The sequence below is a fragment of the Polyodon spathula genome, chromosome 7 (assembly GCF_017654505.1).
Source record: "Polyodon spathula isolate WHYD16114869_AA chromosome 7, ASM1765450v1, whole genome shotgun sequence".
Classification (NCBI taxonomy): domain Eukaryota; kingdom Metazoa; phylum Chordata; class Actinopteri; order Acipenseriformes; family Polyodontidae; genus Polyodon; species Polyodon spathula.
The window spans coordinates 54,133,162-54,198,741 of NC_054540.1; the positions used below are offsets into that span (position 1 = coordinate 54,133,162).

The 65,580-nt window shown below is 37.4% G+C and overlaps 1 protein-coding gene across 1 annotated transcript; it reads left to right on the forward strand.

The window, feature by feature from the left end:
• The first annotated feature begins 30,712 nt into the window (after positions 1-30,712).
• Positions 30,713-57,583, forward strand: glra4a (glycine receptor, alpha 4a). Its single transcript, XM_041255869.1, has 10 exons — positions 30,713-31,030; positions 45,776-45,909; positions 46,361-46,428; positions 47,597-47,820; positions 48,876-48,958; positions 50,688-50,825; positions 51,225-51,439; positions 51,867-52,016; positions 53,366-53,434; positions 54,976-57,583. Exons 1-10 carry the CDS (start codon positions 30,963-30,965, stop codon positions 55,267-55,269), a joined length of 1,443 nt encoding a protein of 480 aa, XP_041111803.1. The 5' UTR covers positions 30,713-30,962; the 3' UTR covers positions 55,270-57,583.
• The last annotated feature ends 7,997 nt before the right edge of the window (positions 57,584-65,580 follow it).

Below are 65,580 nucleotides of genomic sequence, written 5' to 3' on the forward strand. Positions count from 1 at the left end.
GGAAGGCCTGAAAATGTCTCTGTCCAATTCGCACAATGGCTTTATCCCAACTGCAGCCTAAATGGTTTTAAAAATAACCATGGAGATGTCAGCTTGTGGAAGATGGCCATTCAGTATGTGATTTCATGAGAAAAAGTTACATTTCTCTTTTAACTGGTTAGTATCTAAAAGTATCCAGACAGGTTCTGATCAGATGGATTGCATTGTCTTAATTAGTAAACCACTCCCATTAATTATGTCTCTTGTAGGGGAATATTTGCATAGAACCATTCCTGTACCTGTTTGTTGCTACCCTGTACTACCATTATTCACCGAGTTATATGTTTTAAAACAATTTGAGTTTATGAAATGTATTGAACTGCAGGTACATGTCACTGAAAACCAAACTGTGGATGGTGCGACAACTGAGCTGGCTCCAGCTTATCTGTTAATTACCCTGACCTGCTGGCTCCAGTTTATCGGTTGATCTCTATTGTCTTACCTCGTAAATACCTGTCCCCTCTGTTGTTGTTCCCCCAACTGAGTTGGCTCCAGCTTATTGGTTGAAAGGGAAACTACCCTGTCTCTCTGTAAAGGTATAATTACTGTATGCTAACTCTGTATGGCAGAACACTGCTTGGGCTTCCTAACACTGATGTGTTGAGCTGTTCTCGTTTGCGCAAACTAATAAAGCTTTATATCTCTGAACACCTGGTGCAGTTGGCTCTTTTAGTTGCGGACCTGAAAAGTTCCATGACACTCTTATAATTGATTTACAAGTATATATTTTTTATTATTATTTAAAATGACCCATGTTAAACAACCCTATCCTAAACCTAATCAATATTTACAATACATATATTACTGAAAATGTACAGATCAGTTGACCAAAACTGCACTGTATAAATGAAATAGTCTTCTTTACAAAGCAACTCCAAAGAAGATGACTGACATCTTGTTATTGGTTGGGTCTCAGAAGGTTTTTCCCAAAGATGCCAACAACAGGATGCACACAATTCAAGCAGTATTAACAGCAGGTATTCTATGAACAAAGGTAGGAATTCAGCAAGAGAACTGAAAGAAGTAAAAGCAAACTATTTCTAAGAATGTAGAAACTAAAGTCTGACATTAAAGCACATTTGGGAGTTCTGTCAGAAATGTGGTAGTGCATAAGGTTTTGAACAGCATTGAACTATAAGGGCAACAGTAGGAATCCAATTGAGCATAGAGCCTTCCTCCAACATCACAGTACGGTCTTCCAGGACATCAGAAATGAAAGAGATTTCCTGTGCAGTGATTTACTTTCAGTTACATCTTGTCAGATGAATCCTACCAAACCACGATGGAATGTTTTACATGTTTTAACAATGCAACAATGCATTCTTGTTTAAACTTCCATTTAAATTGGCAGAAATAGCTGATTTGCAAAGCGCATTTTTTCTATGTGACAATTAACTGACATGCAATTCTGAACTTCAAAATGAAATGAAAAATGAACTCATAGAATCTTGGCTTTGGACTATAGGAGATTAGCATTCAGGTTTGGATCTCTGGAGTGGACTCGGACAAGTTAATGCATAGGGGCAATTGCTTTTTTGTTCAGATACTATCTCATTTATCTAAAGCTTATTTATTCTGATTGAGCAAAACAAGCATCAGTTAACACCATTTCCAAATTGTTATCATCAAATATTAATAAATATTCCGAGATGATTTGAGCTGCTACAGTGTTGTTTTGCATGATGACCGAGGTTAATGAAATAATTCAGTGTCGTGCCGGAATGCCTGTTATGCTAATGCTTACCTTTTCAGATTAGAGCAGACCAGACTCAAAATTCGAATTTCATTTGCCTCACAATATCACGTTCTTGGGGGAACAACACAAGCAACAAACAATAGAATGCATAAAAGATGGCACCCATTCTTTTGTTGTTTTTGTTTAACAGGCTTGGTTTGAGAGTACAAATATCGCACAGTTATTCAGATCACAGATTCACCTCATTCTCCGGTAGTTCCATCTTGCCTTAAACCACAAAACTTGTCCTGTGTTACTCAGTGGTCTTTAGGTAAATTTAAAACAGCATCTTTTCATGAGGTGGATCGGTTGAAAATGATGTGTTTGACAAAGAAAATAAAAATATTAATACTGCCAAAAAACCTTTTTGTATACAGTGCTACGTATAAGTTTTCATTGAGGCTGTTCAATGCATGCTTTACTATTTTGAATAAATACATTGCCACGTGCGCAACATATTTGGACTGTATTAATACAGTCTTCTTATTCCTGTTATGTTTCAGTTGTACACACACTTCCCTATTTAATTGTATGAAACATTTCCTTTACTATAATGTTTAGATATTAAATTAGAGATTATTGCATCTCAAATGTATAGGGTGCCATGTGTAAAAAAAAACGTTAATATTTTCACGTCTTCCAGATTTAACTTAAATCTTGTATTTTTTTTCCCCAGATTTAACTTAAATCTTGTATTTCTTCCTTAGATTTATAAATGTTGTGAAAATAAATATATTTTTTAAAATGTGTATATTCAGATATAATGTATAAATCTAGTTACAAGATTTAACATGCAGCTAAATATTTAACTAAATATTAAATCCCTTAATAATATTTAACATAACTAAATATTTTACTTAAATCTTAAATCTCTTAACTAGATTTAACATTTAGGCAAATCTAAACACAAATAAAACAATAAAATCGCTCTCTATCAATAATTTCAGTGATGGTGTTTTCAATTAAATTGGGGTGCTGTGGTTTCTGTTCTCTTTTCACGCTATTGTAAAGAAATCTTCCAGCAGCAGCACAGAGCTTCATTTTGCAAGTGACCGAAAATGGAGAATCTTTGGTCTAGGTGTGACGTGCTGCTACGACTTCTGAAAACAGAGATGCCTCAGGTATTTCAATGTGGTCATTTCAAGGTTAAAACACAGTCTTGTGGGGGGGGCGGGGGGGTGTCCAAATATAACTGTGAAGCCAGCTCATTCTATTACCAGTATTTTCTTATTTTATGGTAACTGTTTGGCAGGTTGGTAGCCTATGTCCAGTAAATAAGAATAACCACCTGGCAAAAAAAAAATTGCATGACCCAATCCGGACATGGCGACCGAGGCAACAGCCACATTCGGCCACACCTTGGCTACGCTAGTGCTGCCCAAGGACCAACCTCACAACCTTCCCAATCCATGGATAAAAGCCACTTATCTGACAGGTTGGCTGTAAAATTAAATAAATATTCCTAAGAGAGATGTCTTTGTCAATATCTACTGGGAGAACTGGTCAGGGGGAAATAGACAATACATCCAAGAGGTGTTTAATTTATGTTTTGCTCATTGTAATGCACAGCATGTTACTTTTACTAGAAGTTATTCATTCACTGTCATTTTGATTCAAATTAAAACTTTAATTGAAGGTTATTAAATGACCCCTGAACCTGACCAAATAAAAAATAAATACCCTGCACTTTGAAAAAAAAAGGCCATGGTAAATGGAGCTTTCTCATTTAACGGCTTACCTCTCCTGTGGCATACTGTTCTGCACTTGAAATTAACACTGCTGGAGCCTACTGGTTAATCCTTTACCTGTCCTTTCTTACTTAATCATCCCCTTCTCTTCAATACAAAAACTCAACATTTGAATCCTTCTTAATGAGATTTTCCGGATCAGATAATAAACAAATATGACACAGGTCCTACCACCAGTTCAAACAATAATAAGATCCACACCCCACACCTTTATTCCAAATTGTTCTTCTTCCAAGCACTACAGGCTGTCAACCCGGTGATCCATTTTTAAAATAATGGTATTTTCATTTCTCTTTTTAATGGATGCTCCCAAGGGCTACTGATAATCCAGTCCATTTCGTTGGCTTTGGCGTTTTGACATTAACAACCTGGCCAGGTCGCCCATTCTTCTGAGATTTAGACACTAATGGGGGCTGTATTGCTCTGTGTCACAATATTTTTTTTTTCTTAAGCCTAGAGATTAAAGAAGGTCATGATGCAAGCAGAATAAAAAGCCATATACTTTGATCCTCCTTATTGCACTGTGTTCTCTGAGCCACTCAGAGGCCATATTATTCCACCTTCTTGCATAGACGCCTCCAAATTTTTTCTTAAAAGTTTTCACTCCTATGCACGACTGGAGTGCAATGGTATGGATTGTATTCATAGTAACCATGAACCATGGCCAAATCTTACTATTTCTTAACCCTTTGCGGTCCGATGTCAGACCAGGTCCGACATCATCAAAAAGACTTAAAGCACCTTTGAATGACCGAGTGAAACCAATAGAAGCTGAATGAAGCCGAAAAAAAGGGGTCATATCTGAGCAATACAGATAGCCCCTGCACCACAGAGATAACATGGACACAAACAAGGGAGGTAGCTGCTTCTGCATTCAGCGCCAAAGAATATCACAGACATTTGCAAAGCTTTTTGAGATATTTTAGTAATAAAATAATGAGTTGGATCACATTATTGAGGAGTTTGGTGATAAAACAAGTGATCAGGAGAGGATTTATCAGTATGCACGTCTATAAAGAGGTATGTGAAAAATACAGCGAACATGGGGTGGGGCTTGGCTGGAGATACAGTATTGAGGGTCCTTTTGTGATTCAATGCCTTGTAAACCTGTTTTACTCTGAAAAAAATACATTTTAAACAGCATGTGTAAAATAAACAGCGCATGTGAAAATAAATTGGACCTGACGCGCCTGACAAGCACTGAATAAATGGACCGCTAAGGGTTGAATATGAAATAAAAAAATAACAAATACTACATGAGACAGAACTGTTTTTCAGTTTGTGATCAAGGCTAAAAGCCAATTACTAAATAGAAATACTTGGAGAACTAAAGACACAGTACATTATACTCTGATGAACAACAGTGATGGATATTATCACCAAGAATATATCATGTGTTACAAGCAAGTCACAACATAGTGGTAGCCATACATATCCAGATGCAGCACTATCAATTTCTTAACAATGCTAGAGTACATTAGAGTAATCATTGAGGAGTAATTGTTTACTATTATATTTTCAATCATTCACCTGGGTGTATTTACAATGATGCTAAGGATGTACAGTAAGTAGTAAGATTGTGCATGAATATGAAGCCTGGATCCTGAACCTAATTCATGGGGGCAAAGAGGCTGCTGCTTTCCTACAGCAAACTGCTCTCTGGATCTCTCTCTCTCTCTGTTTCTTTAATCCTCCTCTCCACTATACAATAAGTGAATGAGTTTGACCCCGTGTGGACCCTATACAAGGCAAGCTTAGATCAAATTGTGAAAAGATCAGAAAGTATTAATGATCTCATGGATTGCAAGTCAAGAACAATTTGTGTGGGTGGAGAACAATGTTGGTTCTATTTTAATCCCAGTACTGCGGCTGTACATCTTTTGGACATAATGGGTTTGCACCGGCTTTACTGGGATTAAAATAGCCTCATTAAAACCGAAGAGACAGAACACACAGGTAATACCAGATGAGCTGGCCTATGCAATTCATTAATAATAAATGTTTTTGGGTGATGATTGAACCTTCTCGATATTACATGGGTGCCACAGAAAAGAAATGAGTACAAGCTCATTTTAGCCTCAGGTACATTCACTGACCTATCCCCAATAAATGTGCAGTCTGAACATCCGAAAAAATAATAATTTGTACAGATTTTTGTGGGCGCAAACGCTTCCCTAAAATTGTATTTCATATTTGAAAACATAATATACAATGTATATTAACTATACATTAACTATGTATGATCTCAATAGGTATTTGCAACTGTATGTCTGCATCTGCAATTGATTCTACCACAGCACTGGCTATTGATTCTATCATTGATCCTTTGTTGGCACTTCTGTAGTATGTAATGACTCATATAAATATTAATGTCCTTTATTTTGTTCAATATCTTTATATAGTGCCTTTCATAGTGGACCACCATCACAAAGCTTTTTACAGAGGTAGGCTGTGAACTGTGCATTATATGCAGAGTCACTTACAATAGGACACTGATTTAACATCTTAACAAGGTTAACTGACTTCCTCAGGGTCACACAGTGAGTCAGTCAGTGGCAGAGGTGGGATTTGAACCAGTGACCTTCTTGTTTCAAGCCCTGGACTTTAGCCACTGGACCTGATTATAATATGTTATTTTCTGTTACAAATTGAACAAAGAAGCTGGGAGTGGTATTTTGGGTTTTTGAGTTCAGGACTGTAAGGAAATGTAATAGTCCATACTCATATTAGAATATTTGGAATGTATGGTACTTTCAACGTTGAGATATTGAGATATTGAGTATAGAGCTATAGTGGGGTACCTTGGAATGCAGGGTCTGCCTCAATAGTTTGCAGATTGACTAAAGATAGGGCAAATATGACCATTTATGGTGCAGAATGTTTTTTACCTGGCTTTGAGCATTTCTGCTCTGTCAGCCTCACCAGCTCTCTGTCTGTATAAATGTAGGGTGGGTCGGGAGGGCAGAGCTGAAAGATCACGTTGTATTGAATGAGGAATGCTTTTCACTCCTGGCATGTAGGATTCTCCAGATAAGTCCAAAGCAAGCCCAAAGCCAGATAAAGGCAAACTGAAGCATCAGAACCCAGAGCTACTCAGAATGATTGTAAATGAACTAAAATAGTAAGAATGCGTAAAAAAGATACAAAAATGATATTTGCAGCTATTTATTCCATAACTTGGTGATAACTCGTAGTTAATTTAACTGAGTTTTAGTTCTTATTCTGGTACCTAAAAGCTAGTATTAAAAAGGGTTAGGTTTTCTATATGATACACTGTGCGGGTTGACAGCTTCTTCACCCGGGGAGTGCTGAGTGTGCAGAGGTGCCACTGTTTGTGGCTATGTGCAATTATAGAAGAATTACAGTAAATCTGATTCCTATTTCTCGAGCAGCACCCTTGTTAATGACATGGGTAAAGGTCTCAGTCAGGAACCTAGGGTTGAACTTGTGTTAGGTGTCAGGCAGTTGAGAGTTATTGGAGACCTACAGTTAAGTGGATAGATTTTGGATGCTTTATTATCACTTAGTTCCTTCTTCGTATGTGTCCACTGGGGGATTGTTCTCATTTCCCTTCCTCACATTAAAAAAATTCCCCCTAACAAAGTTGTAGACAATCCCCAGAAGTAAACAGACAGATTGGCGGAGTCCTTGTGAATCGATGTAAATAACTGTGCAGATCCAGTGAGGCTTGTGCTGGGATTGTTTAATTAAAGTAACAAAACAAAAAAGAAAGAAAGAAAAAGAAGTGAGATATCACTGTCATCAGGAAACCTCCCTGGAGGAGCAGCCTTTTTACATTTTGACAATAAATCATAGTAGATAATACTTATGCTAAGACTGGCCCACTCTCAGACAAAGTGACCTACTTAGATCACTGGAAAATGGCAATGCATTTTATATATATATATAAATAAAACTCTTACAGAGAAATAGGTTCTTAAAAAAAAATGTTTTGTAATGCTTCTACAGTCCTTCATCTAAGCAGGCATTGCTATGGGATAACAGACTTCAAATGTACACTGTGGTAGGGGGTTTAAAAATGGGAACAAATTGGTCTTCAAGGCTCAGGCATGATAATGCTGGGTAACGCAATGGAGTGATATTGGAGAACTGATGTTCTTGAGAGTGATATTTTGGATGTAAGCTCATTGGATGTCTATCTTGTGACGTGGTAGGACTTGGTTCAACCTACTGGCAAATCAAGAAGCTTGGCCATTTGCAGGAGTTAGCTGGTCTGGGTTGTGTAAGCTACAGAGGTGTTTGTGGGCAGCTGAACCACCCATTAGAGATGAATGTTCATCCTGGGGTGTCAGTGTGTTTCAGTGTGAAGATGTATTTTGGTGAAGCCACACACAGAAAGAGCAAGTTTAATATCAAAGAGATGAATGCATTTACTGACTAAAGGAAAAGCAGAACGAAGACTCTCCCTTTTGAGTTGCATTTGTCAACCGGAATCCAAGGATAGGCAGGTAGCTGAAGCACTGATGTAATAGGGTAAAGCTAGTCAAAGGGGCTCGTGGAGTAATTTTACTCTTGCATATTGTAGGTGACCTCTGCTCAGAGCCAGGAAGGGTCTGGGCAGTTTATTTTTGTGCAAAACTGCTATGCTAGCTGCTTAATGGCTGGAAGATCCAGCAATGAGCAATAATTCCAAAATACTATCATTAATTTGCACTTGTTTGGCTACACGTAATTGCACAAAGAAATAAAATGATATAACCCGGGCAGTTATAAACAAACATGATCAGGTTTTTTACTGATTCACCTTGAATGAGAGATCTGAAGAGATCATCAAGGAAAAATGTTGACGTTTCTCAAAGCAGAAACCACGCCCCATCTAGGGCTAAACAGACACTTGATGAAAACTCTGAAAACATGTCTTTCTTTCTCTTCTGATTGTCTTTGTTTATGTCTTTATCTTTGCTTCAGCAGGGAAGGTTGTCATAATCCAAAGCACTCCACAGACAAAAAATGTAATATTAACAGTCATGGTCCCCGTATGCGATTTGTCCTGTGATAAAATGGTACTTTTGCTGTGACACCACCTTTCACACCAGTTGCGACAGGCACACGCAATGTCATAGGAGACTCTCCTCTGTATCATCAGCTGGAAAAAAAAATCACACGTATGAAAGTCCTGTTATGCAGCTACTAAAAATGTAGAATACATAATAGCCTTTCATAATACTTATTTCAGTAAAGGTAAACAAATCATACACACCAGCTATATCCAGTTCCCTGGAAATTGACTTTTCTCCTTCATTGCAGTGTCTTTATAATTTCTGTGTCCTTTATTGTATAGCTCCGGGTATTTTGATATTACGAGAATTATCTTTTCTTCCGCCATTGTTTACTGAAGGTGCGCAAGGCTGCTCCTGATTGGTCAGTTCCCTAGCTGCCACATGACAAAATCACAAAAATAGATGCCAATCCTTTTTCACATCGCTTCACTGTCACCTCACTGTCACCCGTTGCATCGCAGGCAATGTAAACAGCTCGTATCAAACAGACATGTTTTATTTTTTTTTGTCAAGATGTGATGTTTTCGTACGACACATTTGCTTGTCGCATCGCAACCAAGCACTCAGCTTCACCAAACTCCACCTCTCTGTGTCTCTTCTGTGTTGATTCCTGTTTTTGTACCATCTTTGTGACAAGCACACACATATCAACTTAGTTGTAGGCAAAAGCAGTTAAATTACTGTTTTATTTTTTGTTTTTTTATTTTTTTTTTAAATTAGGTTTTGCCTATAAAATAGTTTTACTCCATGAAAAATTATACATAGTTTTCGTGATTCATGTAGCTCCACTGATCAGAACTATAAAAAAAATCTTTGCTTCATATAAGGAAATCAGAGCCTTTCAGCAGAGGATAGTGTCCATATTCACAAAGCCGGTCACGTACAAGCCCTCAAGACCTTAATCCTATTGAGCACATGGGATTATCTGGGCAGGAGGGCATACAGATGATTGTCATCCCTAGACTCTTATGGTGGAAGAAAGAGAAAAAGTAACAGATCATGGCCCATTTAACAACAGACAGTCCTTTTGGAATTAAAAAAGTGATGTTAAAACCACCATTAAAACCATATCCCCGTTCCCTATCTCACTCTTTACTTTCAATTTAACTTTCCCTTACATCCCTCTCTGATCAATATGTTATTATTATTTTACTTTATTTCTTTAAATTTATCATTTTTTTCCATTCAGTACTATTCTATTGCCTTCATCAATGCAAGCTAAAACTGCATCTCCAGCTTTGATTATGACCCCCTACAAGTTACACACATTAACATACCACTAGCAGGGGATGCTGCAAGTGTATTTCTGCTTGTCTCAGCTGTGATGATGTAGTGAACCTATTTTGTAATTAACTGAACTTGCGTAGGGGGTGAACGCTGGGTGCACACCTCTTCAGAATCTGTAATACAGCAGTGCCTGTTTAATGCAGAAAAGTAACTTGCTTTAGAATAAGCTATACCCATTAGACCTTTTCCTTTGTTTAATTGTCCTGTCAAAACAACGCACCTTAGGCACTGCCTACACATGCAATCATTTAAGCAGGGGATCTGAGTCCTAACACTGAGATAATAATTGCTGGCAGGATACAAATAAACCACAGGCTGTCCTCACACAAACAGTGAAGTGTTTTAGCATACCTCACAAAACTATTCCACATCCTATCTTTAAACCGCACGCTTCTGTATTTTACTCCACATTCCACCTTGGACAGATACTGTTAATAAGGCAAAGGTGTGTTGCAAGGATAAGATTTACTTGATAAAAAGGTATGCACAATGTCAGATAAGAGTGTAGGTGACTTTCACTGTGTTAGTTTCCCAATCATATTTAGGCATGACTTTACAGTACGGCTATTGATTCTGTGCGGTAATTCTTCCTTCAGTGCATCAGTGCATTTACATAGGGATGCATGCATAGCATTCATTCATGCCTTTTCAAGAATACATACAACCTATAATTACCGTCCTCCTGGGGCTTGCCACTCAGAGCGCAACACTGTTGCACATTCGCCCATCAAGAAGAGGATAATTAAACTGAAATGGACTCTGTCTTGGCAGTCCTCAGGGACACGAATTAACAGCTGAAGACACATGAAGGTTTTCTTTTTAAAGACAGAAGCCATTCACTCCGGGGCCCTGTATATAAATCATAGTATAATTTCCACTCATGAAAACCTGTCAGGTTGGTGTGAAATACATTCACTGTACTGGACTTGCTGACCTGAATTACATGTAAACAGACAGGTGATGAAGGATCCATAGATTTACCTAGATGGACAGGTTGAAGGATACATTTTCACATGCAATAGGTGAAGGAGAAACAGAAAAGATTGATGCAGTAGATAGGATAACTGACACATAGACTAGATTGATTCTGTTATTTTTTTAGGCCTAGAAAGCATGCTGTGCTAAGTAAACTCAGCAGCTTTCCATGCGCTTATGCTGAAGTGATAACCGTGAGGCATATTGTGTATGAAGAGAAAAATATCTAGTGAATACATAAAATCAAGAGTCATGATTTTCATACTGTACTACTTATGGAGACAGTTTTCTTAAAGTACTGTACACTTAAGGAGTGCTCTAGTTATTATATGACAGGTGCTTTGGTCGTTCTTTCCGAAATCAGCCATTCTGGAAAGTGCTGCTGTGCTGTGCTGTGCTATGCTATGCTGTGCTGTCAAGGGGTGCCTTTGTGATGCCCCTGTATAGCAAAAGGCAATGCAAGTCATACTCCATGTTATACCACACTTTCGTTCTGCCTTAAACTGCACTACACTGTCAGACATTTATCATGATATATAAACATTTCAAGGGTATTAAATGCGGCATGGTTATAGGTGACAATCTGAAGAGACAATGGTACACTTGTACACATAACGGTCAGTATTGTGTGATGCACTGCCAGTACTTATTCTGATCCCTCTGTTGGGGAGATGAGGTTAAAAGCTCTATAACCATGAATGCAGACGGGCCCGGGGTCTTTTGAATATTGTTTCAGGTGCTCTGCCCTGTTATACATGCATGTACGAGAGAAACACATGGAAGGTAAAGTATTCACTGAAGGGAATGATATAAATAACCTGTGAGAGCAAAGCTGGAATATAATCATTTATATTCATCCGCAAGACCCTGAGATAACATGCTTGCGTGCTAGACTCGGCTATGCTTTTTTTTTTTTTTTTTTAATTCAATTTATAATGTTTTGTATCTCTTTCAATTTTACTTCAGGAACTTTCTGTGCTTGACTATTGGAGAAGATATAGATCACTTTTGTACAGTGTTAGCATTTTCTTTATCAAGGTTGGACATTTTGTACTACATGAAGTGAGAGTTGTACTGGCTTTTATTTTTTTTACAGTTTTTCTTTAGTATCTGTTTTCCATAGCTGTTAGTTTGTAGAGTGACAGTTAAAAGTTTTGTCACTGACAGTAGTGCTGAACAATTAATCATGCACAAGAGAGGTAATGAAAGGGTGCTGTATTACTGAGTACTGTTGTCATGAAAGAAAAGGGATATGTTTCTTATGAAGTCATTGGAACAAAAGGAGATAATATAGGTTTCTTAATTGAACAATAAAACAAATGCATTGGCTGTATTCAGACTAAATGCATTGGAAAGGTAAACATGTTTTGATTGAGTAATTTCATTAGGGTATTAAAACCCACTAATTGCTAGATCTGTTTTGGAGCTGTTCTGTTCTTGGAAGCATATTTTTATGCTATACCTGTACTGAAAAAACAGGGAGTCTTTAGTTTAAGGATTTATTATGGGAGCATAACAGCAAGAACCTTTCTGGGTTGCAACACATTTTAAAGTCTCCATTATCTCTATTAATCTATATAGAAATTCTGAAACCTCATGCTTGAGTTATAAAATGACTGCAATATTATCCCACTACAAACAGCTATTCCATAGTCTGCCAAGCCACTCTTGAGAAGCTCATCTCAAATGTGAAGCTGTACCCTTCTACGAGAGTCTTTCTAGGCCCGAGTGCAGAGTCTGTGGAGAGTGTATTAGTGATAATAGGTTGTTTAAAGTAGATCTGAGTATGGAAGAGGTTAAGCGATCCTCCAGCAGTTTGTGTCAACTCCACCTCTCAAGGGCATCGCTTTTATCAGCAGCGGCGAGTATTAAATGATGCTGGCTCCCTGTCCAATCTGCATCTGAGTTATGAACCTTCTCTCTGGCATTCTGGAAAGGGCAACGGGGCTGGATGTAGCAGCAGGAGGCGCTTCCCAGCAGCCAGAGAGTTTTAACAGAGGCCCATCCGTCACTGTCTCCCAGAGACTGCGTGTACAATCAACCTCCCTAACCTGTGAATCACCAGGGTTTATTTATAAGCACCCCCAGAATCAGCAGCATATCCACCTGTGTGTGGAATCCCAGGACTTGATGGCCTGTCTGTTTTTGTTTGATTGTTTGTTTGTTTCTCTACATTCATTTATACCTAGCTTCAAACACTCAATCATAATGTAAGGAACTACGATAGAGGCATATCTTCATACCTCCGTGTCTACTCCAGTCGTCAGTCACAGAAATTATTTCATACAAGCTTTTTTATTGTGGATCTCGCATTCATTCAAATCCACCGATGGAATGACTGGGCGAAATCGACTTTTCCAAATTATGCTCGTTGCTGAGCAGATGAAGAGCTTGTTCTAAGGAATGTAGTTCCCTCCTTGAATTGTTTTAATTACAGTAGTTTGTTTTAGTATTGTAAGAGTGTTTTCTTATCTCAAATTAATCAATTACTGTAAAGAAATAAATCCCTGGTGTGTAGTGGTGTGGTTTATTATCTACAGGAGGCTCTATATAGTTTTTAAGGATTATTATTTAAAAAGATAGCACTGATGAAGGTATTTAATAAAACTTTACCTATTTTACTTTTTATGTATAGTTTTCTCTAGAGTTACAGTAGTGTAGGTGTAAAGTTTTAAAACTGTTAAGATTTGAATTTAAACTACAGTACCTTGTTGATTAAAAATGATGTGCAGACAATCAGAAGACAGCTAATTTCATCTCGTTCCACTGTAGGAACCTGATTCATACAGCCCTACAGGGAACGGTCCAGTAAGTTTTGAGAATTGTTAAAAGCTAAGGGATTTTGTAATGTAAATATACTGTTGAGTTAATTCACACTGAAAGCCAAGTCTGGAGATGCATCCAAATGATTGTAGGGCACATGGAGACACATATTTTACCAATTTTAATTACATTCCCAATTCTTTTCTTTTTTTTTTTTTTTTCTTGGCTCAGTATATAACTCCAACAGAAAAAAAAAACTGTTCTGACAAGGTTTCTACCAAAACAGAGGCAGAGTAAGACAATTATCCAGACTACACTTGTACTGTACACTGTTTCTCAGAACTATGTTAAAGGAAAATGTTAAAAAAAAAAAAAAAAAAAAATACAATTCTGTCTAACAAAATTTTTATTACATGTTCTATAATGGGTTTGTTGAAAAGCAACTGACAGGGCACCCCAGGAGAACATTGTAATAGCTGTTGCGATAATCTGTAAATCATTTAATCAGTTTTACACTAAAATAAAATCACCGATACTCATTTAGCCTTTTGTGAACTCTACCATATGAGCATATAACATCTTTCAGCCTGGTTGTAGGATCACAAAATAGAGACAGCACTTTTTGTTCCAAAAGGTGCTTTGTTACACAGGAAACATTATAACATACATTTATGAGCTTCTATATATATATATATATATATATATATATATATATATATATATATATATATATATATATATATTGACGTAACACTAACTACACTTTTCAATATTTTAGTTCATAACAAAATAAACATTGAAGTATATTTTCAATTATCGGAACACTTTTGAAACACTTCACAAAATAATAAAACAACATGTATATCCCTGTTTCACTAATCATTTTATTTTGCCATGGTGCATTGTGGAGAGAGAGAGAGAGAGAGCACAGTGCTGGAGCAACTTAAAAAGATTCATGAGCAACCATAGTTCCTCAGCCTTACATTGTGCAAAAAATACATCTTTTTCATTTCTCAATTTAGCAAACAGCGGCAATGAATAAAAAACGGACAACTGTTAATCCAAATAAAATGAAATGATAGTACTATTGATCCGCATTGAATAGCGAAAGGACTATTCAGTTCGGCTGGTACAGACATAAAATATGTATGAGTCGATCAATCAAATAGCTGTGCTCTTCTATATGGAGGAAACAATAAAGTGCAACAAGGTTTAGGTCAAAAGAATAAAGCATTAACAACCACAAATAGTAATGCTGATGGATTTGATCTGTTCCAAGACATAGAGACCCTTCCTAAAAGACTCTTCCTCATAAACCAAGGTGGTTTGATTACCGTAAAACTTAAATTAAACGTCTCCGACATGTATTTACAATATTCTCAAGCAGACCCGGCACGTATAGAAGACAGGTGATTATTTAAGACCTGGCAATTGTTTGAAGTTTTATAGTATTTATTATTTATTGTTAGGATACCTATTAATTCATATACATAATCGAGGTTTGATAGTAACACACACAGCTTAGCATTTATTTTTGCTATTAAATGCAATAATGTGTCTTCCGCCTACAAATTTTTTTATCTGAAAATGTTAAAGCAGAATGGATCCACAGAGAGGATTTTTGTTTTTATGGTAATTAGGCTTGGACACCAATAAGCAGGCCCTTGCTTTCATCTCTCATGCAGTATTTGCTTAGGCAATGTTCTATGTGTGCCATGTCCATATATTGTACTGTTTCGTATAAATGAGTCAGTGGAAACAGGGGATTAGAGGTCTTTATCACACAGGTTATGATGCACAGTCTCTAACTTTTACATTGTAGTACAAGTTGTACAGTTTGGTAGAATTTTCCAGGCCCCCATACAGAGGTTAATAATAAAGCGAGACAGGGTGAAGGTGAGTCAGCGTGTGATAATTTAAGGGTGGCAGGTTATGTTGGAATGGGTGCCTTTTGCTGACCAGCTGTTTATAAATAGGAAACAATACATTTCACAATGTCACTCACCTGGCAAAAAACAGCTAGCTAGACCTGCAGACAGAATTGAATGTACTAGGCTTTGCTGGTACTGAACTGATGGGTGGTCAGTGTACTGTAGAGGTAGTAAAAAAGAGAGTCATGACGATGTTTTTTCAGGACTAAGACCCTAGTCGGTAATTAAAATTGTAATGTGTATGGTAATTTGCTTTTATGACACTTTACTGTACTTTGCTGTTAGTATACCACAGCACATATTTATAAAGGAATGGTGGGTACTGTAGATTCTCCCATCTCAGATATTTGTTGTTGCCAAGCACCCTCCAGTAATGATGACATTTGTCAACATGTAGTCATGCCTCCTGACAGCTCTAAAAGCCAGCCAGCAACAAATCCTTCCAAAGACTTACTGCTATTAAAAAAAAAAAAAGTGAAACTGGGGCTCTGGGCTTTGCTTTCATTTATTTATTTGCTTGAATTTCGTTTGCTTATTTATATCAAAGCTATTTTCTTTAATTGAGCCCAGTGAACAAAACTCATGCCCTATCCACACTACCTAAGCAATGCACGATCAATATGCATGGAAACAAGTGACTGCCATTCACTGTGTTCACCATTATGCTTTCAAAACGTGATAACCGTACATTATTTAAGTGGTGTAGATATGCTATAGGTGCAGGTTTAGCATGCACATGTGTGAATGGTCCTGTATCAGGGTGCTAAGTGTTGTAAAAGAGAAACAAGTCTGAGTAAGTTAAAGGTCTGTAAAACAGACAGCAAGGACCTTATTTTGAAGCAACTACAGCAGCTGCAGTTTCTTGCTGGTTTTACATGGTTAAAAGTACTAATTAATTGACTTGCAATTAACCCCACCTGTCTAAAGGAGCATCAAAAATTCAGTTATTTTTTAGCTGGTCCCTATAATTCCAATCAGGATGTGGGATGTTATTAAAGCCTTTAATTGCATCAAAACTGAAAAAAAAAAAATATATATATATAACTTTCAATAGCTACAATTCACAAAATGGGGCTCCATTGATCTTTCACTGCCTTCAGTAATTTAAAAAAATGCTCAATTTGTTTTTATCCCGCAGATGGGGGCACAGCATGCAAAATGACACCCGAGACTTGCCTCTTCTTGCCCCTTCTAAGAGATACACACACACATATCCCTGAGTACTCCATAATGCCCTGCCTTCTTGTGTTTCTCTCACCAACATCACAAGGTACCCCTTTTAAGAATTAAGTTTCCACAATTCAGACCCATTGCACTGCAGCTGATTTATACAGAACATCTATCTACATAAGACAGTTTCTACTTCATTCTCCATATTAAAATAGGCAGCTTTCCCTGAATTATTTATTACATGCCATTATGATCACTTGGTCTTTTCAATTGCTGTTAGCGGTGGCGATGTGAATCTAAACTGTGATCTAACATTGTTTGGCGGGGGCTGTGCAATGCATTCTCTATCTTGCCGGGGGTGACACTGATACAAGCGGTGTCCTCTTCTTAATGCATCCACTTGTTACGAGTTGTATAAAGCCAGCTCTTGTCAAATGTAAAAAGGGTTGTAAGATGTTTCCCTACGGTGTATTTGCTCTTTGTTCTTGATTTTCTTGCTTTTTCTTACAGACCTCATCCTGAGTTTCTGGAACCTCCCTGGTTTTAATGCCTGCGCCTATACCATTGAAACACTCCCCTGTTACAGATGCCTCTATAATAGGACATCTGTAACGTCGGAAAAGGGCAAGGTTGAAGGATGGGCTGCACCCTTCTATGAGATAGCAGGCTTTGTGATTGTATGGTATGGGATAAGCCAGAAAAGGCATCCAAGGATACAGTATCTCACAGAGAAATCAAAGGATTTAGAAATAAATCCAATATAAATGTACATTGAACTCACTTGTGACTGTCTACATATGAGGTCCTGCTTGCCCTTTATGCTGCTTTCTCTCTTTCAGTCAAAGGAACGTCTCTATTATGCCCATCTCTCTATAAAGACCACCATTTTTGGTGGTTGTTTTAAATAGCTTTCCACTAAACTTTGAGGTAAATGTTTAACGAACCATTTATTGTGTACACAGTTTACTGTTTATCCTTTGTCTCTTTGCTTAATAAATTAATAAAGAATTAAGCAAAAATTCTAAACAAATACTCCAGCCTTTAAAGGCTATCCCGCATATGGCCTGGATAAATTGGCAATCAGTTACCCGCTTCAGCCTGGCCACATTCTCTCAGGCTTTTTAAGTTCCCTCCAATCAGGTCAGACTAAGACCCACCCAGCCACATTTTCACATGGCGTGACTGGTCAGCCTGCCTGATGGAGGCGGGGACACCTCACTCTGTCACAATTAGCAAGACTGAGCCCGAACTACACACTATGGCTGACACATCTGTGTTGGCAACAGTTTCCAATGGGGAGGACCTCAGATGCAATAGTTTCCTTTGACTGGCAGGAGGCAGAGTTCAGGGGTGGGAATATAACAATGGAAGGTGGCAGCTGAGATTTTTTGGGTAAGACAAATTCCATAATTGAAAGGATGCACTGATCAAAACTGATATTTTATGTTTTGAGTGGGCTAAAACCTAAGAAAGAACATAGCATTTTTATGGGGCCAAGCCTGTTGTGTGTACAGTGCAACAAGAATTTTTGTATTGCCTGCCAGGTAGATGTCCTTTGAAAATAACACAGTGCTCTGTTGTTCTTTGGTTGAGCAGCTTTGAAGTAGCAGGAATGTAATCAGCGTGGTCCCTGGAATTCTGTAACAATTTTAAACCAGAGTCAGGTTATATCTCAACACAACACAAAACATATTCCTCCCACACACTCACCTACGATCTGTGCACACATTTAGGTTCCTTATAAAACAGATATTCATCCCAGTCTATCTGAAATAAATCTAATAAATCCTGGCAACTGAACAAACCAAAGCAGTCTCTATAACCTCTAAAAGTCATTATACTAACACTGAAGGTCATAAATAACCGGTCCTGAGATGGGGCTTTTACAGAATGTTAAAACCTGTTGATGAAAAAATATGAAAATATGGAAAATTCTGAAAAAACTAACAACGTTTCTATCACTTTTACAATTAAATATATTAATATTCAGTGGGAATTCAAAGATCATTAATTTCCTCAGGCACCATGTGATATGTGGGGTGCCTGCTTTCTCGAGAGGCTAATCTCCTGAGATTCTTTCTAATGTTTATTAAAATATATTTAAGGGCCGCTTTGACTTTTTTCCATTCCTGGATTTAAAACAGGAAAGGCTTTTTTTTGTATAAGTGTCAGATAAAAATTTAACTGAGGGCTGGGGGCTTTAACGGCCCTCGGTTGCCATAGAGATGAGTAGGTCGATAATGGATTAAACAGTTAGCTTTGTTTGATTATTGTTGCATTAAATTGTTTTCTTCCTTTTCGTGTCAGGAAGAGGAAGGCGCAAATGACAGGTTATTGTCAAAATGAACATTTTCCCCTCCCCTAATGATTTAGTCCCCAGTTACTCTCCAAGTCCCTGGAAAGTTGATGGCTCCAGACTCATTTGCTCTCCAGCAGTCTTGCTAGATATGTATATTGCAGAGTTTTTGCTTTTCAGCAAGTATACAGAACCCATTAGTTGCAACATGCTTACTCAAATGCTAGCTGTTCATTCTGTGTAATTGTTGCACTACAGTCATCTTATAGCTGCAGCTTAGTCTTACAGTAAATCATGATCATGTTCATGTTGCACCCCAGAGCAATACTGTACTGCTACACATTCAAATACACTCTACATACTCTACATATAGATGTGGCTATCCACTGACCAAGTCAATAGGGCAATTGAAAAGCAACAAGATACTAGGACCACCAGTGAGCCAAAAAGGCCCTTATGACAGATGCCAAGGCGACTATGTATTACTTTCTATTGTAGGTCAATGGTCAAAAGCTTGCAAGCTGAAAGCACTTGAAAAACAGGCAGCACTTGTCCGAGACCTCATCATCAGAAGCTGGAAGTAAGATTCCTGTGCACCACAAGGGAAACACAGGAAAAGAGCTACTTACATTCAGTGAAAGAGTATTTAAAATTTAATGCACATATCATATTTGCATAGCTGTGCGGGGTATTTTTGCTAAATTATTTAGTTTTTTTTTTTTTGCACAGATACATCTTTCTCTGCATCCTATGATTAGCCCACCTTTGTATACAGATCGGCTGTCAATACGTTTAACTGACTCAGGCCTGTTCCTTGAACGAAAGTGACGACCAGAGTGGGTGAGTTGACGATATCAGCTATCCCCTGAGATTGTTCTATGATAAGCCAACATATCGTTTTTGTTAGCAATCTGTTTCAAAACAAGTTTGAACTCAGTTATTGTAGTCTGTCCTAGATGTATTTTCAGACAGAATATTGCTTTACATAAGCCTCAGAATATGTGTTTTACAGTATTATTATTTTATTAATTTGTGTTCCGGGGGGTTTGCCTCCGGCAGCAGTAACAGTGGCCTGGGATTTGAACTCAATTGTGGCAGCACACAAGGGAACCAAAAATGACCTGGTTTTAAAGTCAGATAGAACTAAGAATTCTGAGAAACCCCAAGACAATACTGGAGTAGAGCAAATGTCTCAGCCACAGTTCTGAGTTCTCCACGACTGAGAGTGTGTAGCGAATACAAGTTATTTAATCTTTGCTCTGGGAAGAATAGACATTTACCAGCTTTGAGAACCCAAGAACGAAGAAGTGTGTAGAATGGAAATGTCTCATTCTCAGATCCTAAAAAAAGAAAATCTAGGATATGATTATGTAAATACGGTCCTGGCAGTTTTTTAGGGAAAACCCCCCCCCCAAAAAACAGGATTGAGATTTGAATACATGGAAGGTTTCAGCATCTGTTCTGTGCAACACACTGATTTTATTTCGTTGTCGGGGAATGAAAATGTCTCTTACTTGAAGAGATGAAAGGACTACCTCACCCTGAGCTCTGTGAAGGCACTGTATGAAGACAGAATAATTTAAATATATTAAGCGCTCTAGGGGGTCTGTTTAATCGATCTGAACAGTGGCAGTACTGAATAGACTTGTCAGCAGAATTCAGCATAGCAAAATAAATTATGGAAAAGCAAAAACATTTTAATAAAACGCCAACATTATTCAATAGTATCTTCATTGTTCTTGAAAAAACTTACTGCAGGACCAACACTTCAAAGTAATTTACTGGCAGAGGAATTCAGAACCATCCTCTGTTCAGATGTTTTGAGTAGACACCCGTTTATGTAAGTCTCCCACCCTTTATAAATACAAATCTAATATATAAAACTAAAGCCTTCATTCTCATCCCTGATTTTCTGAAAGCATTTGTATCCCTTTTGAAGAGATGGACCGCAAGCATGAAGCCCACCAGGAACCATTGGTGTCAAGAAAGCACCATCAAATAACTTTTTTGTATTCGGTGCTGCAGAGTGCATTTTTTTGTAATCTCATTTTGTAATCTGTCTTGCTTTCATTCAATCCAATGACAATTTTCCAAATTGTGCTGCATTGCTAAGAAGATTGAGAACTTAATACACGGATAGCAATTCTCTGAATTCAAGTATCTAATCTAGGCTTAAGCATACCTTTATCCATATATTCACTGATAAAACAGAATTTTGATTTGTATAAAGACTTTTGTTATGACCATTGATGGGTTGATCAAGTAGCCATTGACAGTGGAGTAGAATAAATTCTGAATTACAAGTCAGCTGAAGAACAGGAAAAAAAAAACCTTTACACAGAACTTGAACACTGGCTAATCAAAACATGTTGAAAACAGTATTGCAATGACAAGGACCTTCATGCTCATAATATAGTACAATAGAAATGTCACTGTTTAAAAGCCTTGAAATCTGGGTGCAGGTCAATAAGTCTGTCGTATCAGTTAACTGGGCCCACTGAGCTTGCTTTAACCAGCTTTATAAAGATCTGTATGTAAAGTACTTTGTTGTACCTCAGTCTACAATACAGCTGGAATCCGTGCTTATCATCAGTTGTAGCGCATACACCCATTAGCACATTTAAAACACAGTTTGGAATTGTATTCAGCTGTTAATGAGAATGTGTGTTCTTTTTTACATCCTTGTATCAAGGGATATTTTAACACAAAGAATCACATCTATGAGAGTTGCCAGTTTTCATTTATTTAAATTTAGCTTAGTTATGTATGAAGGAAAAGGCTGCAATTAGCGGGTCTGTTTAAATCTCTCTCCCGCAGACAAACAAATTACAATTTAATTCCCCTCTGAACACAGGACTCTGGATCATGAAGAAATGATGCGAGCTCTACGGTATTTAAAAAAAAAAACAGCCGGATTAAACACTTGAGTAAAAAGTTTGGTACCCTTCAGAGTTAGTAGCAGAACACATTAACATGACAAAAACTATTGAGATTTAAAAAAAAAAAAATCTCGTTGTCATAATCTGATGCTTCATCCAACTGTATTTAAGGATTTAAGGATATTTAATGAAGGGTGGCCAAAGGTGGCCCTTCCAGTCATGGTCTGTGTTCCTAGTGTGTTTTAAGTGGTCTAATTGAACCAATTAGATCTCGATCCAGATTGTAAAGTAATTTATTTCATTGTACCTGTCAAACCTAGATTGGCATGGCCATTCATGACAGTAATTGGACCCCTGTTTTTGCACTTAAATCTACACCTGTGTTTGATATAACTGTATGACCAGAACCAAGCAACAGAAATAAAATATTATCCATCCTTTAAAACACCTCCACCTATGATGCAGTGCTGAGGTATATGCTTGTGTGTAAATTGCAGCTCAGTCATTGGATATGTTAGGTTGATCATGGGTAAATACAGTTTAGGTCAATACAATTTTACACTTGCTTGCCTTGCTTGTGTTGTTTTTGCTTATTAAAGCCCTGCCAATATAGATCTATTTTAAAATCCTGAACTCTTTCATTGAAATGCCCAGTGTTGTGGGCTGACCACAAACTTACAGAGGAATTGCACTGCATGGGTTGACAATTAAATCTGAGTTCATGAACTGTTAATGTTTTAAATAATCCCTCCAACTGAATGCACACACAACTGCACAGTGGGCAAATGCACTATTCTTTCACAACCTGGAGGCTTTGTTTTGAATTCTTCTCGGGTCAGCTTGGTCATGTTTGTAGGGAAGGCTTGAGGCACACTTGTGGGGCAATATGGGAAAGCTCACTTTAACACTGCTTGTGCTTCAAAAGAACATTCTCACACACGCAAAAGAAACACTGTTTCACTGGATGTGCTGTGTCTCACGTTGAACTCATACAATAAAAATGAAGCTAATTCTTAAAATCTGTTCCTGATCTCATTGCTACTAAAAAATGTAAAATCATCCATGCTGGAAATTTACAACCATGTTTATTCAATCTTGCTGTTGATCTGACCACTGAATCTGAACTTGCTATAGTTCTGAAAGTTTGAATTTTCTCTTATTCTGTCTAAACATCCGCTGGGCTTCCCAGACATTGAACTTGTGCTGTATTGAAATCAATAAAAAAAATTGTCACCAATGACAGAATTTACACCCATGATATTTAGCTTTCAAACTAAAGTATTTATGGCTAAAGAATCTGTTCATATTCTACAGGAACGTTTTTCATGATAGGTTTATACAACAATTTATTACAGCTGCTACTATACAGTACTTTCTAGTTATGCGATGGACCGATATTATGCAAAGCCATTCTGAACTACAATGATCCAATCCAATGCTTCTGGACTGGGTTCTACTGCAATCTATCCTCATGCCCCACTTGTGAATGTCTTAAGCACACTGTACAAAACAATCATATATGTTTGAACAAGTAGTTATAGAGCTTGTTTACCTATGCTCCATTTCCCCAGCTGGGGTGAGCATTATCAGTTACCAAAATGCATCACCCAGCAATATCTATTGCACATAGAAATGTAACTTAAGACACTTGGTGCACACAAACATGCATCTCAACACGCTCACTCTACCTCTTGTGCAATGCTTGCATGACAATGCTATAGAAACTGAAATTATAAACTTATGATGACTTGCAAAGTTCCCCTAGATGTGCCGTTTTTCTTGCACTCATTGAAGAGTCATTAATAGGTCTCAGAGATGTTCGTTGTTACCCAGTAGAGCAAGAGTCTCAGAGAGAAGCTCACAATTGCTCAGCACAGGCGGAAATGAAATTACTTTTCAACCCTGTTGCTTTTAATTTACAAAATCGGTCTTGCATCATTTAAATGGGGGGGTTGTTCCTGTGTGTTAGAAGTACAGAAGTCAGGAACTCCACAGCAGAATAAATTAGGCACAACTAAATGAGAAGGCAGGGTTTTTGCCAGAAGCAAACAGCAACAGCCATTTCATTCTCTTAAGTTAATGATCGCATATTGCTTTAATGACCTCTCATTAAAGGGAGCAATTAAATTATCACTTTTCAATTAAAAGTGTGCCCTGACTCATTAAGATCATTAATTTTTGCACTACAAGAACTTGCATCTCAGCTACCCACAATTTTCATCACGTTCAATGCAGGACATCTGCTTCCAAGTAAATACAAAACGATGCAAAGCTGTCATCTACTGCTGTCTCCAGTAGTTAATTAGTGACGTCAACACCTACAGCTGAATCTTCAGTGGTAATGTAGTGGTTCTGTACTATGGGGCACTGGTAGAACAAGGGCATTGACAATGGTGCAACACAATGGTAGATTACCAGTGTCATAACATTTTCATAACTGAATTGTATTACAACCAAAACACTCTGTTAATCCATAACCCAGTCAGTGTATTATTGTAGGGCCACTGTATAATATTTAATTGATTGTGTTGTAAAAACTGTTTTTACATTACAACTGTTACATTGCTATTTTATTACACAATTAAATGTTTGGACAATTGTTCACATTTTCTGCAATTACCATGTAACCATATGTGCATTTACAGTATCAATAGAGACAAATTCAAAGTACTTCAAGAAATATGCATGTGTGTTACCTGCAATTGATAAAGAAAAAATAATTTGTGTTAAATATCTAGATTCTAAAGTTCTGCCATTGTTTAGCAAGTACTTTAATTTTGTCACACAATTATCTGGTAGTATTGGAAATCAGTCTTTTTTAAATATGCAGTGTCAGTATGTACACAAACCACAGGATTCCAGAGAGACTGCTTCGCAGAGAGTTCAAGATGTCTGCAAACCACAAGCTTCCCTCGGTGCTGCCTAATTTCCGCACAGACCTATTAATTCAATTTGCAGAAACACATTTCCCAACTGTCCGCTACTGCAAGGAGCAAAACCCCAATTTAAAAACAAAATAACAATAATGTACGATTCTGTGTGGCACTGCGGTGATATATACCAATCTGTCAGGTCAATATGTGAATATCTCTTGTACAACACTTTAGTTACTGTACACACCTCTAGAATTATTTGCAACTAAATGCAGTCAAAGCACTAATACTCACATTTGTTTCGCTTTATTAATAACCTCCTATTTCTCATTACAGTCCTGGCAGGTTAAGATGTATCACAAAGCAATCTACATTTACATTAATGTTGTTGCAACCGACCAATATATATAATATATATGTATATATATATATATATATATATATATATATATACATATAGTTTCTTCCAACATCTAAAAATATGGGTTTAAAATGTCTCAAGGCCCATATACATGTAACATTGTAAAAGATCACTTTGCAGCAAATGTGCTTTTTATATGAGCAATAGAGTACTCAGCAATCTGCTATACTTAAAATAAAGATTAGGAATCTTGATGTCTCAAATTTCCAAGTTTAGATCAAAGCCTCACCGGGCTACTAAAGATTTACTGTTTGTCACAACTGAATAGCAGACAAGCACATTCTTTACATGTGATCAAAACTGAGCTTGTGTTTCTTACTTCATATATATTAATGAGTAATTGAAGTATTTTCAGATAATTACTCTACAAAATATGTATCAATATTGGAATTACCATATTTGTTTTATTTAAAAAATTTGTTACCCTTTGTTACCCAAAGTTGCCCCTATAAATACCACTGCCTACAACAACAAGCTAAAGCTTTTTAGATTTGTTATATGCAGTCGATATACAACCTTTTTATTATTAAAAGAACATCTATGAAAGGGACAGTCAAATCTCCAGGCCAATGTTTTAGCTGATACTCAGACAGCCTTTTTCAAAGCAAGCACACAGGCAATCTCCACTGACGGTTCCCTGAAGAAGTCTAACTGTCAGCTGAAACATTAACTTTTGGAGATATGGACTTGAATATGGTATATAAATAAGCAAGGTTATTGGCTATTCTGGGTTACACACAGTAACATGACTCCTGAAATCATTAAACAGAAAGGCCAAGGGGAATGTGGAAGTGTCACTGTTTGGGAAGTGTCACTGTTTGGGAAGTGTCACTGTTTGTTAATTGATTTAAAAAGTAAAACATTGAGCTGTATTTTTGCGATTAATTGGGTTTCAGCCAGCACAATCGTGTTAAATAACCACCCTTACTATAATACAAAATCTTAAAAAAATATTTAACTCAAACAATGGCTGAAGAAAAACTAGAAGTAGACTAATTATAGTTGGCGCACAGCCTCATCCTTCTAAGCATTACGGTGCCACCTGCTAAAAAAACGAAGAATAAAATAATAAATCTAATAATAATAAAGCGATGTGTTCAACCTGGTGAACAAAATACATCAGGCAGAGAAGCATCATACACTCTCCCCCTCTGAACGAGGCTGGGAATGAGGTGGTGGTGGTGGTTGGGGAGGAGGTTTATATGCCTTATATGTTGATGGGAACTTGCCAGTAATTGGCTTATAGTTTTACCAATGAATAAATGCAATGTACTGGGAACTGTATTAATGATAGTATAGATTTCCTGCCTGAAAACCTTGCAAGCTCGTGATGCTTCGTCTAAAAGACAAATGCTCCAGGAACACCCATGCTACACATAACCCTAAACATTAAATCACAATTATAAAACCTTAAGTCACTAGCGGATTTCAAAATGACAACTCATTCTCAGCACGAATTAACATTTCATGGTGCTATTGCACACCAAAGACAGTATAATATAAACATGGCAAAACTACAATAGCTTTGAATACAATCCATTACAATTAAATAATGCTGCCTGTAATTCAATGTACTCCACTAGCATTAATTTGAAGCATCTTATCATTACTGTATTCTAGCTGGGCTTTAACCAAAAAGCATGTGAAGCTGCTACGTGTTTGCCTAGAAATAGACCTTTCTGTGTATCATGTATTATCTATTACTTACTTGTAAAAACAATGTTTTTTCAAGAAAACTTTTCAAAAACTCATTTTATATTTGACCATGCATACAGAGGCACACTTCTCTGGACCTTTTACACTGTCGTCTACCATAAAAGAAAGTCAAACTTCCCGGAATGCAAGTTAAACAGGATGGTACCTGTGTGTTTATTTTTTACAGTGCTTCAACAAAACATCCAAAATAAACAAACAAAAGCCTAACTCCTTAACAGAGTACTAACTATAACAGCAAGTTTCCCTAACTAACAGTCCGGGCAGCTAAGCTGCTTACCAGCTCCAAATACCAGGACTCTTAAGTCCTACCTTGCAAAAAGACCACTCTCCAGACCACTCTCCAGACCACTCTCCAGACCACTCTCCAGACCACTCTCCAGACCACTCTCCAGACCACTCTCCAGACCACTCTCCTCAACCAACAGGTTGACCTTACCCTTTTTAAAAGGCTCCCAATTGTTTAATTAACGGCAGCTGTTCAATCAAGTACACAATCACATTGTCCAATTATGCCATCTAATATGGCCTCCTGGGAATTGAAGTCCTGCTGCGCCAGACCAGCAGGACTACATTTCCTTAAAAATTCCTATATAGCCGGGAGCTGGTGTCACCGGGGGTGTGAAGTTAATGATATATTATATATAATATATATAGAATATATCTCTATATCTATATATCTAGATATATATAGATATAGATCTAATATATAGATATATATATATATAATATATATATATATATATATATCTATATATATCTATCATATATATATAGATAGATAGATAGATAGATAGATAGATAGATAGATAGATAGATAGATAGATAGATAGATAGATAGATAGATATACATATACATGGGCATATGCTGGGTTACTCTATTAAGTATTTCCCATTGTCATCACAATTTGCAATTGTCCCTAATCATACACAGATATTGAAAGAGCTCATTTGAATACAGTGGTCCTTTATAATGGATCAGCCAGCTGCTGTTTAGATAACAATGAGTTTGATTTTGTTTGTCAGTATGAACAAACCATGTGTTGATTTTCATTGTGTTTGGATAAATGTACGGCAACTCCCCCCAGACACTTATAAAAAAGAGAGTTAAGAGCAAGTGAATTTACACTGTTTTCCTGTTCCTTTTCCCTGTCATGATTTTGACAATCAGTCTTCCTATTGTGATTACTCAGTATGTGTATGGGCTTTTTTTCTTACAGCTCTGTGTTCAGGTGTTTTGACAAGGTGTTCAGGAGCTGCATTTCAGTACTAGTTGCCTGCCTTTGACATGCATATATAATGTAGGCTAGATCAACTAAGTCCATTTTATATTTAGTAAGCCTCATACACTTTCCACTGTGGAGGAGCACTAGATGGCGCTAGCTCTTGATTCTATAAAGATGCTTTGGCTGATCTAGCCTAGGTTATACAGTATTTATCTATGGCAACTAGAACAGAATAGCAGCTCCTGAACTCACTGGAAAGCTCCTAAAACACGGGATTTGACAAATTGCTCTAAAAATCTCAAAATTATTGCAAACATCATAAAGGTACAGAAACAGTAAAAAAAAGAAATAATAAAAAATAAGGAAGAAAAATGTAAACTAGAGGAGACCATTCGGCCCATCAGTGCATGTCCCATTAGGTGGTTAATCTCAAAAGTGGCCCATGAAAAAATCCCACTGGTTTTACTGTATGGCTACATAACCCATTCCATACCCTTCTATTCTCTGTCCTAAATCTGTGTATTAATATTTCAGACTTACAGTGAATCAAGCGCCCCATCATTTAGATGTATTCTCCAGCAATGCTCATAAGACAAGCAAAGAAGGTTATAACTGCAAAGGGGTAGGAGGAGGAGGAGACAATGTCTAGACATTAGACAAGCCCATAATAAGATAAGCAAAGGGGGTTGTATATAGTGGGTTAGACACATTATTGAAATGTCCCAGTGCTAACCCCTTATTTTCTAATATCATAGATTATTTTACTCGCCAACTGAGTTTTTCTCGCCAAACTAGTCAGAAGACTTGAATAAACAGAATCTAAGAATCATTTTTCTTGCTCTTGGTAACTAGTGATTAGTCAAACTCTCCTCGGAGTTGTAGTTTTGGATTTCTATTCGTATGGACGACCTGTGAGTATACCATTGGATTTCCTATGGGATACTATCAAAAAAAGACAATATAGTGTGGGGTAATACTTAGACACAAATATATTTTCAGACCAAATGAAGTTATCAATAAGTCTGGGTATTTCTATTCCCCTTCAAATGATCATATTTCTTTCAAATTTACCACTTCAAATTGTGCATAGGGTAGTAAAAATGTTGATTAAAAAATGTCATTAAAATTAAACTTGACTTGAATTTGAGGAGGTGTTCAGAATGATCTTGTAAATGTTTGTGTGCAGAACTTTAACAAACACAAACCATCAGTGACACATTGGAGGCCCCTGCTGTACACCCCTACCAGAGGCTTGGTTCAAAAAGCCCCTGCCTGCATAGCTCTGGGCTAGCTCATCCATAAACTCCATGCAATCGTGGTCCACGTGTTAGGTATTTGTTAGAGAGATATCGTGCTTTGTTATTATGTAATTCCTAAAATGTGATCTAATGTCTTTTTAATGCAATGCCTTTGGTGCAGAAAGGGCAGTGGATGATACTAATTATGAGATCAAACAAATCAATGTTACAGTTTAATCGTGTTTAACGATTTTCTATTTTGAAAAAAAAAAAAGAGCTTTACTCAGTTATCTCTGGCAAACGGTCCTGTAAGAGCGCTGAGCCCACATGGAAGATGAATGGACTCGACAATGGCAGTCTGATTGTGAAAGCAGGTGAGTGATTTCCCTCTTTATATATTACTCCTTCTTCCAGAGTTTACATGACTTCACCATACAAATCTGATGCCTTTTTATTGATGTTCTTTTGTGAAAATGATCGGGTCTTTCGTTCCAATGCTTCTAGAAAGACTGTGTTTTTTTTTTTTGTTTGTTTTTTTTTCAAAACCTGCAATAAATGACCTTTTTTTAAAAAAAAAATCAATTAAAAAGAGAAAGCCTGACATAATGTATAATAATATGTGTGTCTTTTTTATGAATACATTCTAAATATAGTGTAGAACATACTCCCCCTTTCATTATATGTGATCAGTTGGGGTAAATGTGACCATTGGGTTTGTGGACTTATTTATTGTAGTTTACTGCAGTAACTTCAAGAGTTATGCCATAATATATGGGAAACTAATAAAAGCATGACAATATATTCCCAATTGAAAATGATAAGTGTTCAAACTGTAACACCTGAGGTGATAAGACACTATCAATGAGCTAAAAGGAGTTAACACTGTACAACTCAATTATTTCAGAGAAGTTAATGTAAAAACATTTTTTTTTATTACCCCTGATCAAAACCATTAAGCCTTATTGTATTGGTTATCTACCATGTATTCATGCTTTGAATGACACCTGAATTGCATTCACCATAATAATGAAAAAATAAATAAATAAATAGTAGTTGGTTAATAAAACAAGGTTATTAAGTTCCACCTTCGACACAGATAGGATCGTTAAATTTTCCAATTGAATGATATCGGGACTTGGATTATCCCCCTTCCCATCCCCATCCCCCACCCCCCCCACACACACACACACACACACACACACACACACACACACACACACACACACACACACACACACACCCCCCACCCCCTCACCAATATTGCTTCTGTCTTACACAGTCTGCAATTGAAAGTCTACTACCCTACTGTAGCTGTCCCTTTAAATCCCATTCCGTAAAAATTCCTGGAGCAAGCAGCTGGCAGTGGAGCTCACTTTTAAAAACACACACACACACACACACACACACGCACAGAATCCCACAAGTGAGAGACACATTACCCTGGATTTTACACCTGTGAAGATCAAGTGGAGGGAAAAAAGATCTTTCCACAAGGATTGACCCTCACCCAGCCAGAAGATGCTTTTTTCCTAGTTTTTGCAAGCTGCTTGGTGGATTTGGTGTTGCCTCAAATTATTTGTTCTACACATTATTTCACAAAGCAGAGTGTCTGTGTGTTTGTGGAGGGGGAGACAGGAGAGCCAGAGAATGCTATCGCAAGTCTTGAGGATTTTGTGTGTCTTGTCTTTTTGCTTTTTTCAAGACAGCTTTATCAGGTAAGACAGATGCTTTTCACATTTCCAGGGTAAATGGTGTGCATTTGTATGATTCCTTTAGTACTACTACAAATTACAATTATTAATATTATTAATTCCTCCAGGTACAATGTATTATATAAACACCCACAGCTGCATGCATCTATTGCTCAATGTTAAACTTTGTTTTGATAACAGAAAGTGCGGTGAAAAAGTAATCAGGAAGGCTGATTTATGCATTTATTGCAAAATCATATTTTTCAGATAAATGTCTTGTTTTACAACTACCAATGTGCAGAACCCTGCCAATGCACTTCAGCTGATTGAAACCTGCTGTAATTGCATGAGTATGCTATTGTTTTGTGTTTCTTTAAATCAATCAGCGCTGCATTCTGTATGCCCAGACAAAGGGACTGATAACAATAGACTGCAGTACAACACAGAGAGACACTTGAAATGACTACAATTAACAAACATGTGAAAAATACCCTTGAATTTTTATTTCTTGGTGGTAATATTTTTTCTTTTATTGAATGCACCATTCAAATTCAGATCAAGAGAGTTCTCTTGGCTCAAGTGTTGAGAGGTTAATTAATATCTCTATAAATGTAAGGTATTGAGGCAAGAGAAGGGTCCCAGCCAGTGTTAGAGTGACACAATACAATCAACCCCATGATTTTCGTTCAGTGACAAGAGTTGACTGATTGTTTTGAAGAGAAGCTCAACAGCTCAGGCACACAAATGAAAAAAATAATTTTAAAAAGTTGCACAGCAGATGGTGCATCAAACATTTTCCTTTTTTGCGTGCCTGAACATAGGTGCAAACAGTTTCAAATGAATTTCTGCATTATCAGTGCATTAAATCAGCCACATCAAGCGATCCAAACCTGGCTAGTTTAAAAGCTGACAGATTCCCCTCCGGGAAATTGAAGTTTCGGGCTTGCAGAATGAAAAGGGTACCAAGATCTCCCTGCCTGTATATTCAATAGGGAAAAGGGAGAACATCTTCCTGGAAATCTTTGGTCTGCAAAGCCATCAGGGAAATGAAATTATGAGATCTTACAGGCAATATTTTGCATGCCTTAAATGCACACTTGAACAGCAATTGGATAAAGCAAAATTCCCAAGATGATCCTAATGAGTTGCAGAGAACCAGATCTAAACTAAACTGAGACACTCATGCAGCATGCATATAAAGGACTGGGATCAGATTCGAGTTCATAAGGATTAGACAGGTGCTTGATGTGTATAAATATGACTAGACTGGATATTTCCTGGTAGGATATTGCAAATTGTTGCCATGTCCAAAGTTGTTTTGACTTGTGGTGCTGCCGTTTGGAAGGAGAGGAAGATTGTGTGGCAGAGCAGGGCTCTGCCCTTGGAAATACTGGCAGGGATGGAGTTAAATTCTCCTCCCTGCCCAGGTTGATTGCCCCAGGTGGGAGCAATCAACCTGGGCAGGGAGGAGAATTTAACTCCATCCCTGCCAGTATTTCCAAGGGCAGAGCCCTGCTCTGCCACAGATAGTGTTCAACAGTCTAGTTTAAAAGTGCAGTGCCCTATACAGGTTATCAGCTTACACATCTATGTTAAAAAGTACTAGTTTGTTTCCTTGTATTTATTTATTTTATAAGTATACAAAAACCTTTATGAGCTAATACCCCTTTTAAATACAAAAAAGAGTGTGAAGAGTTATAACCTCCTGCTGCTGCAAGTCTTTTTGGTTCAAAGAGGAACATGGTGACAAGCAAGGTGGGGCTGGTGGTCAATAAAATATAAATTTGAAAGATATATATAAGATAGACAGCATACAAACCTTCTAATAAAGACACTCCATTTGCAAATAATGGTTAATTAGAAGCTATATTGTGATCAGCATACGATCAGATTGAACAGCATAGATATATACAGTAAGAAAGATATAAACAGCTAGCTCACTATGAGGTTATATAATATGCTGTTGAGGCAGCTGGAACTAATACAGAAATCTTATTAAACAGATATTTTTGTATTCCAATTATACTTGGCTTAGCTTGATCAGACAAAAGTCTAATAAATTCTAGATGTGAAAAAAGTGATTAAATGATCTAAAGTCTATGCACTGTAGATAGCCTTTCTGCATGTTTTCAGTGACATTTGTATGTTTTGAATTAGTCATGGCTGAATGTTAATGGATTTATACATGTACACGTATATATTTATTTCTTGTTGAATAAGGCATTTGTATTTTAAGACTTGCCCAAAGGCAAGTGCATGACAGAAAGGCTTATGAATTGCACAAAATGTCTTGTTCCATATCAATTATTCAGTCCACAATTGCTTTAAATAAAACATGAGTTGCACTGAACCAAAAGAAAGCACATCATTCTGAGCTCCTTTGTGGATGAGATGGAGCGAGGTGGGTACAATCAGTCAGTATCTCCTTGTAGATGATGATAACGTGCATCACCAGCGCTAAACCACAGCAGAATCAAAGCTAATCAATCAACAGAATAAAACCATCAGATCAGGCTCAATGGGACCAACCAAGAATGATCAAGTGACGCTGCGGAGAGGTTGGTGTGGCACAGGGGGCAAGGGTTAAGGGAAGACCATCTTGGTTTCCCCCAGAGTCCCTGAAGATTCATCTAGAAAAATGACTCCTTCCAGTTACCTTCACTGTTACAGCATTTAATGAGGGAAAGAAATTAATGTGTGTGAGCGTGTGTACATGGGGGGGGGGTTAAACTAAAAGCAACTTGCAAACAGTCAAAAAGAATTGTACCAAGCAAAACAGTGATTTATAGAGTTATTTAGACCAGAATTCAATTCAATCTACTGTTTGTTAAAATAAAATTGGTATTCGTACAAAACAAGAAATAAAAGATTAAATTAAGGACTCAAAGGTGTGCCGCTGATAGGCACGGATACGTTTCTTGCACCAACAGAGACTGAAGAGGAAAATATAACCTGCACCTAAGATCTACATTCTTTGTATAGTTCAGCCTTGTTTAATTCATTAACCCAAAATAGTTAAATACTTACTGTGCCCTATTAGAAACAGCAGGGACTGAAATATAAATAAATAAATACATACAGGTATTAAGTATAACCACATATGGAGCTATAATAAGCCACCAGGTAAAATAGTTCAACTCCAAGAGCACTGCAGTGCAAATATTACATTGGGAAGAAGATACAGGCATATGTTTTCCTGAGCTTAGTGGTAACTCTGATGGCAATTATATGGCAATCGAATAGAAGCTTGTAGAAGCATAGCAGCACTGCAAAGAGAGCTGTCTGCTTGACACTGCAACACCTGACTGCTCTCTGAGCACGGATAAACTGAGAGGCATGGTAATACTATATATAGGCAGTCTGTCATGCCTTCACACATCAAGTTTTCCTTCCCTGGGATCTGAACTTAAGATGCAGTGTATGCCCTTCAGAGGGCCAGGAGGCATAGCTGGTTACTGCACTATTGCAGCCTTTCAGCTCTGAAGGGTCCAGTCCTATTTAGATCACATACATACATACATACATACACACACACACACACACACACACACACACACACACACACACACACACACACACACACACACACACACACACACACACACACACACACACACATATTACTATATGTATTTGCTCAGTGACATTTGTGACCCCTGGACCAGAGAGAAATAATACACAAGAGAAAGACTGTCACCTCACACATGTAATAAAAACTATAGATGTGGTAATTGGCTTGCAGTAAAACAAACCAATCAAGGAATGAGCTTGTGATATGGGGGAGGAAATATTGACCCTATGTGGCTTATAAACATACAAAATTGCAACCTAGCACACTTACAACCTTCAAATCTATGTGAAAGATAAATTAGTTTAGAAAAGGATCATTGTGGGACACTGAGGCTATGGAATTGACATGTTAAGACAAAATATCTATATGATAACCGGGGCTGATTTATCTAAATAGGAGCGTTATAGATTCTATGTCCTCTCATGATTGCTTCAGAAGTAGCTTCTTTTATCAATGAAGCTCTGGGCTGATCAGTGCAATTAGAAACAGCTTACAGTAGTGCATGTGAGAATTTGAGAAGTGTATTTCTTTCTTTCATTTCTTTTATTATAATGACGGTTTGCGTTAACAATGTATAATTACTAACAAAATATAGTTAAGCTTAACAGTTAATATGAGCATGCATGTTAGATTGAGAAAATATTGTAAGCAGAACTTGTCTGGAGTTGATAGATGTCTCAAGAGAGAACAGACTGCAAGAGAGGGATGGAGGCTAGTAGATAACAGGAAAGAATGAGAACGAACAGTTTGTAACAAAAGGCACGAACAGTCTGTGAGGCGTATGCAGATGCTGTTTTGCATGCATGTATAAAAAAGCTGTGTGAACTGTGCTGAGTTAGAGCATTTTGAAGTTCTCTCCAGTGCTGTAACTGCGCTCTCGTTTGATTACAATAAAGCAACCTCTGGTTTTGAAACTGGAACTTGGTGAGTACCATATCTCTTTTCTTACAGTAGCTACTAGAACATCAGGACATTGTAAACCCTATCCAGCACCTGACAGAGTCAGTTAAACCTGTATTAGAGACCTGAATACAAAGCCTATAGTGAACATATTTAGAGGGGTCACTTGAGCTGTTGTATAGTATGAAGATACAACTTATATGCAGGAAAGAGCAGATCAATGATTATAGTTTATTTCTAGTTTTCTACCATATATTATAAAAATATGTATTCCTCTCTAGAAATGTGAAATGCACTAACTGTACAATAAGTTTCCCCACCTAACGAGGAGGGCTAGTCCCTTTACTCCGACCTTTTCAAGTCCATGTGATTGTAATGGGAATAGAGACACAGATATTGTCGAAATAGCCTGGGATTCCCCATGCAATTTGTCAGATGGAAACTAGGCAGTATTGATCTGTGACCTGAAAGACCTCCTAGGAGGTATGCCATCATTCTGAGCATCTCTGCTGCTTGGAGAGTACCTTTCTGTTTTATTTAAAATAAACCAATAAGGAAAAAACAGAACCGCCAAAATAAGACACATAGATAACTCCATTGGCAGTCAGAAATCCAAATAAAAAGCGTACATCTCCAAAATAAATATCAATATGTTTTTATTTATTTGTATTCATTATGTTCTGATATTTGCACACCACCAACTGGAGAGTGCATAGTATTGCATTGTCTACCCTGTTGTACCTTGGGTAGGATAACCATCAGAGTTACAATTAAATTCTGGGATTTTACCTATTTTTGTTGGTTATATTTGTTTGTGTGTGTTTTTGACTGTTACCTGTTGAGTGATATTTTAAAAACCAAAGTGCACAGGTGTCATTCACAAGTTGTTCTAGATTATTTAAGTGCACTAGGGCATGGCAACTGTACATTACACGTTGGAAAACGAAAACTCTCTGAAGCAGTAACCTGACAGACTGGAAAGTTGAGTTCAACACTGTGCCTAATTACAAAGACACAGTGAGACAGTCAGTACATTTGAAAAAAACTCTACATCTGCTCCACACTGCATAAAAAGACAAGCTCATATATTAGACCATGCATGACCCTCCAGGTTGAAGTAGTTTTAGAAATCCACACATCACATAATGCAGAATCAGCCTGGAACCAAAGGCAGTGATTTACGGCACCATGAAATTAAAGAAGCTTACGTTTTGCCATGTAAATATAATACACATCAAAAGAAGGGCCTGTGTCAAAATTCTGGTGACCTTGATCTCTACGAAGTGTAGCAAATTAAAATGAGTATGTTTAAACTCAGCCTTGACATCTTAAAATATAATACAAGGTTTGGTTATGCATATAGCAAAAGTCCAGCTCTATATATGAGCTGCATTACAAGTTTGTGTTAGTTAATACACAGGAGACATATGCCTGTGCTCAACTGACATTATAGAAAGTTGTCAGTTTTACATTCTTTCATTAATTTCATGCAGCATTCCTGTCCCATCTTCTAGAAAATGGAGTGCAGGCTATTTGAAAAAGACAGTGATTTAAATGGTCTATATCTGTCTATTAACAGTTAACAGACACCTACCCCCTGGAATAACAGAAATAAAAGACCTCTGTTTCGTCAGCTGGATGTGTCTGGGTAAACTGCAATAGAAGTATCAGATGACAAATGATTGTTTTTTATAATTTTTTTTTGTCAAGCTTTCAAAGACTGGCTTTGTATGCAGAGAACTGTACCTGCACACTTCCAGCAGTGCTTATGTGACTTTCACAATGAGAAGCAGCGGAGGAAATCCATCTATCCCCCACTTCATCATAATTAAACAATGTGTGGTCATTGCTGCCCTTATACATAGTATACAACCTTTGCATGGTAATTTCACAGTTTAAAATAGCCATGCTTTTCACAGTTTAGCATAACCATGCTTTTCCTGTGCTTGTCTATGCATTGCCACGCTCTCACAATCCTTTCATAAAATAAAACCAGAAGTGTGCCGTAATACACTGCTCCACGCTTACCCTTGGGCTAGGTCCTTAAATCACAGTTTTTGTTTTGGGGAGACATTGATTAGCCACAGAAGTTCTCTTTCGAGTAAAATAAAGGTTTAAAGTAAAAAAATAAAATCCAGATGAACAAGACCTCTCACCAGCTGGTAATCAACGTCTTTCTGGTTGAATGCACAGGTCGCTCAAATTAAAACAGTTAAAATACTACTGGTATAAATAGGATAGCTACTGGTAACTCTAGGCTATTATATACAATATATATCTCGTTTCAGTCATCGTTGCCATTCTCAGACTCCATGGTTTGCATTTCGTAGGGTATTTGCGCTGACATCACTTATTACCTAAATATTAAACATTCAGCAAAAGCCTGGAATCAGCTTTCCTATATGTAAGCTACAGGGTAAATACTGTAAGATTCTGTAGTACATTTCCTTCCTATTTCATGCATGTTTCCTACTATTTTTTTTATAAGCCCCTTTCCCTAAGATTGACTATGCTATGCTTTGTAGCTCGCTGTAATTTAGCTGTATATAGCTACATATTTATAAAGTTTCTGTCTGGTTGTCAGGCCTACACGGTAGAGCAAATGGTTCTGTGTATTTGTAACAGAGCGGAGGCTGGGCTCAAACCGGAAAGCCTGCACACTTCAAGCGAGCATCTTAACCACAATGCAAAAGAGCTCATCTGTGTTTGTGGTTTTGGAGCTTTTAACCTCATCTCATCTCACCGATGGGACAGCATCCGTGACCCCAGTGTACCATACAGCGCTGGCCTTCACATATTGTGCCCATGGAGCAGGGCATATGAATTCCTGACCCATCTCGGATATTTTTGCTTCACTCCCAGTTACTTTATTTGGGGCCATGGAGGCAAACTGAGTTGTGATGAAACCCATCCCTATTAGCAAAGGTAATAGAAATCTGAAGACATGCAAATATTTTGCTGCAATCACTCTTGCATGATTGTTCTCTTCTGTCAAATTAAAGGAATCCATTCATCAGTAGCATATCAATCTCCTGTTTCTAATAAGGTATGTACATATTACTGTAAAATAATTATACAGTATTTACACAAGGCAGACGCTGTAGAATTCCTCGGGTGTATCCAAATTTGCTCATAGGTTTCCATTTTTATTTTTAGGCCACTAACTGCTGGTGCTGTTGATGCAGGCTTTTTGCTAATGTCATTGTAACTCTAGGCAAAGTTCAGATCCACACTTTACTAGGCTAGAAGTCTCAACCTCATGTTGCAGGAGAACAGCTCGCTGGTGTTCATTGGTTCTTTATGTGTTTTCAAATTAAATACTTTTTTAAATGGATAGCTCTTGTTACAGAAACAAATATAAGGTCTACAGCAGTCTTATAAATTTCATTTTGTCTACCAAAACAGATTTCAAAATAACATATAGCTTTGTAAATAGGGCCCACTACCTCATTAACAGTATGAGGCAAATAGCCTGCTTTGTACGTGAGCTGTCTTTATAATAGCTACCTGATTTATTCTTTTGATTATCCATTTTAACATTTTTAAAAGGAGGAGCCACTAAACATTGCATCCCATTTGCAAGGGATGTCCTGTCAGCGTTCAGCCAGCGGAGAAGCAATTAATCAATAAGCAAAGTGAGAAATATGGACACAAAAAGGAAATTATAATCTTGTTTAAAATGAAGCACAGCAATTCACATACTGTAATAATAAATCAGATTATGGAAATGACAGAATCCCAGAAAGAAGATTTCATTGAAATGATATGGATTTTTGAGCAGGGTGTTCACATGGTGAAGATGGAGAACATGGTCATTACAGAAAACTTTGCTTATAATACATCACCACAGAGAACATTCAGTTTTGGATTATTTACCAGTTTAACAGCTATGAGATTTTTGCAAAGGGTGCTCTTTATTTTTTGATTTTACGTTGAAATTATCCAATCAGCAGTTTTAGCACATGATTGGCTTTTAATTATTTTTTTTTTTTTTTAATACAATAAAAATGATTAAGACACCCGCTTTTCAGTCATTTATAGGTGTGAAGTGTACATTGGGTGCACCCAAACCATGAACCACCTTACCAACCAGGGCAATTGTTTTGCTGCAAGGCATGTACATTTGTATAAATACATGTATGGTTTGTAAATATTGTATATATTTTCTTTTCTATTAAATCCCTGCATTGTGTTTAGTTCCCCTCCAGCAAGCAAACAAGCCATCCATGTAGCCGGTTGAGTTAGTCTGAGAATGTTGTTAGGTTAAATTGGTTAATGAATTGCCAATTTAGCTTGGCCACATGCACAGAGTAGAAGACAGCTTCTCAGTAGTTCATTTAATGAATCAAGAGAGGCCGGTGCTAGTGCTGTTCATCCCATTTACTTCAGCTCCCATTCCTACACTATTGGAATGTAATTTAGAATGAAGGGGCTGCTGATAGAAATTATGCAATAAGGATGAATGTCATCGTGATTGGTGGAGGTGCATATACTTTTCCGGTATAGCACTAGTTGTTTAAGGCTAGACTGAAAGATCGGAAATGAAGCTGCTTTGTGAACTAAATAGCGCATTATATGTGTGTGTCATGTACTTAAAAAAAGCAGTACCATACTGTGTTAAAAAATAAACAATATAGTTTCAAGCCCACTGCAAAATGTAAAAGAATCATCGTTTTATTTATTTTTGTATTACATTCATGCTTGTTGAGGCTAAATCCAATAAAAGGTAATCAATACCATCAAACGAAATACTGTTTTAACCCAAACAAATTGGATTTTCAAGGAGAGCCTGAAGAAAAAAATATCACATCATCAGGGGCAGTGGACTAGATGGCGCATTTGGTGCATTCCCCGAATTATCACAAGCTTGAATTAATAACTCTGTGATCCATACCTTTAAATGTCTTAATGCCCCAAGGAGAAATGAAGTGCAGTGGGGGTTCTAAATTAGGACATTAAACACTGTTGAGGTTCATGTAGTCTTCTGGTACCAAGATAATGAGTTATCGTAGAACAAGTGACAAGAGAATTAAACCACTAAACTAAGAACACTCAGAAGGGACTACGTTATCTAAATTGAATGGAGAGCAGTAAAATGTTTTATTTCTGATAATATTAGTGGATTCTTATGATCACAGCCGTTAAAGTGCAGAAAACGCAGCACTAACACAAACCATGATTTCAACTTTTTTTCATACTCAATCTATGCACAGCATATGGACACACATGGGTTTTAAACACTTCAGTCATTTTTTTTGCAAAATACTGGGTTACTTCTCTCATACTCCATAGTCTTGGTTATCCCCACAGGCGCCATTTGCCAACTGTGTTTTTTTTTTTTTTTTTGTAATGATCTCATGGAAAAGTACTTTGTTCCCACGCATTGTGGTTATAAAACTTCAGCATGATTGTTCCCCAGGTCCATTCTGGAAGCATGAACAGGGAGGGGGTGGGGACTACACATCAAAGGAAGGCAAGGAAATTGGAATCTGCTCCTAAAAACAGGACCAAAGAGACCAACTATCCTCAGCCAATAGGCTTTACTGCCAACAGCTGCCAATTAAAACGAAGCAAGATCCATAAGTGTAGGTATCCCCAGGGGCCCTAACACTGAACCATTTGAAAGTGTTGTTGGGTGCAGCAGTAACAGTGGAAGCATTGACCTTTGAAAATGGTTCAAACATACCCTGCATTGCTTAAATCACATTTTTTATCCTACTGTATTACTGTAAAAATGAACATTATAAAAAAAATATATATATATATACTATTTGCGTAGGAGCTTTATCATATTGTTCACACTGACTGGTCATATTTGCTTTTTATTCGCTGGATCATGGAAATGGCTACATTAAAAATGTGTATTCTTTATAATAGTTGGTTTGCTAATGGAAAGCAATTGCCAGTGTTTAGGCAGAGTTGCTTGTTTTGTCTAATTGTAATTAATCTAGTTCAGTGACTTTATGTTGAAACAGTATTGCAAAGATTGCATTCAATACAATAATTGTTCAAATAAATCTGTCATAATATGTATGTTTGTTTTCACCAGCATTCACTGTAACAGCTCCATTTGTCAGAGCACCACAAGAAGCATAAGGCAAAGTGGATCTTCGTTGCGACCACTAGCAACCACATTTCAGTATAACAATATAAGAATGGTGCAGGATCTCACAACACATGCAACAGTTAAATCTACAAAAGTTTTCTGAAACTGGCATGAACTCTTTCTTATGCAATGTAAAGACGTCTCAGTGTGTATTATTAAAGGAGGTCTAGTTCAATGAAGTGAATGATCAAAATTATGATGCCCATTAACTAGCTGGTATTTTAACCCCAAGTTAATACAGGGGAAACGGGTATACAAAAGATCAATTTATTGATTTTAGCGTGGTATATTAAGACAAGCGGCTTACAGTATCTTAATCTCTCTCCTGTAATCTTTCACTTGCAGTAAATTAGAATTCCTTCATAATTAACTTTTACTCTGAACTGTGCTTCTTGGAAACTAAAATTGCTTGCTGATTCATTAAAATGATGAAGGCTGGGTTTCTTTTATCTTTACTTAACCCTTCAGCTTGCATTTTGAATGAACTACTTACAAAGACACTAAGGGGTAGGCCAGGACAAAGAGAATTGACCTGTATTGAAATGATTCAGGATAGCAAGGATAAAACATTTGCTTTTACGAAATACGTCTCTGATTGCCCTGAAAGCAGAAGGCAACAGCAAAGGAACAGTAGGCCGAGCCTCCTTCATTCTGTCGAGGCACTGATTGTATTGTGGACCAGAGGGAGAGCATTGTCTAATCATACTACCCTGGAAGCTTCTCATCCAAGGACGAACCAAAACCAGTCCTGATTAGCCTCTTGGATCTTTCTGTCATGGCCTCAGGCACTCATATTTAGTCAAACTAAATCATTTGTCATGCACTACTGAACGTCTCAACTGAGAAGCCATGTCAAATCAGCCAAAGATTACTATGATTTTTAAAACTATAGCAAAGTGTTTTAAGCATATGAATGGTACAGAAAAAGAGAAGTATGGTAAACAATAGTGAACACTGTGGTAAACTACAGCCAATGCATAGTATAGCCATGGTAAATGTTAATATTGGGTCCTGGTGCCACTTCTGGAATATAAAATATTTTAATTCAGTTGACAAACCCTGTTGCTGATATGTAAATTCAAATGAATATTGGTCAACAATTTTTCACAGCTAAAATGTTTTAAAAGAATGACTCATCTAACCTGCAGTATCTATAATAATTACGATCCCAAGGGAGCAATTGCCTGCAATAGTATTTGGAAACCAGAGAAGGGTTGCTATTTAAAGTTTTTCCACATCCCTGTGTGAATAGTGGATTAGTACTTTGAAGGATGCACTTTTGAGTGAGTATGCTTTTTTTAAAGCCCACACAGCTCTAGTGAGGAAGGTTAAGAATCCCATAAACCATCACATGAAACTACCCTAAAACACCAAGCTATCCTTGAAATGGATCGTTGCAAGAACCAATTGTTTTTGGAAGCCACAGGTAGCAGTTTTGGAATTGACCTCTGTCATTATGAGGAAGGTCACTTTGGGATCTATGAGCAAGAGTCCTAGTGTGTCACATGCATAAAGTGTTTTACAATAATTTAGCATTTGTTATTGCCAGAGCGTTTTTCACTTTATCATAAGATTACCGTATTCCTTTGAATGTAAGAGCAGCCCAAATTTCCCACTGTCAACTTGAGGAAAAAAATCAAAAATCAAATAAAGACACATTTACAAAGATGCATCTAGTCACATTAGAAAACAACGTATGGAGGCAGTTTGCAGCTGTCTGCTGTCACACAAAGTGTCACAGTTAAGTGCTGCTTCTCATTTTCAGTTGTGATTACTCATACATGTTTTTCTACCTTTTTGTGAACTGTGTTATTGCTTGGCAAGTAGAAAAAAGCAGGGGTCTGATTAGAGCTGAGTCTAATAACGAAACGCTGCTGCTGTGGTTAACAGGAAGGCTTGCCCGGAGCTGAGCTGATCAGGAGGTCCTGATAGGCTGGGGAGGGTGTTCCCAGGGAGCCTTAACGTAGCAGTGCTAGTTTGAGGCTACTGCACCATGGCCACAGTTACACAGGGCACTGAGCAAAAGCTTGCTTTGTTTACATCAACGAGGAGAGCGTCCACTCCACAGGATAACTACTAGGGAACCCTTCAACTGCCAGTCAGTCACATTGGTGCTTGTGTACTCGAGCAGTCACATCTTTTGTTGGTGATTTTAAGACACTCATCACTATGCTGTACTCGAATTTAAGATGCATGCCATTTTTTAGAAGAAAAAATTGGTTAAAAAAGTGTGTCTTAAATTGGAAGGAATATGGTAGATTGTTTATAGTCTAAACTGACTCTTTCACTTTTGCAGAGGTGCCACGTGAATTGAGAACATTTTTGATTATTAGATATGGCCTAAGGGGTGCATTGGATTATTGCATTTGCCTCTCTTATCTCTGGAGGCCTAGGTTCATATATTGCTTAGGTTGTCACGACTAAAATGAGTACACAGCACTCTAAATCACAAAAACAAGACAATGGAGTAGAGTTTTGTGGGAAGGCTCATTAGAACCTGTCTGGTCTTGCTGTAGACAGTCCTAGAGTCCTTCAGGGGTATATTTTAATGATCTTACTGGCATCAAACTTGCAAACCTTCTGAAACACAGACCTCTTATGCCTATATATTTTTAAGTGTTTATAGCAGAAATGTTATTAAGTCACTAAATCACTCCTAGAGGGAAGACATCAACAGGATGAATGAAGCAGATGGATTTATCAGAAACCTAAAGCACAATTATTTAATGAAATATATAAAGTATGACTAGTTCCCTAACATATGATAATAGTCCCATTCAATGATAGACAATATGTTATGCACTCTATATTATATATGTTACATGTAGGCATGCGCAGGAAGCTGAAGCCCTGATCCCAAACATATCCATATTTGATGCATTTCAGTGTATTCTTGTGATCTGAGCAATAGGGGGTCTCTACTGCTTTTGCACTGTGCTTTTGCGCTTAAGTTCTTGTGTTCAGTAGCTTTAATTGGAACACTAGCTGCATTATTGTTTTGATACAATTAGGTTCTATTAGGTTAGGTTTGATTTCTTTTGTGTAATTTAATATAATTTCTTCTTAATTTAGATTATTTAGTGCGAAATGATTTTAGTATCATATCTGCAATGAAGTCATGCAAAGTCCAAATTTGAATCCCAGCATACAAAGTCCAAAGAAATAAAATCACTCGACTCAATTCCATCTATCGTGAGTCTCATTGAGCAATCTCGTCTGTGCTTGCACTTGACCCCCACATAATCTAATATGTGGGTCTCTTTAGTGCATTTCTGTCTGTAAAAAAAAAAATACTGAATGTCACTCTGCCTTGAAATTGGAAGCTATGATTACAATGTTAGAAGTGAAGTGAAGATGGATATTTTAGCCAGCTTGTCTATGACAGCAAATTATTTACTTCCCTGGATTTTTTATTTAGTTATCTTCCATGGCATTTGATTAATATAGTTATATTCCCTGTCATTTTATGTATATACTTCACTCACTGGCATTTTATGCACACAGAAAATAGTTCCCTGGCATTATATGTAGATAGTTTCTTGGTATTTATTGTACATAGTTCCCTGGAATGTAATATATATAGTTCCCTGGAATTCTATGGAGTTAGTTATCCGGCACATTGATTGTATATAGTTCCCCTCCCACAATTTAAAGATAAAAATAAACACCCATCACATAAAAACAAAGCATGCAAAAGCAATGCAACTTATACACGTCTCCTCATATGGTTCCCGTTTTATGGTGACCACCAGCATACAAAGTGATTTGTCCCACCCTGCATACAGTACATAGATACATACATACAGTATGTGTTAAAGACAAACCGATGCAAGCTTCCAAAGCAGAAGTCTATTTTTTCTCCATTTTTCCTGTACAGCATAGCTGGTTGACTGTCACATAGTGCTTATTGTGGTCAGTGTCATTTCCAGTAGTCATACCAGGTTCTGTTAGTTTTACTGAATGGGCTTCTTGTGACAAAGTTATAGTATGGTTTAAATTGAAGGCCTGATCTACAGTGAGCCAGATCTCTCCCCACTGAGCCACGTGTGAATACTTAAACAGACACTGGCCTGTATCACAAAGGTGTTCATCTTAATATCGTTCATATTAACCATGTGCCATACTAACAATCATTATTCATATAGCATTAAATACATTCGTGTGTGTTTTCCTTCCCTTTCCGGAAACACAGGCCAGGATCCTGCAAGGAGGAGATCAAATCAGCCAGCAGGGCAGCTTCCCAGCCCATGTCCCCGTCCGACTTTCTTGACAAACTCATGGGAAGAACCTCGGGATACGACGCCCGCATCAGGCCCAACTTCAAAGGTATCTCTGTGGGTGACTGTCGCCAACAACAGTCCCAGAATCCACAAGTGCAGTCCATGCATAATGTGTTCACAGTGTTGTTAGCATCAAATAACTTTCTTAAAGTCTTAAAATACATTCAAGTAAAACTTCAGAGGATGACAAACAGTTCCTACAGAGCCCCATACTGCAGAACTTGCAGTGTTTAATGGTCTCAGTTTAACTTTTCCTCTTCCTCTTCAGGGACCCCAAGTGGCAAAATAAATGCAGCCTGAATTAGTTTGTCTAAAAATCATCAGCTGCTTATTCTGTCCAAAACAGTAATGCCCTAAGACTTACAGCATGAAAGAACAAAGCCTGTACTTGGGACTGCCTAGTCCAATTTGGAGCAATCAGGATGCAGGTGTTAGTGATTTTACAAATAGAAAAAATTTGAATTTGCGGTTAATTAATACCATTTCTTTCAATTCAGGTCCACCTGTTAATGTCACCTGCAACATCTTCATCAACAGTTTTGGGTCTGTCACTGAAACCACAATGGTAAGTGCTTACTGTCAGAAAAAAAGAATGTCCTCAGCTGTTTAATAAAAGAAATATATTTGTCTGTGTGGTTGGCAGGTTTTTACGAGTAGTAGAACTAAAGGGACATTCAGTCAAAAAATACCTGTATTATTTCCCAGGTCTTCCCTGTATTTGCATGCTGTGAATCAAGTTTCTAAGCATGCATTTCCAATGAAGGAGTAATTGAATGTAAACTTGCATAATTTGTCTCAGAGGGTTACTATCGTGTAGTATATTGTTTGCCTATGATAAAGCATTTGCAATTTACTTAAGTTATTTAAATATGTGGCTATATATATATATAGATAATCATATATATATATATATATATATATATATATATATATATATATATATATATATATATATATATATGTGTGTGTGTGTGTATATATATATATATATGTGTGTGTGTGTGTGTGTGTGTGTGTGTGTGTGTGTATGTGTATATATATATATATATATATATATATATATATATATATACACACACACACACACATATATATATATATATATGGCAAAAATAATCTATACATATATATTTATTGATAGATAGAAGAATATCGGGGATGGGTTTTCTGGTGCAACTTGGACAAATAAACTTTACTGTATGACCCTCCTTGGTTTCTCTAAATTTAGCTAGTCCAGGTATTCATTCATATCCATGGATAATTTAACTACATACAGTCTGAAACTGTCTCTGTGCAAAACCAGTGCCCCTGTGATGAAATATTAATATGTGTTTCCATTAAGTTGCATAGTGGTCAGACCCAAAATGTAAAAATAACGTCTGTGCTGCAAGTTGTTAATTGGGCTTGTTTAGATATGTTTAGTTTCCTAGGAGATGGTGTAAAGAAGGAATGGTGTGGGAGGTATCCTGATATGCTTGTGGAGGTTTAGGTTTGACTGACATTTGCACCTATAACATTTTAAAAGCAGTGCTATGGCGGGTGTCCCGCCCCTTTGTTTATTACTCTAACCATGAAAAAAGTTCAGTTAACTAAAACTAAAAATCTAACTAAATAAATGCAAAGAAGACGACACACGTGTACCGTGGAGCTTAAGATCCATTCGTCTGCCAGCGCTGCCCTGGCAAACGAACAATATAAGCACCAAAGTGTCTTAACCCACAACTGTATTACAGGATTACCGTCTGAACGTCTTCCTACGACAGCAGTGGAATGACCCCCGGCTGGCGTACAGCGAGTTTCCGGACGACTCCCTTGACCTCGACCCTTCTATGTTAAACTCCATTTGGAAGCCTGATCTTTTCTTTGCAAACGAGAAGGGTGCCAACTTCCACGAGGTCACCACGGACAACAAGCTTCTGCGGATCTTTAAGGACGGGAATGTGCTCTACAGCATCAGGTAAGGAACATGATCTATATGGCCACCCGCACCTTCAAAGTCATATTGAAGGGTTACTGTTTGAACTAATTCTAACTAGTACTCACTGGGATATGAAAACCTAGGTGTTACATCGGAACTCATAGTAGATCTCTTTTCGCTACCCAATTATCAATTTGTTATTCTTTAACATTCAAACGTGCCAGAACTTCCCTCTTCACTTTCTGCTTTAGTGCTGGTTAAAATTACATTGTCTCAGGGTACATAATGTAACTGCTTTTGCCTGAAATTAGTTTTCTCACAATACTAAGGAGGCTGCGAAAGCAAGCGATCCATCTTGTGATTGGCGGAAGGGTCAGTGTGAGCTTAGCTTACCTGGCTCACATGTGAACCCTAAGAACACCAATTCGAAGCTTAACTGTAACCTCGAACAAACTCATTGGTTATACCACTGCACTGTAATTTCTGTGCTTGTTTCTACTTCAAATCTCCCCAAATTCCCAAAACTTCAGAGACTAATAAAGGACTATTAGATTGCTATGATTCATAAGGAAAGAAAAATTAAATAACTACACACATAGAATACAAATATTTAAAATGAGATAGGTGAGGACAGGCTGTAAAATGATTTAAATTCAAAGCTTGCTCAGAACACACATATTGTACTGTTACGATATTCACAATACAATAGATGGGAAATCAGTTTGTCTGGAAAGCAGGCTTCTTTCAGTTTTAATTAAAAATACCAAAACACATTCAAGGGAATTAGCCAACCAGAATACCTGGTAACCCCTGTTATATAAAGTACAGTGCTCCATCGTTGTTGCGTAATTCACAAATTCAGTTAATTCAGGGTTAGGCCCTGTTGATTGTAAATTCTTTATGTATAAGGGCCATTCACAATTACCCTCAATATTTCCATATTTTAGATGTGTAAGTCACACAGCACAATAACGAGGGAGCACTGTACTGTATCTTTCCTTTCCTTTTTTCAAAACCTCTCTTCTCCCTCTCTGTTTCCTCCAACTCTGCTGTCTGTCTCTGCCACTGTCCTGCTTTCTCCCTCACCCTCTCAGGCTGACTCTGATTCTGTCCTGCCCTATGGACTTGAAGAATTTTCCTATGGATATTCAGACCTGTACAATGCAGCTTGAAAGCTGTGAGTCTCATTTTTATCTTTCCCATTTTTCACCTTGAGGTCTGATGGAAAATCAAAACCAGAAATACCAACAACAGTGACATGTCTCGAACCCAGGTCTCCCACCTCATGCTTTAAGCTGGGTTAACATATTCATCTGGAAAACCGATTTCGATAACATTAATAATTCAAGTTTCATTATACACAATTGTTATTACCTGACTTACCTTTCCCAAGCCTCGGGATCCTTTCATCCGTTCACCTCCTCAAAAAGAAAGGTGGCCAAGATAAAAAACAAAGAAAATCCCCCACACTGAAGAAACGTCAGATCCGTGATTGATGTTCTATTATTAAAATTTGAAATTCTCATGTCACAGAACTATAACCTTTGTTAGTTAGATTGTTGTTGTTCTCAACCTGTATGTTGATTTTAATTTTCCTATTCTAAGTGCTTCAGGCTTGCATGCTTACTTCCAATACAAACCCTTATTCCCAATACACAATACACTTTTTAAAGGGCTTTACAGTACAAAGCTAATTAACTACAGCTAGGAAGCTGTAATTACCTGTAGCTGCAGTTGAGACAAAAGCACGGTTTAGATCTTATTAACAGAAAGACTTGCAGTCTACGATGTGTCTGTGGGGACTTAAAGATGAAGTCTGAATTGTAATGTGGGGATTGAAGAGTTGACAATGTCATGGGAATGCAAGAAAGCAATGCCACTTACAGGGTTGCATTTAGTGCATTGCAATGCAAACGCACACAGAATTCGATAATATTATCAAAAGTTCTGCTGTACCCAAATTGTGTACATCTCACAATGTACACAATATGGCACACTTACGTCCCTGAGCTGAAAACACCTTTCCAAGAGCTCCAAGTTTACAGACCAGCTAAATATTTCATCACAGTATCTTCTATATTCACAAACCTCTCACAACCGATTCAGTAAAAAAATCTCCTTATAAATCACATCAATTTAAGTAAATTGTGAAATTATGATAATTAATCAATGCACGTCTGCGGTGGAAGCCCAAGTTCGTAAGGAGTCCTGAAATCAATTAGTCCTCGACAATGCGTACGCCATCTTGAGCACTTGATGATGTATATTATATCTCTATCCTTAAATCATAATAACACTGCTGTGCTTCAAGTACATGGTTAACTTCAATGTAATTCCAAGGATAATGTCTTGAATAATGTATGATTTTGTAACTCCGACCCCAAGGGGCTAAGATAGACATCACTATTACGCAGACATGTCAAGCATGCAACACAGTTATTGCATGCTTCATTCATTTAAAATTAGTTTGTAATCTCCTAGGATAAGAATGATAACTTTCAGAACTCGGAAAAGAGGGGGGTGGGGGATTTAAAGCTAGTTTGGATTTTATTACAATATTTATTTCAATGATTTGGCCCAGAACCCAATGCGAAAAGGCAAGTTTGCGTTCCAATACAAGGACATTGTGGTGTGTTTGCAGAACCCATTTACAAGACGTATTCTGCAAACAATCTGAGCTGAATTGCAGTAATTGAACATCCAGCACTATCTCTTTGCAAATATTTTCCAAAACCGCCCCTGGCATGCAAATTGCAAATGTTTTGCACCCCAAATTCTGAATGCATGAGGACAGGAAGACTTCTCAACAGGAGCCGCTTGTTAACAAACAAATGGAAAACGTTACTGCAATAAACAAGTATGTGCCTAGCCGACTCTTTACAAACACGCTTGCCTTTCTCCACCAGTTGGTTACACGATGAACGACCTGATCTTTGAGTGGCTGGATATCAGTCCTGTGCAGGTGGCTGAGGGCCTCACTCTCCCCCAGTTTATTCTGAAAGATGAAAAAGACCTGGGCTACTGCACCAAGCACTATAACACAGGTAGGGGGCATGACTGAATCCAAATCCCTTCCAAGTAAACTGGATCAAAAAGATTAATTTGAGTGACATGGGTTTCCATGCAGAACTGTAACCTTGGTTATAAACAAATGGATCTTAGTACTTAGTTTAAATATTTGTACAAAATAATGTATATTGCCAGAACTTTTTCAAGACACACTACAATGGTGATAGGTGTATTAGTTCACTTTGCAACCTTGTTGCTCATTTACATCTTACAAGAGAAGCAAGAGAAGAATCCTATAATACAGGGTATGGTTGGTACATTTCCTCAGGAAAATCCTAAGTTTTAGGATCACTCATGCTCATGACAAACCCCCCCCCCCCCCCCCCCCCCCCCCGCCTCTCTACATTATAATCTCCACTCCTGTGAACCCCCAGGTAAATTCACCTGCATTGAGGTGAAGTTTCACCTGGAGAGACAGATGGGCTACTACCTGATCCAGATGTACATCCCCAGCCTGCTCATCGTCATCCTGTCCTGGGTCTCCTTCTGGATCAACATGGACGCAGCTCCAGCGCGGGTTGGTCTGGGAATCACCACCGTGCTCACAATGACCACCCAGAGCTCAGGCTCCCGGGCCTCCCTACCCAAGGTCAGTGATCATGACCATTGTTACTGGCTTACTGGTTTTGTGGATGACCAAGAATGATTTGCTCAATACAACAATTAGTGTGCATAATAACCAATTTCAGAGACAACAGAATGTGCACTCTTCATTTCTCTGGTCTAACAAATAAAATTATAAACAAGCCTTTTTATACATAACCGGAGGTGACATCATTCTTCAGCAATTCTTTCTTTTGTAACTTTCCTCCTTTACAGCTTTGGTAGCCTCTTGGTCCTTCTAATAAACATACTCACAAATTTATACATTTGAAACCCTGCTAATAAGATATATTACTACAAGATTGCAACACACAGGAAGAGTAAAAGATACGACAGCCCCCGCAAGCTTGCGTTTACATTGAATTTCATCAGTGTTTCTTGTGTGGTCTGGTCCCATGCACTCTGTGTTTCAGGTATCCTATGTGAAGGCTATCGATATCTGGATGGCTGTATGTCTTCTTTTTGTGTTTGCGGCCTTGCTGGAGTATGCAGCCGTAAACTTTGTATCCCGGCAGCACAAAGAGTTCATGCGGCTGAGAAAGAAGCAGAGGCGGCAAAAGATAGTGAGTAAAGCCTTGCATTGCTTCAAGTATGCTAAATATCTATCTAATGTCTGCAGCCAGAGTTATAGGACGGACCCAAACCGGGCTGCCTGAATGGCTGCTTCAGCACGGATATCAATTTGCCCCCTTTCAGAGCTGATTAATTGGAAGTTTGATGGTGGTGTCCCTTGTGTTGCTTGGATCAACTCGTTTAAGAGTCAGTCCTTGTCATTCAGCTGTCTCCTGTCTTATCTAATCACTGTGTAATGATTAAACACATTGCTTCCTTTTTGTCAGCCCTATAGAGATTTATCTAAAGGCTTCCACTTTCTTTCTTTTTTTTTTACGATGGGGAACACAATGTTCTGATTTGCCTGAAACTCTCTCACTTCCCACAACTGCATTTGACTGTCTTCAGACATGTCAGCAAAAAAAAAAACCAGGGGGGATTTGTTCATGAGTAGAGTATAAATAATTAGTCTTTAATTACTATCTTGAAATACGGTTCATTATAACACAACTAATGCATCTAGTATGAAGTGAACATGGAGCGGAAATAACAATATTCATTCAGGGTTCTTCATTTTCATTGTTACCAATTTTACAGGCTATTTCTTATTGCATTATTAAAACTTTCTTGATGAGCACAAATATATTGCAGCTGCATGCATAGCAGTCTTTGCTTTCTGTGTTTATTTTTGAGGAGCTCCCAACATAGTGTAATACAGCACTCACCTTTCAGAGAACCGTATTTATTTTGAGCAATCACATTCTCCATTGAAGAATTTTCAGTTGTGCAACAGGTTGGAATTAAAGGCAGAGGCTTTGTGCTTCATAAGATAATATTGAATGTATTTGTTGTTTCAGCTGAAACACCACTTATAAGAACTACCCACAGTAAAATTCCAGCAGTGTGATGAAGCACAGTGAAAGCAAAGTTGTATAACCATTGGAAATGCATGGGGATACTGCAAATGTACTATGCAAAGATGAATATATAATTGAATAATTTTATTCATAGACTATGCAAGTTGATCACTGTATTTTCCATCCTACTGCTACACACACATACACTTTACTCCAAAAGGTGAGTAATTGATTATAGTATTCTGTGGCGCTCCTCAAGAAAAAACAGTGAAGACAAAGAACCATTTACAGCTTCTTGTTCCTTCAGCTGCAGTACCACTTCTGACTGCTTGGCGGAGAGTAATTCATGGTCCGTGGTTTATGCTAATCATGTGGATCAGACACCTCATTGTTCCTATCAGTTATAAACGTTACACATTATTACAGGGCGCAGTTCATTTTAAATCAGAAAATGTGTTTTTTTTTTTTTTTTTCATGCTTCTGTCTCTATGACTGTATGACAGCGGCAGCTATATGCATATGGGCAGGACAGAGCGGCAATTCCTTTCGAAAGAATATTTACTGTGACTAAAGTAAGTTAAAATCTTTTACTGTGCTTCGGTGCAAAAAAAAAAAAATGAAACGATGATGAAGAAGCTTGTTTCGGTGCACATGCATTTAATTTCGTTAACTATATCTGTTAGTGTTGAGTTCGTGTTAGTGCAGTAATATTTTAATATATAACTTTTACAAGTTTATAGGTCTGACTTGTGTAAAGGTAAAAAGCAATATGTAACATAAAGAAATCCTGGTGTATTAAGGAATAAATGAAAGTGAAGAACCCTAATAGTATTGTATAAAGAACTATTGAGTTTTACCAACAGTACCGAATTCTGAATACTATATATATATATATATATATATATATATATATAAATATATATATATATATATAGTAGAGATAATAATTCTCCTTGGTGAAAGGAACAACATTTATTTATGTAAATCTGTTTACTGAATGCAAGAAGCTCTACATCTAGGTCGTGATTTGAACAGCAAATAAAGGAGTAAAACCATGTGGACGGCACACATGCCCAGGCGGCTTTATCACTTACATACTGTGCAGGGGTCAGATCTGAGAGAATGATGATGGATACTGCTAATTATCCAATTCAAACATATTGTCAGAACTCCCCCCGGCACATCTCAGGAGGCATTATATGAATCTCAAGACTGAGCGACAAATTAATATTCAGGGAAGTGTCTAAATGAGTTTAGAAACTAATTATTTAAACAAGGCTAGATGAGTTTAGAAACTGATTATTTAAACGAGGCATTAAAGGGGTCTTTTAGTCTGGCTGGAGTTATTATTAATATCAGCCTCCTTCCAGAATGGCTTAACACCCCTTACCCTCTACAAACTGCTGCAAGAAGAGGCTGCACAACCCCTTCAGAAAGCAGAGAACACTTTTATTGTTAGCCCCCTGTAAATTAATAGGTAATGGCATGACAATGCAAATTTTACTGCTTAACTAAAGGAATATGTGGTGTAAGTTTACACACAAACCATTCTAAGCTCCTTAGAAGGAACTCCATAACCTTCAAGAATAGTTTGAAGAACTTTAAAAAAATGCAGTCCTTTAATAACTTGTGATGTAAAGCTTTGTGAATAGGTCCCTGGATGTTACTCAACCAAAGCTGGTTTATAATCCATAGAGCCTATATAAGCCACAAAATGAATGCACAACAAACCCATATTCAACATGTTTACTGACATACAATATCAGCAGTACATCACAGGAATGACCAGCGATTCTGGCCTGGTTTTAGTATAACAATCACATTATTTACCGAGCAAGTAAGGAATAAATGCTTTAGGTACAGTACAGTGTATGATGCTGCATCCCACTTACTGTATAACATTAACAGGTAAACTGTCTTCTTTTAGAGATTAGGTCGGTATTCAATTATTGGTATGAAATTACTTTATAATGCCATATTAAATTGCAAAGAACTATGTAGAGTTGAACAAGTTAAATGCCATTCTCATCCTGGCATCTTAAGGCCCATAATAAACAGTAATTACGCAATGATTGTCAATGATTGTTTCACCCCCTTCTCCTGCTCACTCCAGAATGAAGACCTGGCTCGTGAAAGCCGTGGCTTCTACTTCGGAGGCTACGGACTGGGACACTGCCTGCAGGTGACGGACGGCACCGCGGTGGAGGGGGCCACCGTCTTTGCCCCCCCGGTGACCCCTCCGTTACCCAAGGACACCGAAGCTATCCGCAAAAAGTTTGTGGACCAGGCCAAGCGCATCGACACAATATCCCGGGCAGTCTTCCCTTTGTCTTTCCTCTTTTTCAACATTTTCTACTGGATCACCTACAAAGTGTTGCGGCACGAGGACATCCACCAGGCCTTGTAGGAAACGCTTCTTTTCATGCCAAAACTGCCTGTAAGATTTTAACGAAAAAGATTTGATTGTATTTTACTGCTACAAGACAAGCCGTGCAGTGTGTGATAGAACTAAGTGCTCTGAAAAAAATCTACTCTGATTTGAAAGTATATATTTTTTAACAGCTCCTTGTTTCATTTTTCTTTTAATAACTTGTTCATCCTTGGATGATGTTCTAAGAGAGCCCCATTGAATTATAGACTAAACCAAGGTAACGTGAGCTGGTTACTTTTTTTTACCAGTTTGTTAAAGACCTGCTTGATTTGAATAGGGAGTCATTCAGCTCCACCCCTTTAGAGACAGCTTTTCAGTATTCTACCATATACTGCATCTAAAAAATTAATGTTTTTGAAGAAAAAAAAAAATGTACCTAAAAAAATATTTTTTACTTGATATTTGAATTGCTAACTTGAGGTGATGCTTATAAGCAGCTGGCTGTACGGAAGTTTTCCCATTCCAAATGGATCATATTGAATATGCTGAATCTATAACATTATATCTGGTGATATATTTATGCCGTAGCTGCTGAATTTGAATGTCTGGGTGTCTGTAGAGGTTTTCTTGACAAAACTAAGATCCAAATCTTTGTTTGACATAGCAACAGAGCTTCACCGTGTCTCTTCTCAAAACTCCTTTCAACCTCCAAGCTGACAGCTCTGCCATGACCGGCATGTTAGATTTGGATACCCAATGGTGTAACTCAAGCTGCAGTGTTTTGTTACAAATTTGAACACGGGAGCTTTGTGATTCAAAAGATTGAAAACCCAAGCCACAGGACCAAATGCACGGTAAATATTTAATAGATTGCAACACGTCTGTCTTTCTATTTGGCAACAGCTAGTTACAGCAACCCCCCCCCCCCCGCTTTTCAAAGCAAGACAGGTTGGCGCAGCGCAGTGCAGTGAGTGTGTGGTTACGCTGTGACTTGTGTAAATTGCATAAACCACATGGAGCTCTTGAAGGAGCTGCTGGAGTCTCCTGTGCTTTCTCAGGCTGCTGTTGCAAAGAAAGTTGGTGTGTCACCATCGCAGGTGCCTCTCCTTGTGATAAGATGTGATTTCATTCTTTTTCACTTCGTGTAGGACATTTTTACTCCTCCCAATAAAGTGCCGCCGACTGCAGCTCATCTTTTTCAAAGGACTTGGGACGGTTTTGAAATTGATTTATTAACCCTATATGTCAGTTCACAGTTACAGATTTATGGAACTCTTGTCTTTTTGAAAAGAACTCTTACTGTGGAGTTCTAGTGGCTTGTGAAACCTTGAATTCAACCATGCTGACCAATCTCTCAATTTGATAGGTGCCCTGCGTTCGTGCAGCACAATCTCAATAAACTCGCCTTCCACACTTACAGTCTTCTCTAGAATTGAGCACTGGCATCACAATTTCAATGCAAAGCAACCCAAATCATGATATGAAAGGTTCCATCCTCCTTTGCACTGTGTTCACAGTTAGGGATCATGGCACTAGCTTAGATATTATATTAAGTAACCATGTTGAAAAGCAAGTAATAGTGAGAGTTGGAAATTCCAACGCAATTTCTTTGGTTCAGTTTCTCTGCCCAGGTGGTTGATAGAAAGCCAGCATAGGTTTATTGCAACCAGAAGATATCCAAAATGTACTGAATATTTATTTATTTATTTTTTTAACCACCATGTCCAGCTGAATGCCATATCACCCACCTATCTGCAGCTTTAAACCACTGAAAACACTGTTTGTTACTTTCGCCATACAATAGAACAATAGGAACATTAAATGGTTACATTTTGGGTGCCAGTTACACCTATGGGATGGTTTAAAATAAAAAAGAAGTTACAGAACTACTGCACCTAATGGCCCTGTGTTGTTTTGACAAAGTTGGCATCTGCAAATGGAGCTCAACCAATCCAGCTAAGAATACTGAACCTTTTACAGGAACAACAATACAAACGTCAGTTTGCCATGTAGATCATAACATGCATTTTTTGACAGCTGATACAGTCCTTGTGTAAGGTGTTATCGAACAATGAGCTGTCTTCCTGGTGTGTGATGTCATCTGACGATTGATCTGCCAATGACTGGGATGTTTCAACATCAGTAATCTGATGTTACCGAATAGGGTCGCGTCTTTATTGATTATATACTGCATATTAAATGCATGGCCTGGGTTATGCATTACGTGTGAGCTTGCTTTACCAACAGCAATCACCTGCAGGGAATCTATAAATCACCATGAAAAGAACAGAGAATCCAAACGTTTCATGGCAGCGTATACATGATATGGGGACGTGCAATGTACAGTTCATGTAGACTTGGGAATTAAGAGTTTTATTTCTGTCTATTGAATACTTCATAAATCCCAGGTAAAAAAAAAAAAAAAAATAATTAAAACAGTAAAGATGTAATAAAAAGATTTTTTTAAAGAATTTCTGTGATTGCTGTTTTTTTATTTTTTTGTTTTTTAAATAAATAAAACAAAAATAAAAATGGCTTTCGTCAGCCCTAATTGTAATCGGTAAAAACTATTTTTGGCAAACAAAATAACAATACCGCTATGATATCAGAGGTTTCAAATGTTAGACGAGCAAACCCCTAGATTTCAGAATTATGAAGTATCAGTATATTGGGTGGTCCATAGAAGAGAAGTATAGATTGGACTTTGACTCTGAAACAGTAGAGCCCCCCACTGTGCAGACTAACCCAGCAACTCCTTGAACAGAAATCACTGCATGCTTGAAAACAATTACAACTTCAGAATTTGAATGATATTTGGTTCTCCGATTGGAAAATGAAAAGCTGTTTTTTCTCATTTTAAAAAGTTAATGAAAGACTGAAGCTAATACTTCTAAAAAAAAACCCTAACTGAATATATAAGAGACCAGAACAAACCATGGGACTAATTGGGGTTGAGTAAGGCTGTTCATGCTAGATTCAAACACTATGTTTGTTTATCTTTATTAATTATCTCGGCTTCACAGCAACTGAAAGCAGTGAGCTAGTCTTAGTGACTACATAAAAAAAATTATATAAAAACATTAAGGTCAGCTGTTCTGGTTCAAAAATAAAATGATTAAAAATCATAAAATGAAGGTACAGTACAATATTAAAAGCTTCAGGTAGGAAAGCAATAGATTTTTCTAAACAAGGGGTGAGTATAATAACCAAAATGAAACAGAATCTCTGTAAACCTCTGGATATATGAAGGGTTACAAACTTGTGATATCTCTTATCTTGGCTTTTTAATTGCATCATTTTAATTTTTAATCAAGGGTTTTGTTTTTTTTTTTAGTTTTTTTTTTTAAATAAAATCTTTTCAGTTGCCTCGGATCCATTTAGCTAAATCTGGTTGCTAAGTTTTTATGTAACTTCATTTGGAGCCTTCAGCTCAGTCAGTCCAAATTAGTGCAGCCAGAGCCCAGGAGGATGAAACATGTCTACTAATGTCTAACGAGATGAGGGGAAACTTACTTTTTAATGACCTACACAAAACAGTTTTTGTGATAATTCTTTTTTTTTTTTTGTGCAATGCAAATTGTGTAAAGTAGAGGCCTCTTCATACGACTCATAAATTATCGATACTTCAAGGTTGATTTGCTGGAATAAATAAAGTCTGATATGCAAAAAAACAGTTCCAGATGTTGCTGGTTTCTTCAGTTATGGTAGCTTGCTATTTATAACCAGTCAAGAGCCCTAGCTTTTTCATTTGTACTATTTGCCCCGCCATCCCCTGTAACTCGCCACCCCACCATGGGCATCTCTCAGCAGAATGGAGGGGGAGGGACCCGCAGCCAAATCAAACCCCTCAAGTAAAAAACCACCCAAGCACAATCCTATTTGACTTTTCATAGGCTTGCTCCTGTCCAGTGAAACAGGACAATTACAAGATCTTTCACATGTCACCACTTGTGTCTGAAAGTATGTCAACCAAAACGGTCAACATTGAAGATGCTGAGGTGAAACTTGATTTTAAAAGCTTCTTTTAGGATTTCTATAATTAGCCCTATTGAGTGATGAGCTATGCTACATTGAGGAGAGGTCTTCTGTATAGTGTTTTACCATTACAGTACATTAAGAAAACTTTTTTTTTTTAATTTTAAATGCTGAACCAAATAATGTCACAGAAGTAATGGAAGCTAATGTAATCAATGGGTTGGAAAATATATTTGAAAACCTTTGTACATCTTTAAGGATCAATATTACAATGGGATTAAATCCCATATCATAAGAACAGGAGGCACAGAATACCTTAACTTTCCGTGCACTTTTTTTTTTTTCAAAGCTTACATTATAGAATTCAACTTCGCTCCGTTGGAGTCACCACATGAAATTGAAATGATAAAAATCAAGCAAACATCCTGACTGCCACATATGTCATATATCAATTCAGTTCCTTTTAATAAAACACAATGATGCCTTAATGTAATAACCAAAAGAGGTACTGCAGCAGCCATTTCTGTACATATGCCATAACACTGACACATATATAAAATTGGATTGTTGCCAATTTTAGATCTCATTAGAATTGCAGATGGAGGATTACAATCATCTTTAAAAACTGTATGGTAATGTCAAGCCTGCTTATAGAAATTCAGCAAACATGTATGGACAGGCGTTCTTGATATACAGTTGATATATCATGGGAAATATAAACTACTACGATATTATTGGGACAATATAACATTTGGATATTAAACTCTACAGTAATCCTACCAATGTTTTCTCCCTAGGATGATTTATTTACTATTGACATTAAATATACAATTTGATCATGAAAGCATATAATTCAATATATCTAGGAGTCGCACTGAATTTATATCTAATGCTTAAAAGACTTCTATTTGAAACATTTGTCATTGAATTTAGGTTCTTTTAGCATTTCCAAACAACACTTTCCATGCCTTTTAGGATGTAGAGCAACCACAAAAAAACCAAACTGGAACAACTGAGTGGAAGCAAATTCAATTGAAACATATTATTCCATTTCAGAGGTTAACTGGACTTCAGATGACCTGTTCTAAAGCTTAGATTAGCTTTACTATAACTACATTTTAGTGCAAGACAAGATCGTTTTTTTCATCCCTAGCCAGTTACATTTGTTCAGTAGCATGGATTGGTTTATTCCAGAGTGACCCTATCACACAAAAGGTATATCAGGCTCTCATAACTACAATATAAAGACAGTATAGCATAAGTACAATGCATCCTATAATGTTCAGGTGGTGCAGCGATTCTCTGAAGTATACATTTAGAAACATGGCATTCTGTAAATCAATGGGTTATGGGTTCATTTGATTCAATAGCAGGGTTCAAAGCCTTGTCTTTAGCCACTTAGAACTCAACCATACACTGTAGCACATCCCAACAAAAGTTCTTAGAACTGTCAGTGGGATTCTCCACAGTTACAGTGTTCTAACCTTTACCCCACCCCCTTCAGATGAATTGCAAGCATTCTGTAGCAAGCATTCAGTATAGGATTTTTTATGCTCAACAAATCCTCAAAGAACCAAAATCTGCATCAGGGACAGCACCCTTATGTTTCAACATTTCTGATTGATAGCGACCAGATAATGAGCACTGACCCACTGATGAGGGAAGACCCATACATTATAAGCTGCTAACATACAGATCAGGGAGAGTGCCCTTTACAATAAAGGAGCATACATCAAAATCTGCCAGCATCCAAATTAGTGACAGTGGGAAATTAACCTCTGAATCAGCCATCATTTAAAAATTGGGCAATGGCCTTTTAACCCTTATAACAGTGAGATTGTTTGTATCACTATATTAAAAAAAATAATAATAAAAAAAAAAAAACACTGGCAAACACTTTAAGTACTCCTTCTTTGTGATAATTTGCATGCCTAAATAAAAAATGAATTGAACCTACAAAGCTCTTTGGAGTCTAATATTTAGAAGTCTGAATTTTTTGAGCACCTCTTTCCATTGTATTTTTTATTTTATGTAGTAATGTTAATTCAGGGGTAAATAAATCACCCAGTGGGGGAACAGCAGCAGCAGTGGGATTAAGATCAATGGGATTAAGATCAGTGCTTCGAACTTTAAAATATCAGAAGGGGCAGTTTGGTAAATTGTACAGATTTGCATCGTTCACTTTCATATCCCAGGTATGTTTCCCAGCTCAGACACTATATAACATCAACAGAAATGGAACCCAATGTGTTGTAAGCTCGTTTTCATAGTTCAACAGATGAGGTTCAGCTCTAAAAGTGACTGAAGCTCAGCCCCAATAACGTTGCCCTTTTAATCTAACAAACGCACTGGCGTATGAGAGACGTTCGATGTTGGCTCTGTGTGCCAAGCCTAAGACACAGGTTACATTACAGGACCTGATTTATCTTCAATACAAACCTTGACCAACCAATGGGATAATGAATTTAAACCTGTGTCCACTCCAGTCAAGATAAATCTATGGTCCCTGTAGAATCTATTAGTGTGGGGAGGAAGAAAATGGTAAATGTCCAAAATAAACATGATAACTCTACTTTGGACATTTACCGGTTTCAAGAATAACCAAGTGCCTTTGGCTAATGACCGAATGTATCACTTTTGCGCATTGTAAGACTTTAGGAGTCTTGTGTAACCCCAAGTGCAACAAGAGCCTACCATGATGCAATAAATATCTATTCAGTACCTGTATTTGTCGTGTTTCGTGTCACAACCAAGGTGTCATTTTCTGTTGAAAAAACGGCAGTCCTAAATGGTTTAATTTGCATTTAACAAAATGTTATTTTTCATCAAACTACTACATATTTGGAGAACAATATCCTTCAACACTATTTTGAATTGTTTTATATGCAAATTTACCAGAATGTTCATTGTTCTACATATGTGGATCACAATATTATTCAGTACCATGTTGAATTGCTCAAGTGTGCGTTAATGTAAGCTCATTAATGATTATTTTGTTAATGGAAAATGTATATGCAGAAATATATTGTTCGACATTACTGTTTTTTGTTAATGAAACATTTGCATGCAGAAATGCATATATTGCTCGACATTAATGATTATTTAGTTCATTTTACAAGTTATATGCAGGAATAAATATATTCTTCAATGATATACCTGCATTTACTAATTCACTTTGACAAATCATGAGATTAACCTGTAAATGTCTAAAAAACTATTTATTTCTTCATCATTTCTGACATTTACCACCTTATTTGGTAAATGTTAACATTCATTGGTAAAACTTAAGATTGACTAGATTCAGACTTTTACTGTGTGTGTGTGTGTGTGTGTGTGTGTGTGTGTGTGTGTGTGTCATATATATATATATATATATATATATATATATATATATATATATATATATATATATATATATAGCACAGAACCTTGCAAGGCTTTCATTCAATTAGAAGGGATTAACTCTTCTAAAGGAATAATAGGCTGGAGATAGCTTATTAACATAATTTACTGCCTACAGGGGCTGACAGGCAGTCTTCAGTAGTATTTAAATAATTACCAGTAAGCACCCTTGTGCTTAAAGCATTATAAAACTATGGTCAAAGATTGTATAAGCTGCAAAAACTTTAAAATGTCTTCATGGTAAAAGAAGGAGTGGTAAATATGGTTGCCACTGACAGCCCGTGACAGGAGCTCTACGACAGAGAAAGCAATGTAAGAGTGAAGGGCATGGGAAGGACTCAGCTTGTGCTCAGCTCAGAATTTCTTCAATACTTGTGAACTGTACTCTGTCTAGGCCTGGATATTGATGGAGTGGTACAGAACAAAAAAACTGACAAATCCTCAAATCTGACTTGACTGTTTGTATGTTTTTATGATCATCTTTGGTAAATGTTAATACCAGCTCCCCAGATATGGGAAACCAATTCAAAAGAATTCACAAAACACTAGGAAAAAAAAAAATCTTTTTGACATGTAAATGTGGGTTAAGTCAGGATATTATTGTACTTTGTAACCAAACAGACAAACAGAGTCCAGACTATTAGCATCAGAAAACTAATTCTGAGGGACCACAAAGCCACTATTTCAGTAACAGTGGCTTGAAACTTGGTTCCAGCAGACCGGGAGACCTAGTTTGAGGCAACTTTACAGTATCAAACTTCAAGTCTCCCCTGGTGTGCCATGCAGTGGTCTAAAACTAAGTTTGAAGCCATAAAGTGGTTTCCTGCCCTCTCAGCTTAAGATAAATGATCAGGAATAGTTAGGAGGAAGCTTGGCCATCTGCAGCTAAAACTACCTTCTGGAGAAAGAGGTAGGGGTTTGGTTTCTGATGACGTGGAGTTCAGAGAATGCCTAGCTATGGAGGAATGCAATAAGCAGACAGCAGCAAGTTAAGTTTTATTGTAAAACTGATAAAAGCCGTGGTACACTGCAGCTTTAAATTCAATAAATTAATCAAAGATGAACGCCATTCAGCATGCATCGGAACACATTTCACTGCAAAGCAAATTCAAATAGGAAGATTATTGCACACAGTTGTGTGTGTGTGTGTGTGTGTGTGTGTGTGTGTGTGTGTGTGCGCACGCGCGTGTGTGTGTTTTAAAATGTACCTCCTATAATAAGAGTTTTGTATCTCTTCGGTCATTTTTACTGGGCGTGCCACTGGTGCTTCGCCCAAGGAAGGGTGTCAAAGAGGCTTGAATCTCCCCCACCCCCACCTTTGATCCTAACAAAACTGCCCACACACAGTCCATGACTACTACATATTTATATTCTGCTAATTGGATGACAATAGTATGACCCAATACACATGAGTAATCCAATGCAGTAACATGGTACCACGTCAGTACAACTAATGTGCGCTGCTGTGTCATGTGCAATATTTAGCATTAAGGTTACTGGTTTGCTACTAAATTATGCTTCTAGGATTTCCTCAAGGTTTTATATCATTATTATATATTTATATATCATTGTGGCAGAGCAAAGCTCTGCCCTTTTAAATTGGCAGGGATGGGGTTAATTTCCCCTACCTGCCTGGGTTTATTATGTTCAGGTGGCTGGGGTTGATTAGGTTAATTAACGATCAATCAGCGCCCAGCCACCTGACATAAAAGGAGGCCTCTGCTTCTCATTTGGGAGGAGGGAGCTGAGGAAGTAGGTTGGTGTTTTGTTGGTTGTGATTTTTCAATTTTCTAAAATCCAGTGAAGGCATTGCCCAGCCTGGAAACCTTTATTTTGTACATTTTGCTTTTTGTCTTTCTTTTTGTGTTTCAATCCCTTTGTTTTGGCCCTTGTGCCTTTTTATTTTTGTATCTATTTATAATAAATTTATATTTTTTTTTTGAACTGCAGTCTATCTCTGGGCCTCTATCCACTCGCCAGCCTGCCACAATCATCAATGGCATTCTTCTGTAAGAGCAGTGCCCTATTCATTGCAGAAACAGTTCCCAGCATTGTTGTTCTGTCAAATATTAAGTCACATCTGAGACTGAAGAATTTGATGTGTGACCACAGGCCTGGCAGCTAGAAGGATCAATGGTCTTTTAGTGCTTCTTTTAAGTCTGAAATTACAGTTCTAGATGTATCTCTCAGCTGCAGTCAGACACCATTAGTTTATGCTGCCAAGCTGTTAATCAATCATATCTGTTCTGTGACACAGTTTTAAGATTGATTTACTTAAGAAAACCATGAGATGACTTACTGTATTAAAAGACTCAAAAAGGTAACAAAAGTAACTGATTTGCAAGTTGCAAGACCAACATCTGGACGATTGTGGAACACATGGTTTTAAAATGTCTATCTTTAAATGCACAGGGGTGCAATTGGGGTGAGTTTAGAGCATCATTTTTCAAGGTCAGGCTTTGTGATCAATGGCCAGGGAAGATCCCACTAGGATTTGTAGATAAAATCAATGCCATCTTATTTAAACTCTGTTCAATTGTGCCTTTTATCCACGGTGAAAGTGCAGAGCGATCCCATTCGGCAGTTTCCTAGCCTTTTAAGTTTTCCTGACAGCTTTATAAGGCCTCAGGTCAAGGTCTATTACCATCACAATGCCACATTTCCATTTTTTTTCATCACAGTACTTTAAGGCTCACCTATTTCAAGCAAGAAATGTAGAAATATAGGTTGCTCTTTTTATTAAACATTCATATGCAGCTTGACAGCATCAGATTTCCTTCTTTCACACTCACATTTTCATTATTTTTTTAAACACTGATTTTTATTTATTTATTTTTTTCCTTTCTGGTGAACGTTGCTCGCATGTCAATTTAGCCAATAAACATTGTATTAATGGTGTGTTAAAACAGAGAGCATTTTCTTAGCAACAAGAATGTATTCTTCCATTGCTAATATCCAGAATCACTGGAA

What these genes read in the sequence shown, in the direction of transcription:
- glra4a (XM_041255869.1), top strand. Translation starts at nt 30,963, where the DNA reads ATGCTATCGCAAGTCTTGAGGATTTTGTGTGTCTTGTCTTTTTGCTTT. An exon ending in CATCAGGCCCAACTTCAAAG is followed by an intron (nt 45,910 to 46,360) that starts GTATCTCTGTGG and finishes CTTTCAATTCAG; the next exon opens with GTCCACCTGTTAATGTCACC. An exon ending in CCCGGGCCTCCCTACCCAAG is followed by an intron (nt 51,440 to 51,866) that starts GTCAGTGATCAT and finishes TCTGTGTTTCAG; the next exon opens with GTATCCTATGTGAAGGCTAT.